Genomic DNA, 60,948 nt, shown 5'->3' with positions numbered 1-60,948 from the left:
GACTGCCTCCGGTCCATTGGAGCCATACTTCTTCAATTGTGTTGGTTCTGGTTTGCAGGTATCGTGCTAGCTGGTAGATGAATCTATTTTTTTGAGCCGGTATTTGAGTGATTGGACACAAAATCATGCACAACAAGCTGCATTTTTTCAGACAAAGACATAATGGTAAATACTTATCAACCGCAAGAAGCGACTTTCAACTTACCGAAAAACTAACCCCAAGAAACAGCTTAGGCTCAGCTTGAAAAGAGTATAAATGGAAATATGTACAAGCGTATAATATAAATGCATACAAAATAATACAAAATATAAAATTTTATATTTTACAAATTTGCATTTATACTCTTTCTAAACTGAGTCTTACTGTATTTCACTTATACTCTTTCTAAACTGAGCCTTGAGAAAAAATGCTTGTTAACCAGGTGGGGTAGATCATAGATGAAGTGAACCATATCCGGTTGAGTTAATGCAAGATTGTAAAAGGAAAATAAGAGAAAACCAGAGACACAGACCCAGGGCCTAGGTAGCCCTGCTACGCAATCAGAAAGAAGATTTGAGCCTTAAATATGCCTCAAATATACTGGCCACGACGCCCTAGTCCGGCTTGTATATAGGTAGCTCACTAGTCACTAGGTATGGGACCCGGAGATGGAGTGGTTTGATATATAATTTGCACAGCTATTGAGGCATGAGTATCAGTTGAACCAGAGTCAGGAATTTTTTCTTGGGGTAAAGAGATGAGGAAGAATGGAGAATGGAGGCAAAGTGAGATTTTCTAGGTTGCACTTCTGGGATATATTCTTCATCTAAAATCCAAATAAAAAGTTTGATTTGAATTTTTTTTTAGGCTTTGTTAGTTTTTTGGTAAGTTATTTATCTAAGTAAATGCATTTACTCGGGTAAGTATTTCCGGTAAACATTTACCTAGATATGTGCATTTACCCATATTCTTTTTTCAGATAAATAATATAATGACCATTTTAACCATAAAAATTTCATTATTAAAAATGCATTTTTGTCCGATTCAAGAATTAAGCAACTTTTCCAAGATGGGAAAGTAAATTTATCCACTTAAGAGATAGGTATCTCTTACCTGAAAAAATAAATTTTTCCTGATCTGCGCATTAATAAAAAAAAAAAAAGGGTTTCTTAATAAACTTCCCCCCCCCCCCCTAAAATCACAAAAGCAAATGCCCCGTTAAGATTAAGGTTAAAATATGAACCCTTTTTAACTTAGGGCTGGATTAAGTTTAAGATATTGCCCAATCTGACTCCACAACATAAAAACTTATAGGGTTTGCACTGGAATCTTGCTCTCCGCCGGTTGATGGTTGTTATGTCTAAATCGTTGCTCTCTACTGGTCGAAGATTGCCGGAGCTCAAAGGAAGGAATCTAACCCTTGACAAAAGGAAGAACAAGTAGAGAGAGGGCTCAAAAATTATTTACTTTTGGGAGTTGTGCCAATGCGAATGGCCATCAAGGAACAAAGTTCCATTAATTAATATTTGAAATGGGACATGTTGGAGCAAAGGGCTCATAGGATGTGAGTTCTAAATAAGTCATTCTAATTCAAGCACAACCTGAAAATACAATTCAAACAAATTGGTTTGACACATGAAAAATAAGGGATTATATTAAAGTTAGAATTGGAGTTTTAAGAAATCAAATTGGGCTAAAATTAAGATAAATAAGTATTATTGTGACCCCCACCCAATAATTTGACTCAGACCCTGAGTTGGACACATCTACTGTAATCAAATGGCATGTTGCAAAGCATGGTTTTTTAAAACGAACTAGTGACCGAACTGGTCAGGGGTCCGGTTATCGGTTCAAACGGTCTGATTGTTCGATCCGAATGGCTGGTCTATTCTGTCAAAAAATAAAAAATAAATAAATAAAATAAAAAATTGGAAAATGGTCAAAATTGTTTGAACAGTTCGAACGGTTAACCGGCCGATTCAGCGGTTTACTGATCAAAATCAACAGTTTTGGAGGAAAAAGCGGTTTTGGAGGAAAACGGAACCAGTCAGTCCTGGTTTTTCCAGTTCAACCGTCCAATCCGGTCCTGTTTTGAAAACAGTGTTGCAAAGTAACCAACCCCGGTCGTTGAATATTCCAATTGCAACCAGATTGATTAATTTGTTAATAGACATTTTATAGAGTCTCACAATAAGGGGACCTTAGGTTCAGTTTGGAAGGAATATAAATACAAATATGTAGTATAAAATCTTATATTTTGTATTGTATTTTAAGTATTTGCACAATACGTACATATTTGTATTTGTACTTTTTCCAAACTGAGCCTTAGATTGTGTTTGATTGCAATGCAAATAAATTTGCACCGATGCAAAATCATGATAGTGCAAATGATTTGAATATAAATCCTGACCTATTTTTATTTCAAATTTTAGCTTATTTTGTTTGATTACAATATAAATGAAATAAATTAAGACATGAACAGAATAAAGTAAAATTCAAAACAAAATCAAACAAGAATTTACATTTTTTTCCATTTGCACTTCCATGCATTTGTATTAATGCAAATAAAATTACACTGCAACCAACGGAAATTGATATGAAAATTTTGGTGATGTGGACTTGAAGCATCAAACACATTTCCCATGCATTCACAACCGGCCAACCACCACCACCCTTAACTTACCATCATCAATGAGCTTTCCTCCTTACATTATGAAGGACGCATCCAAAGCATGATCACATTCAAAATTTCTCTGTAGAGTCTGGACCCGGTCTGGGTTTCAATTTAAACCATCCTAATTTCTCATCATATATGAGTCTTCTCTCTACTATTCTCGAAAACATTTCCAGTTTCCACACAGAGCCACAACACAGGGAGAGAGAGAGAGAGGAGAGAGGAGAGAGGAGTTGGATTAATGGCTCTCAACAACTGTGATCTCTTCTCCCATAAATCTTCATAAAGGGAGGCGTGTAGGAGAGAAACTGTGAAGGAGGGCCGCAGTGAGGGACTCTGACACTGTCGTGTACGAAAGCAAATTAAGAATAAGAATACAAAACTGAAGAGTAGACAGAGTCATCTCGTAATCATTATAACAGAAGTCAGAAGGTGGTGGCCTTGGCCTTGGCCTTGCCTCATTCCCTTTCTCATGCCAATGAGCTAGCTAGTAATGGAGTTTCAACCACAGGAATCTAATTGGTCTATCTTCCCATTGGTGACTCCCCAACTTCTTGCGAAAAAGTTACACAACCAAGTTCCAACTCCTCCCACTGGCTAGCTCTTAATTAAAAATTTGCGTTTTAAAGTTACATCTTTACTACCATGCCATTGACCGTTATAGCAGTTAGAAAAGCCGTTAGGTTATGATATGATAATGTTTTTCCTCCCTTAATATCAGTAGAACCAGTAACATGGCAGACCATAATAATGGTCCTAAGGTGACAAGACTAGACATAGCAAGATTCCCCTGTCTCTCCAGCTTCGTTGATCAACGTCAGGCCACAAAGGGTAAACCACCTGGCCAGTTTTCTGAAGGTGATGAAACCAATGAGATCAGCAGCCTATTCCAATAACTTCATTTAAAACAGCCGATAAGCTGAACCATGTGAATGATCAGTAGCCAAGCCCTCCCAATTCCCAAACGAGGCATAGAGCAGCCCAAGAGTGATTTCTTTACTGTGGATCGGGATCCCATTATGGAGAGATTCCGGGCTCATCAGTGTGTGTGATTATATTGGATTTGGATCTCACGTTTCTCAAAACATGCCTCTAAAAGCTATTCCAGCCTTGGATTTCATAAACAGGAGAGTGTGTAGGGAATTGTGGGCATATTGGCCAAGAAAACGGTTAGTTGTTACACTCATACCTCTTTCGTGGTGGCATTGAATACTGTTGCAGATTGAGAAATGAATGAAGCTAACAGAGAGGGTCGGAGGAGTGGCAGAACCCCGGCCGGTGCATTAAATTTTCATATATGCCTTAAGATTTTGTCGCATATTTTGATTGAAGGAGGCTGAAGAAGATAGATCATAGATGGATCACAGTCTCACAGAGAGAGAGAGAAGAGAGGAGAAAAATATGATTGAATATTCACGAGTCAAAATCTGGAAGGACTCAACAATTAAAAGGTTGAGGATGGAGCTCGTGAGCCACACCCATCAGCTGGGAGGAGTTAGGGTTTGATCATTTTCTCTGTTTTATACATCGTTGACATGGATGGTTGGACCATTCGGCCTTAGAACCACTCAGACAACTGGTTTCATTTAGTTAGTCAGCGACCCACTGATCTAAGTTATCAAACCGTTCAACCCATTCAATGATTTTTAACCATTTTTTAATACTGGAACACTCAAACCATCACCTGAAAATCAGTGGCCAGAACAGTTTCGATTCTGGGTGGAATTTTAAAATCTGGATTTTCATTACAAAACACCTCTTCCCTACTAGAGAATATTTTATATATGTCAACCACGTGTTGCGTATGACAACATCTGCAGAGTTATCCAAACTGTTATTGCGATTTAATGCCTTTCTAATTCAAATCAGTTTTGTTTAAAAATCGGATTTAAGTTTCATTTCAACCATATTAACGTCAGTTATTTATTATTTGCTATTAAATTTAGATATTATTTGATTCGATCTATTATGTCCTGAATAGGGTATATATCCAGATTTATTATTTGATCTTAAATTTAGATATTTATTATTTGATTCGATCTATTAAATTTAGATGTACATAATAAATAAAAAACCCTCTTCAGAATTTTCATTTATAGTTTTTTGAAATTATGTTGCACTTGAATAGTGTATATATCCAGATTTATGATTTATGTGAGGGAATTGATACAAATCCATGTCTAACATATTTGTCTAATCAACAAAATTCATTACTCTAGTATTCTTGTCAGATGGGACGAATTGAAGTTACAGGGCCATTTTGGTTGAGAACTGTGTTTCGAATAAGTTCCCCAGAATAGCTTAGCTTCATGTTACAGTCACACACACATCTTAGCGTTCAGGATTTTCAGTAAACACAGTTTCAAAGATTTCCTCAGGCTTTATTTGGGAAGAGTGCAAATATAAATAGTGGAGTGTAAAAGTTGTATTACTGAGTATATATTTACAATTTAGTTTGGAATGTTAGTAATAGCATCTCAAAGCCCCCCAAACGGGCAGAAAAAGTTTAAAATTTTTGAAAATGGGAGAAGGGGCTTTGAAAATACAAGAGGGTGCTCATATCATTCGCACATACGGAGATATTCCCAATGCACGGTGTTAATGGCTCCTGTGTATAAATGCTGTGAACACAGTCTTGTGAGCATTGAAGCCAATCTCTTTTACATCTAAAACAACTAAAAAATTATGGTGGAGCAGTGGACCTAGAATCTCCTGCCAATAAAATACGTTCTAATCAAGGTTTAAAATATTGATACACCAGTAGGAGTGTATCGGGCAAATCAATACTACTTTTTGTTGCCTTTTTTTTTTGTAACTGATTTAGGGGGGCCGGTTTAAACCTTAGTTCTAATATATATTACTGATCCCATGTATTCCTATCTTATGGTGAAATGTGCAGTGTGATATAACATTGGAAGGGTCTCTGGAAAGTATTTTTGTTGACAGGAGATCCAGACTCTAAGCAAGGAGAATCCAAAAAAGTGACCATTGGGATTACCGAATTACGTGATGATTACTGTTTTGATTGTCGTACAACTTGTATAATGACACGGTGGGGGAAGAGCTTTGATGAATCAAAGCATGATGAATATCATTTGATCGTGAACTTATTTAATGATATTGGTTGATTGGATATAAGTTTTTCTGGTATCATAGTTGAATATTTTGACCTATTATTCCTAATTCTTTGATCATTTATAAGAGTTAATAACTTAATACTAGACTCATGATCCATTAATAAATTATTAATTACTTAATATCATATTAATAAAATAAAATATAAACTAATAAAAATTAAAATATTTATTAATGATAATAATTAATTAACTAATTATTAATTGTAAATAATTAATAATTAGTAACAAAAAGTGAATAGTGAAAAGATATTATCAATTAATTAATAATTAGCAACAAAATAGTTAATAATTAATTAATTCACAATATATATAAATAAAATAAAATGTAAATAAAAATTAGAATATTAATTTTTAACTAATTATTAATGATTAATGAAAATAAAAATAAAAATAATTAAATATTACTAATTACTTAATTAATTAATTCTTATTAGGATTGATCTTCCCACTATTTTCCCTTTTGTAACCAAACAACGGAATCTGAAAATTTCCCATCCATTTCCCATTCCACCAAAATCTTTCCTCCAACCAAAAGACAACGTTAAGGTGTTTTCGTGGTATAATGTTATGTCATCAGAAGTTTTATCATGGGTAAATAAAAAAAATTATCTTCAATACAATCATTTTAATTTTGAATATAGGTAAAAGTTAATTAATTGCTGTTTTTACGTAAAGAAGAAGTGCATAGTACATTCAGTGGTTATGGCTGAACGATGCACCAGATGGTTGCGAGTTGTGACCAAACGAAACAAAGTGGGCCAATTGCTAAAAGTCCAAACCTTGTGAACAACCAATTATAATTAACAAAGATCTGTACTCCACAGGACGAGCCCATCAAACAATAAATCCCAACCTGCAAGGATTTTGATTCCATGAGAGCAAGCCCATCAATTAATAAATGCCATCCACAGAACAACAAAAATACGTTGCCATTTTTTTGTGGTTCACCTGAATCAAATTAAGCCCCCAAGAGGCCCACTTCACTCTACTACCCTACACTCTTATCCTCTACCTCGTCTCCACATTGACATTGTTTGTGTCTTGAGTCAAACCTTGCTTCATATATTACTCTCTCTCTCTCTCTCTCTTCCTCTCCCTTTGTTGTGTGACTTTGTCGATTATCAGAGAGCCACCCAAACGGTTTCTTTCTTCGTCTTGTTCTTTGGTTTCTTTCTTTTTTGATCCTGTGGTTTGATGTCCACGGATGACCGTCAGATCAATTACATCTAACGGTAAGGATTGATCTATTTGTCCACTAAAATCCGTTTATGTCGTCGCTGTAGTTATTTTCACTGTACGCTCCCTCCTGCCATTATATTTCTCGACTGACCATTTAACGTCTTCATGGATTTCTGGGTTTTTTTTTTTTTTTTTTTTTATCTATTTCTCAGTTAAGACTTGAGAAGCTTTACGTCCAACGGAGTGGTTTCTACGTGGTTCATCGAATCCAATAAGCGGTTTTCCGTGACGACGAGGGCGGATTTGGTTTTTTCCGAGGGGTGCAACATGGATGATAGTTTATCGGATATCTTTTACGAAACGGAATTCACCGACACAAGCTTCACCGGAGGCGCTTCACCTGATGACCTCTTCAGCATATTGGAGTCCCTAGAGGTAGAGGGTGCCCCAGAGTTTGCTCCATTAACGCCACTTGGTGAAACTGTTCTTCGCCCGAAAGGCGGCAGTACTGGTGGAAGCACCTGCGAGGACTCAACTAGATTGGTTTCTCAAAAGCCTACTTCTTCGAGTAGTGCTCAACAACAGGACACTGACACAGGAGTTGAAGCCTCACCACCTTTCAAGAGACCTAAGCTCTCGTCTGCCACTGCCATTGCTTCTTCTGACGAGCCACCTCAAGACGGGCAGCAACGGATGTCGCACATAACGGTGGAGCGCAATCGGAGGAAGCAAATGAACGAGCACCTCTCGGTCCTGCGTTCGTTGATGCCTTGCTTCTACGTCAAAAGAGTAACTATTTCCTTCCTTCTAGCCTAGATAACTTCCTCTCAACCCTCAATTTCACTCAGTTTGTAACATATCTCTTCGATCTTTTCTTTTTTTTTTGTTATATAGGGAGATCAAGCATCCATAATAGGGGGTGTTGTTGATTATATCAAAGAGTTGCAGCAAGTACTACAGTCACTGGAGGCAAAGAAGCAAAGGAAAGCCTACAGTGAAGTTCTAAGCCCTAGGCTTGTTTCGAGCCCAAGACCGTCGCCATTAAGCCCACGGAAACCACCTCTAAGTCCAAGGTTAAGCTTACCACCCATAAGCCCAAGAACCCCCCAACCAGGCAGCCCCTACAAGCCTAGGACGTCGTCCCAACAAGGTTACCCATCACCCACCCAGCTTGCTGCTGCTACTTCACATGAATCCTCATTGTCGACTTGCTCCTCCTTTGACAGTAGTGCCAAGGAGCTCTGGGCCAACTCAAAGTCAGCAATTGCAGATGTAGAAGTGAAGCTTTCTGGGTCGAATGTTCTTTTAAAGACGATATCACCACGGATTCCTGGTCAAGCTCTAAAGATAGTTGCAACCCTTGAAAGCCTATCACTCGAAATTCTCCATGTGAGCATCAGCACCGTCGATGATACCATGCTCAATTCCTTCACCATCAAGGTAAATACCAACTACTAGCTCTGCAGCCTCTTCATCTTCTTTCTCTTTCCGAGCAAATTAAGCATGATGAGATTAATACGGGTTTAATTAAATTAATTATATTGAGCTTTTGTAGATATAAAATTAAGGAGTATGTATACAGGGGTATAGTAAGTTTTTGTCATTGATTTCACAGAAATATAATGGCATTAATTAATTCTTTAACAGTATTGGCACCCAAAAGGAACTTATATTTTTATCTTGGCTAGCTCCTGGAATGAAGTTCGACGGGATCGTACTCAGGTGTACCTCCATCATCAGTGAATCAGTGGAGATTCCTTAGCTTCATTGAAGGAGCTAATTAAAATATTTTCAGCAAAGGCTATTCTGTGTAAAAATGGCTTATTTAAGAGCACCAGAAGTTGGTGGTGATTGCTGCAATATAATCTTTATTTTCAAAAAGAAAAAGAAAAAGCTAGCATGCATGCACGCACCAACTGCTATTTATTTGAGGCCATGTTCATTTAATCAACCTTTACTGATTTTGGTGGGTACTTTTGCTCATTCTTCCTTGATAGATTGGAATTGAATGCGAACTCAGTGCGGAGGAACTAGCACATGAAATTCAGCAAACGTTCTGCTAATTTGGCTGGAGATAGATGCAGTACGACCCTAATTAACATCTCTCTCTCTCTCTCTCTCTCTCTCCATGTTCGAACTTCAAAACTGCAATAAGTCAAGAAAATGTTTGTGCATGGTATGAGTAAATATAATTTGTCTTGCTCTTGCAGTGTAAGTGTAACAACCTTTGTATTGGGTTGAGATTTCAGCAAGCTTGAGTCGTCTCCTTTGGTTTTCCTTTCTAAGCGCTTTGTTTCCCTTGGCCATTCAAGTCTAAGGACACGTATAATCATGTACCCCAGCAGTACTCTCTTTCTCGACAGCTGGCGTTCAAAATCTGACTACGTGTCTATCAATTAGCTCTATCTGCGTTTGATCCAACTATTATATATACGGATACAATTTTTAAAATTTAAAATTTGAAATAATCAGATTGGATATCTTCAGGTTGTGTTTGGCACCCTTGGTGTTTCAAACTGCAATGATTTGAATTGAAATACGGTTTGTACTTGAAACCTGTTTGTGAGAAATATGTGTTTCTCATGCATCCATGTCAGTCCCCCATCAGTTTCCGACCAAATAAAACTAACAACTGGCCATTGATGAACTCAAAATGCCTATCTGGCGTTAATGTGAGGGCATTTATGCTTGGAGCAGCAATGATGCCAAACAACCCTTCAGTTGATGGACTTGGGCCCTTGGCAAATACCCGTCATGACATTATATATGTAGTACCACATACACTTATTGTGTACACATGACACATCCATTGTCTTAGTTCCTTCTATTGCCTAGCTGCATGTCTCATTCATGGTGTACCCTAGCTATGGCCAACCTTTTGCCACAAATAGAACAAAATAGTTTTAGGGGAAAAAAAAGGAGACAACGCTTTGTCTTGAGCATTGAAGGAAAGAATGCGTGGCTACACTACAATCAATAATCAATGGCTGGCTATATTTTATATTTTAATTAGGTTTGGTTATGGCTGTCATTTATACTATATTAAGCATATATTTGTCTTGATTTTGGTGCATGCCATAAAAGTTAAATCTGATAAATTTTTTTCCTCACAAAACTGTACTCTCATCTACTTGTATGTTTTCATTCATCCAAAGATGTTCTTTAAAAGTATTGTCATGTTGTAAGGTGGGTGTGAAGAGGAAATCTGGATTCTTGTATAGCACGTGCTCTCTTATGCATGCAACTGTTACCCGAAAATGTATGCCCTTGTGACCGTCATACTATCTAACCAAAGATTACGAATCCAGATTTTCCCCTCACGCCTACCCTTGCAGCAAGCACCTATACACATGGTAATGTCTCAACATGAATGAATGTATACAAGTTTGCGAGATGTTTCCCATTTATTTCTTTGAGGTGGGTGTGAAGAGGAAATCTGAACTCCAAGATTTATACCTCTACCTCTACAGTTAGCGGCCGTCGTTTGGGAAGGCTTTGATGCTATGGGTTTGGGCTCTAGTAGGTTCTAAAAGCCCATAAGTGATGTTTGGTTAAAAAAGAAACGTCTGAATGGTCGGACATCTATCATACATGCATTAAACAAGCTGCTCTGTATTGGAACGATCAGCTTCTGGGCTCCAATGACAAGATGAAAAATGGAAAAAATGGAGAAACAAAAATTAATTTCCTGACTATTTTACTTGGAAATTTTTACAAATTCGATAGTAAAAAGCAAAAAAAGAGATATTTAATTGGAAATAAATCCCAGTAAATGGGCGTGTGTGCATTTATGATAAGTGACAAACTTTGATATGTGAAGATCAATAAAATGGTAGAACAAAATTCATGAAGAATCAATCTGGTACTTAACGGAAAACAAAGGAAATTTTAGTTGAAAAGCAGTGGCCATTGGCAGAGGATTTTCATGAAAAAAAATATATATTTTAAGTAGCGAAAAAGAAATCAGTCAAAGAAGTACACCCTGCAAATTTCTCATGGAAAAATATATATTGAAATCTGAACAGAGGCTAATGATTATTTTTTTTTATCTTAACCTGAAATGTGTCTTGACATGCCTCACAATCCCTATGACCTTGGGAAGAAGAATAGAGATTGGGGATTTAAGCGTAGAAGAAGGACACGCAAGGTTCTTCTCTGGTCAGCTTGACGGTCTGTTGATTCCCTACCCTCGTGCAAAATGAACTTCTTTAGATACCCGCGGTGGATGAGCTCTTCGATCTCATCATGAAGATTCCAACAGTTCTTAGTGATGTGTTCGATGTCGCGATGAAAGTGACAATAGACATTCAGGTTCTTGGTCGTCGGACCTCCTCATAGCCTGGGTGGCCACTTGACAAAAGAAGAATCCTTGATCACCATCAGGATCTCACCTTTTTTCACATTGAGGGGGTGTAGGGTGTTCTTTCAACAAGAGGGGTCTTGAATCGCCGACCTAACCTAGAACCTAAGACGATGACTTACTTCTCTAACGGGGAGACTGTCTTCTCCCCGATGACTTACTCTTCTTTTGACGGTACTTGCTGCTATTGGCTCCTTCATCTTCGTTCTTCCTCTTCTTGCCTTGTTGGATCTCTGCCTTTGAGCCAAGAGCTTCTTCTGTGCTCATGAATTTCTTGACATAGTCGAGGAACTCCGTGATCGTCCTTGGACGAGGTACCATGCGAACTCCTTGTGCTTAACTCCCTTTCACGCCACAATGAGGTGCACAGCCGGGTTGAGATCTGGTATTTGCAAACACTCCCCATTAAAACATTTAATGTATCTTCGGGTTGATTCATTCTCCCTCTGAACCACGTTCAGAAGGCTCTCTTGTGACTTCGAGCACTTCTTACTAGTGATGAAATGAGTAGAAAACATGTCAGTGAACTGAGCCCAACTTTTGATCGAGCCCGGTGCTATGTTTCTATACCACTGCCTGGCTAATCCTCTGAAGGTGATAGAAAAGGCCACACACATGCACGCCTTGTCTGCTCCATCAAGGTGCATCTGAGACTCAAATGCATTGACATGGTCTTTGAGGTCGAACTTCCCATCATACGTCTCTAGTGTAGGTGTCTTGAAGTCTTTTGGCCTTGAGGCTGCTGACTCAACAATGCAGGAGCTGGCTGTGCAGCTACTGAGCTCACTTCCTCCCTCACCCTACTTGGCTCTAGTGGCTGACTGCTCCTTGGTGGCAGGTTGTTCCTAGCTAATGATCGACGCATCTTGTGACGTCACCGTTTCTTAGCTGCCTCCACATTGGTGTCTATTGACCTCGGTGTTGTCTAGCACTTCGACCCTAGTCCATTCTCGTTCTCGAACATTGTCGCAAGGTGGGAGTAGGTTTCTACCTCTGGCGTCTTCTCAATCGCGAACTCGTTGTTGACTACTACGGGGAGCCGAGGGGTCTTGTCATGAGTCTGCGCCTTGTGCTCTGAGCTGACGGTCATTGACTTGTGACTCACGATTCTTAGGCTGTGGGTGTTGTTGTTGATTGGTCCTCATATGCTGACTGACTTCTAGCCTATCTTTAGGGTTTCCTCTCTAAGAAGATGGGGTTGTATGCTGACTGTTAACTCTACCCCGAGGTGGTGTCCGGTCTCAGGGAGGGGCTGGGACCTGTGGATTTCCCACATTTCGAGGAGGAGATCGACGCACACCTTGTGCTAGTTGTTCTAGTTCTAAGGCTGATGTTGGGGCTGCAATGGTGGAAACTGCTGTTGATACTGCTGATAGAAGTAGTATTGCTGGAATTGCTGGAACTGGTGCATCTGCTGCATTTGTAGGTGCATAGAGCGGACACTTTGGACCAGCTTGTCGAACTGCTGGTGCCCAACCCTAGGAGGGACCACAAAGGCTCTGACACGGAGAAAGTGAAGCTTACCTGGGGCAGCGGGGCATGCAACGACTGGGTCACAAAGGTCGGGTTCATCTGGGCCCCCAAGATGTTTAGGGGAATGGTGGATTGGCCGATTGTTATCGAGGGACCTTCAGAGTAGGCTGCAGTGTGGTCCTGCCCCCTAGTAACGCCCATGTTGACAGCCTTGCCGGTGTTGCTAGTGTTGCTCGAGGGTGCCATTAAATAGAATGGAGAAATGGAAAGTAGGTAGTAGTGACTTAGCTTTTATGTACGAGTTCCCACAAACGACGCCAATTGATGGTGTGTGATCTGGAAGCTCCTAGATGGAATGTCGCCTAGATGTTAGTTGTTAGCAAGCTGGTCTGGATTGCAAGAAAGTGGATCAAAGAACCTAGGGTGGCTAACCCGACAAGTAGACTTGTTCATGGGCTGGCTCGGGCTTGGATTTTGCCAAAATTTTAATAGGCCCTACCTGTGAATAGGTTTACCGACAAGGTACACGCGATTATTTGGTCACTAGCTTACTTATATTCAAGCTTTCAACTCGCAACCAAAGTACAATACTAACTTAAGCATCGAAAAGACCTCGTCTGGTTAGCCACCCGGGGTTCTCTAATCCACTTTCTTGCAGCCCGGACCAACTCGCTAAGCGACCAGCATCCAGATTGCGCACCATCACTAAACATTGAGGAACTAGAAGTGCAGGAACAATTGAACAAGGACTCAAATTTGGACTTGGGAGACTGGTATCAACCATTTTTAGAATTTTGGACAAAAATTGTAGGATTTATTTAACTTTTAATTATATTTTTATGTATGCATGTTTTTAGTAGTAGAACGTTCAATTATATGTTTTACATGAGAATGTGTTTATTCATGTTCTGGTTTTTTATTACATTTATTTAATTGATTATTTTACATTGTTCTTAAGGTTTTTGGTTTTGTTATACATTGTGCATATTTAAATTGTCACAATAAACTGATTTATCTTTTATTGCAATTTTATTAATAGATTTGTGTAAAATACATTCTATTGTTCTTTGTTCAAATGTTTCTAATTTCATACTTGTTTGGGTCCATACTTGTTAATATATTCCATTATTAACACCCCAAACTGGTGACACTCCGCACCAAATGTTCCTTTTCATAGAAGGGTTCAAATTTTCCAAACCATAATTTATTAGTTTGGTATGAGATATTCTCTAAATTGCACAAACCAGACCGTGAACACCCTTAGGAAGGTAGTATGAATTCTGCATTAGTTTTTCAAATACAAATTTTGCACTATCAAGATGAAGGGAAAATCTATGATGTGGGAAAGACATGGTATAGAAGAGTTTTGATCAATCAAAACCCACCCATCAATTATGATAAATAACGCCTGATTGACTATCACATTTATGATACCAATTGATTGGTAAATTTTTAATTATAAATGCAAAACTGAAACGAATATAAAATTTATGTAGTTCAAATTTACAATGTGATGTAGCGCAATCCGAATTTTCCCTGCAAAAGATGATCTGGCTACCGGCAACGACGGGCTCGATGAACCTGCAAGAGATAAACCAGAGAACCCGAGGTTATTTACCCGACGGGGTCGCTCCGATGCTTAGGTTAGTACTTGGTTGTGAGAGAGCTAGAGAGCAAAGATCACGCGTATCCTCACCCCCGGGGGGTGAAGCCTTTATATACTAGAGTTCTTGTGGGTTCAGTGGAGTAGTTCAAGAATTCTCGTTGTGACAGGATCCGTTTCCATGTTAGTTGGGGATAAAGCTACCAACCGGTAAGGCTGACCATTTCTGCCTGAATCGAGGAGTGGGGAGATAATATTAACCGTTACAAGGTATGATCCCGTAAGACGCGGAGTACGGTGACGAGATCCCTAGGGTTGTCATGCGGTGGTCAGCATTGCCTGAGCTCGTGCTCTTTAGATCCAACCTGATATGAATGCCGAAGTGCCTTGGGACCAAGGTGGTCCTGATGTGACCTTACACCGAGGTATACTCGTCTCAAGGTAGACTTGTCCTGAGGTGGACTTGTCCGAGGTGAACTTGTCCCAAGGTAGTCCTGTCCTGAGGTGGTCTGGTTATCCAATCTCGATCCGTTGCAGACTTGGCGTGTCAGGCTATGCTGTTGTCCTACTAGTTAGGTCGCTAGTTCAGCATAAAGGCTGGTCGCCAGGTCAGCATCAGTGCCAGGTTGCCAAGTCGGTGCCTGTGCCAAGCCGCCAATTCGGGACACCATCATCTTGGCTAAGTTGTTGCCTAAATGATTCCAAGTATCACCCAGTTGTTCCGAGGTACCATGTGTCAGAATATCATTGAAGGGCCAAATCCGCCCTCGCTTCAATGTAAACAAATAGGGTTTTCTATCCTAAATATAGAACAAACCAAGATTTGTACTGGTTCAATATTTTATCAGTCCAGAACAATAATTAAAAAAAGAATGATACTATTTCTTCCCTCCACATTCTTTATCTCTCTTATTATATTATTTGGTTATAGTCTCTTATTATAATCGATACTCATTTTTTAGAACCATGAAGTATCCAACACAAATAAATATATGATTGATTAAATAATACAAAGAATATGTAAAAAATTAAATAGTATAAAGATAGAAATAATATTATAGGTACAAAAATAAAACAAAAATTAAATAAATAATTTTAACATCAAGTGTTCAGTGTTCACAAAACCTAAGTGAGCAGTAGAGTTCCCATTGTTCAATTACTTTGCAAGAATTCTTACCCAAAAAAATTAAATAAAAAAGAAAAGAGAAGAAAACTTTTGCAAGAGTTATTCCACATTATAAACAAAAGTTGCCCTGTGGGCTATGGCTTTGGCTTTGTGTCACAGCGATTTGAGGAGGCAGGAGGTTGGCATTGGAGTGAAAGCAGACTGGTTGCAGAGGCAGTGTCATGGAGAAATCTCTGGTGACGCTGGACAAGGGTACATGCTGCTCTTCTTGGAACTACTGTGGCCAGAGATTGGCGACGGGATCGTCAGATGGAATACTGGCGATTTTTGATTCTTCCGACCCAGATTCTTCGACCTTCACCTGCACGTGTAGATGTAAGGTTCGTGAAGTTTTTCTCTCTCCTTTCTCCTTTTCTTTTTCTCTTTATGTCCAAGTGGTAATCGATCCAAAACTTGAATAAAAGGTTCCGATGCTCTTGATAGAATAAGCTACTCCAAATCGGCGTAATTTATCCCTGTTGGTTCATACCGTGGAATATTTGTGTTAGTTTGAGGATTTTGGTATGAATATTATGAGTGTTAAAGCACCTCATTTGTTGAAACATTGATTAATTTGTCAGGTTCGTTTTGGACTTTTATGTTCTCAATTTGATGGAGTTGCTTAGATTGTTAGACAAAAATGATAGATACCACAAAGGGATGGATTCTGGTATGATGAACTTCATTGTTATGGAATACTGTTTATTTTGTTAAGCGTTATATTAAGCTTGGTTTGTAGAGGGATGATAGCTTCCATATAGCTGACATCGCATTTGCTACGTCTTCAGTTACTGAATCCAGTTATTCGTTGTGTTTGATACAAGTCGTGTTTATAGACTGAGTGTGCATCCGGTATTCTATTAAAAACCGATGCGCACAAATATCTACTATTATTCGATAATGTTCTTATTCCACCTCTTCTTTTTATGAGAAGATCATTGATACGAAATGATTTCCAGTGAGAGTCATGGCCGGATGGCCCATAAAGCTATAAACAATAAACACTGCAGGGTACCGCAAAAGTTACTCTGCAAATTCATCCTCCAAATTTTGCTTCTCCAACAACCTTTTAATTTTTCCTGATATTTTGATTATGAACTGTCTTACAGGCACATGAAACAAGTATTACAAAAGTTACTTGGATCCCTCCAGAATATGGTGATGCAGTTGCATGCATTTGTTTAGATGGAAAATTATCACTATGGGAGGAAATTGAGGAAGGTACATAGTTGTTTTCTTCTGATATCAGAAGTTTCCAATTTGCAAGCTTTTAGCTCTTTCTTTTATCTGATAAGTTATAAACCATAACTTCGACATCCATAAATGTTGATATTTTCATTACAATAAAACATTATTGTTGAAAGTCTGTATGCCTGTCGTTCAAGTGGCTTCCAAGATCAGTAAATGATCTTTTTCTTTTCTTTTTTTTTTTGCGGTGGGGGGTGGGAGGAATGGATAGAGTAAGCATCTAGGCCATGAGGTTGAGTGGTAAGACTGCCTTGAATATTCTGAATTGTAGTTCTCTCAATATAGTGCTTTGTATTTGGAATTCCCATTTACCCATCTCAGGGAAAGGGGCCGCACTTGCTTCTTCTTGACTCTTTTGTTAGTTTTTGGTCCTTTATTCCTCAAATATAAATCTGTTGTATAGCTACATATTTGACAATAATATAAGAGGCATCTTTTTTTATCCCTCTATCTTTTAGGTCCAAATCCACTAAAATGGAAGGTATGTAAACACTTTGAAAGCAATGCAGCTCGAGTGCTGGACCTCCAATTTGGGATGTCCCAAACAAGTTTGAAAATGGTCAGTGCTAGTAGTATTTACTCTTTTCCTATTCTCTTTTTTTCTTAATTATTTTACTCCCTTGAAATTGAAAAGCTAATTTGCAGTTGACTTCTTGTGCTTGTTTTAGTGATCTTTTGATCTTCCATACACTTGTTTTCTAACTATAATATTCCAATTTTACTTGAAATTTATATGAATTTGTATTTGCTAATTTGCCTAGTCATTTTTCTTTAATTTCAGAGAAATGTAGTCCAATGAACCTCTTCCTGGATATATATGCCTTTGTGTTTATATGATATCTGAGATTTTTACATTGTACTTATGGACCGTGATACTTAATTGCTAGTAAAATTCTCCAAATTGCCCATATTATGGTAAGTGGGGCTGAATTAGAAAGGAAAATGTAGTTCTTGAAGAAAAATAAACATAGGCACTGAGGCTTCTCATTTGGCATGTTTTGACTACCTAATTTTGGTTAAATTCAAACTTACCTTTTTTAAGTTCTATCATCAAATAGGGAACATTTTTGTAAGTGATACCTTCTTTTTTCATCAGTAACTGATAATGATTTTGTTTCTATTGAGAGAATATACAGGGTATTTATGGTATGATACTTATTCTATCTCTCCTCACCTGTTAGAGCAAAAAGCAGAAGCTTCCTTTAGACTAATGGATACCCACACCCGGTCACTGGTTGTTCATTTACCTCATTTGGATCTAAGGAATCTTCAGAGGAGTTTGCAGACGAACGGATCCAAGAAAACTCTACTTGTATGGTAATAGCCAGGTGTCTTGGTGCCTTAAATGCCACGGTCCTTCCATTTCTCCCTTCAATCAGCCAATAATTGATTGTGAGTCTCCTTCCATAACCAAGTTCTGGATCCCTGTCCTTGCCAATCTATGTCCTTATTGTACAAATTGTGTTTCTGCCTTTGCTGAGTTTCCAGCACCCGTTAGACCTCAAAATTCCAATGTAATGCCTCCTTTGTCATCTCCAAAAACACCACCTATTTCTGACCTGGATTTGCAAATACTGCAGCCATCAAAATTCATTTTTATTCTATCTAATGGAGAGTGACCATGCAGGGGTACTCTTACCCCTTCTAGTAGATATTGATGCCACCACTTGTCATTCTCTGAGGATATCATCTATGGTGAAACAGGAGAAATCCTTTCTAGTCTTCACCTGATGAATTTTTATCAAATATCTTAATACCTCCTTGGATTGATTTTTATTTGAGAAAAATTTGGAGTTTCATTCTTCCCATATTATTCATATGGTGCCTTCTGTCATGCATCTCTACATAATCTTTCCTCTTTTCTTACTTGTTGAGAAAAAATTGGGCTGCAACAGAGTATCTACATTCTACATCCTATGGAGGTTTCCATCTAGCACCAAAGAAAACAACGAAATGTTCCCAAATGCTGTTAACAAAAAGACAAGTGATGCAGATACTGAAGCAAGGTGTGATCATCAAGGAGAAAAATATGGAGGCAAATGATTCTCCATTCATTAGATATTCATTTGAAAGGATGTAGAACTGGTAAATATTTTCAGTTTAAGTATAGATCCCATGTAACTGACTGGAGAATGAGTACTGATGCGTTGGAATCCCTTGGAGAATGACTAAATTGAAAAGAGTACCATGTCATTCCAATTTTCCAATAATCAACTGCCCTCTATCTCAAATTTCATTAGAAACACACACGCTTTAATTGCTAAAACAGTAATAGACAATATATCTTTTTTCTTCCTACTTATCTGGCATTGATTTAAAAAAGTCTCTTATTTCCATGGAGTATTAAGAAGGTTGGAAAAGGGGCTGGAGTGCCTTCTTTTGAGGTATATGTTTGCTATTAGAAGATCATATTGTGTTGCAAACTCAAAAATCATATTCCTCATTTAGTATCTTTCTCCAAATGCATTTCCTCCATGCGTTCACCATAATCCTCCATTATACTCTTATAGCCACTTAGGCCTTGTCCTATAAAAAGTGTCTTTCTGTCTGAATTTATTTGAATTATTCCTTTATATTTTCCTTGAATCATTTCTTAACGCATATGATGGGATAAAGCTTTGTTGAGTTGATTTGAGTTTCTTAGTTCTATCCTGGTATCCCATTGAATGCACAAGTGTAATCAATAGCATTGATTATCCTATTTAAGACAATCTTCTTCAATAAAATCCTATACTACCATGCACAGTTTTGCTTTTCACTAGAACTACCAATAATATAAACAGCAGCATCAATGAGTAGATGTGAATTCTAGCATGCGTGACATGCACATAAGGTACTCTTTTAACCGGACTTGCATGGATCAAGATAAGATGAACTTCAATTTCACAAGGTTTTGTCATGCAAATTCTAATGGCAAATGGTTAACAGAGAGTATGAGGGATTTTTCAAGGGTTATTGCCAGGCACAACATCTAGGATTTACCTCTCCACAATGGGAAGTTTACTTGGTCAAATTTGTGGGAAAATGTAATAAGTTGCAACTGTACAGATTTCTGATGACCTCAGATTAGGAGGAACATTTTCCCACCCTTGTTCAGGAAATTAGACATTGGTGTACCTCCGGTCATTGGCCAGATACTCTACAAACTCAATTAATGTCTACAGGAAAAGCCCCTTTCAGATTGGAAAAGGTGTGCCCTTTACATAAGGACTTCCAGCAAAATGTGTCTACCTGGTGGGGAGAATGTAGGGTGGAAGGATGGGTAGGCTTTTGCATTTTGTAAAAATTGAAATATTTGAAAAGGAAGCTAAAACATTGGGAAAGAGATGAATTCAAAGAAATTTTAAACGAAAAAAACCAAAGCTCTTTTGAAGAGGGAGGATCTTGACCAAAAGGAGAAAAGCGAGGTCTTCGATGAAGATGGTAGGATTAAAAGGGAGGCTTTAAGGAAAGAATAGGACAAGGTAGTGAGAAGGGAATAAGTGCTTTTGAGGTAGAGAATCTAGAGATCAAAAGTAGGATCACAAAAGGAAGGTCATAATAATTCTAGATTCTTCCATAGTTATGCCTCAGGGAGGTGTCAGAAAAATCTCATTACTAAATTGAAGGTGGAGCAAAGAGAGGTGGAAGACGTAGAGGAAATGGTTGAGGTCATTCTAAGATTCTTTAAGGAATTGTATTCCAAGGAAACAAAAACTTTATGTTAAGTAGCTGGGATGGTTCTGTTTTGTCAAAAGACAAGAATGCTTGGCTGGAAAGAGAATTTGTGGAGAAGGCAATCAGGGATGATTTTAGTTTGGATGGGGATAGAGGTCATGTGCCAGATTCAAGAGTGTGGAAATGGCAGAAATCAGGAGTATTCTCAGTTAAATCCTTCTACAGATATTTAGTGGGTGGAAATGGTACATGTTTTCCTAGCCGGGTCATTTTGGGGACAGTGGCACCCATGAAAGTTAAATTTTTTGCTTGGGTGGCAGTTTTAGAGAAATGCCTAACAAAAGAAATGCTGTTGAAGAAAGGTTTTTCATGCAATGACTTGAACTGCAGCCTGTGCAGCGGGGAGATGGAATCAGTTATTCATCTGTTTTTACATTGCAAGTTCGTAGGAGAGATATGGAACTATTTTCTAAAGTGCTTAGAGGTCAGCTGGAGTATGCCTGCCTCAGTTAAAGAATGCTTGGAGGCTTGGCACATACCGGGGATGACAAAGAAGGGGAAGTTGTGCTGGTCCTCTTTACCTCTGGCTATTTTGTGGGCGGTATGGACTGAAAGGAACAGCATGACTTTTGATCACAAAGCTTCTATTGAAGCTGAGGTCAGTAACAAGACTAATGAGCTGCTTAGGGGCTGGTTGTCTATACATACAGGTTTTAAAGAAGATACATCTGACTGTAGATTTTTTGAAGGTGGCCTTTTTTTGAGGTCCTTTTGCTTATGTTTTGTACAGTTCTCTTTGTACAAAGAACCATTGATTAATATAATTATACTTTACCTTTTCTAAAAAAGAATAGAGGTCCTGTGCTGGATGGATTTCCTATGTTCTTCTAACAGTTCTGTTCAGATATTATACAACATAATTTACTGTTGGAGTTCAAGGATTTCTGTCAATCAGCCATAGTGAACTATGGCAGCATCTCAACTTTTATTAGCCTAATCTCCAAGAAGGAAGGGACACTGAAGGTTCGAGACTTCCGATCCATCAGTTTGGTAGGGAGTGTTTACAAAATTTTCGCAATGGTTTTGGTAGGAAGAATGAAAGAAGTGGTGCGAAAGGTTATCTCCTCTAAGTAATATGCTTTTGTAAAAGGAAGGCAGCTTATTGACAGCATTTTTGTGGCTAATGAATGTGTTGAAGAAAGAAGGCTTCAAGACAAGGCAGGTGTGGTAATGATCTGGAAAAGGCGTGTGATAAAGTTGATTGGAATTTTTTATTGAGAATTGCGAAGTTGAAAGGGGTGTATTAGTGTTACATGATTTTCAATATTGATAAATGGAGAACCAAAAGGTTACTTCAATGCTAGTCAAGGTTTTAGGCAAGGTTGTTCTCTTTCTCCCTTGTTATTTACTTTGGTGGTGGATATCCTTAGTCATCATTGAGAAAGCAATGAGTTTGATCTTAGTGAAAGCTTAAAGTGGGGAGAGATGAAATCCACAATTCACATTTGCTTATTGTAGATGATATTAACTTTATTCATGGAGGCAGATTTAGAAAATGTGTTAAATCGGAAAAGGGTAATCAAATGCTTTGTAATGGTGTCTAGCCTCCAAGTGAACTTCTCAAAAGCAGCATTCTAGATATAAACATTTTTTATATGATTCTTATGGAAAGCTTCAAGGAGATTTTGAGTTGCAAGGAGGATACATTTCTCACTTCCTTTCTAGGGATGCTTCTTGGTTGGAACCCAAGTCTCAACTTTTTGGACCTTGTTGTCAAAAAATTGTAAAGAAAGGCTAGCTACATGAAAGAAAAACTATCTCTCTAAGGTGGGCAGGCTCACTTTAATCAAGGTTTCTCTTATCAACTTGCCCATTTACTTTTTATCAGTCTTCCTTATCTCAACTTAAGTAAAAAACCAAATTGAAAAATTACAAAGAGACTTCTCGTGACATGGAGGAGGGGAGAAAAGTACACATTTAGTAAGTTGGGGTTAGGTGTTTAAGCCAAAAGAAGTGGTCTTGGAATTGGGCATATAAAGAAAAGGAACATAGCTTTCCTTAGCAAGTGGATGTGGAGGTTGATTTGAAAATATGTGGCTCTCTCACCCGGATTTTAAAGAGAAAGTCAAGGTTTGGTGGAATAGCTTGGATTAATCTCCAATGTGGGAAAGCCAAAAGTTCCTAAAGAAACTCCAATTGTTAAAAAAGGAGATCAAGGAGTGGAATAGGGAGAAGTTTGGAAGACTAGAGGAGAAGAAAGCTGATTTGATTTTCTAGATTGAGGCAATTGATAGCAAAGAGGTAGAAGGATCCTTAGGTGAAGGTGAAAGGCAGTTGAGATGGTCTTTGAAGAAAGAGTTAGGGGAGACTATTGAGGGAGGAAATATGCTGGAAGCAAAAATCAAGAGAGGTGGATCAAAGAATGTGATGGAAATACATGATTTTTCCATGCCATTGCAAATGGAAGGAGAAGGAAGAGCAAAGAGCATGATTACTTCTTTATTGGTGGGGGAAAATGAGGTTATAGACCAAAATGAGATTGCTAAAGCATTCTCAGAGCATTTCAGGTCTATTTATAAAAGACCCCTACTCGAGGGGTGGAGGGCTGAAGGCATTGATTGGGAGACATGGGGGAGACTCAAGTCCAAGTTTTGGAAAAAAGGTTTGAAGAGAGAGAGAGAGAGATTAAGGAAGTGGTTTTTTCTATGAATAGATCAAAAGCACCAGGGCCTGATGGTTTCACAATGGCCTTCTATCAAGACTGTTGGGACATAATCAAAGGAGATCTACTTAGAGTGATCAATGAATTTAGGGGATTTTAGACCAATAAGTCTAGTCACCAGTATTTACAAGGTGATAGCAAAGATGTTGTCTCTGAGGATTAAGAAGGTGATCTCCCACTTGTTTCTCAGTCTCAAGGGGCCTTTGTACAGGATAGACAGATTATTGATCAAATCTTAATTGCCAATGAATGTCGGGAGGCTCAAAAGAGGCTAAAGAGGAAAGGAGTGGCTATCAAATTGGATTTGGAAAAAGCGTATGATTTGGTGGATTGGAACTTCTTGATTGATATTATGAGGTGTAGCTTTGGAAATTTGTGGTGTAAATGAATTAAGGGTTGTTTACAAACTAGTCACTACTCAGTCATAGTTAATGGGGTAGTGTATAATTTCTTTGAGGAATTCTGTGGACTTAGGCAGGGCGACCCCCTTTTTTCCTTTCCATTTACTTTGATTGCTGAAGCCCTAAGTAAATTGATTTCAAGAGCAAATTGCTTGCAACTATTCAGGGGTTGGTCAGTGGGGAGGGATAATGTTTTGGTCACTTGTAGTTTGCAGATTATATTCTAATTTTTTGTGATGGAGATTGTAGGGAGGGAGTGGAAAATTTGAGGCTGGTTGTGAAGCTCTTTGAGAGGATGTCTAACTTGAGGATCAATTGGTCAAGGAGCTTATTGGTTGGAACCAACATTGAAGAGGATGAATTAAAGTTTTTGGTAGATTCCCTAGGTTGTGAAAAAGGAGAGTGGCCGTTGAATTACTTAGGCTTACCCCTAGGAGATAACCCTAGATCTGCTTGTTTTTGGTCTCCAATGGTGGAAAGAAACGAGAAACGCTTGGTGGGGTGGACAAGGAACTATATCTCATTGGGGGGTGGGGGGAATAACTCTAATCAAATCTACCCTAGCAAATCTTCTAGTGTACTACATGTTGGTGTTCAAGATGCCACAAGGGATAGTGAGGAAAATTGAAAAAATCATGAGGGATTTTCTTTGGGAGCCCGGGAATAAAAAATGAAAAATTATTTGGTTAGATGGGAAAAGGTGGTGAAATTGAAGGAAGAAGGGGGTTTGGGAATTGGTAATGTTAGGTTGAAGAATCAAGCCTTGCTTAGCAAATGGCTTTGGAGGTTTCCAAACGAAAATGAGAAATTATGGCACAAAGTTGTTGCAAGCATTCATGGCATGTCGAGCAACAAATGGGATGCTAGATGTCTCCGTAGGGCTAGCTTGGCTTTTCTCTGGAAGGCCATCCATGATTTTCTCTTTACTTTCCTAAATCATATCAGGTATGACTTGTCTTTTGGTAGTAAAATCAGATTTTGGGAGGATGTGTGGATTAGAGATACTCCTCTAGGTGAGAAATTTCCTTCTCTTTTTGATCTTTCCAGGTTCAAGGGTAGGCCCATTTCAGATTTCCTAAGTCAACCTTCTCACCTTCTAGGGTTGAATTGGAACTTTGGTTTTAATAGGAACCTTAGAGAGTTTGAACTTCTTGCACTGTCCGAGCTGTTAGGCTTTCTGAATTCAGTGTTCTTGGGAGAAGGTGGGTCAGATTCTAGGATTTGGGGTCCTAATTCTGACGGGTCGTTTTCTTGTAAATCCTTTCTACACTCGTTGATTGCCATCTCCTCTTATCCTTTCCCAGTTAAAGAAATTTGGTGCCCTCCCATTCCCCCTAAAATCAGTGATTTTTGTTGGGAAGTATTTCATGGTTGTATAAATACCTTTGATGTACTTCAAAGAAAAAGACCAAATTGGTGTTTGTCCCCTAACTGGTGTGTCCTGTGTAAGTTTAATGGTGAGACTGCTTTCCATCTTCTAATATCTTGTCCTTTTGTCTGTTTTATTTGGAATTGGTTTACTTCCCTTTTTGGGTGCAGGTGATCTTCTCTTGACAGATTGGAGGGTTTATTCAGCCCTGTTAGTATTAGTGGCACGAAAAGGAGGGGTAGGATCCTATAGAGATGTACTAGAGCAGCACTACTTTGGACTGCTTGGGAGGAAAGAAATGCAAGAATATTTGAAGGAGAGGAAAGATGTAAGGATGCATTAGTCGAAACAATTACATTAGACAGCAGTTTTCTGAGGCATGGTCTCCTCCAACAGGTGGCTGGAAGAAGCTGAACTTTGATGGGAGTTGTGTGGGTAGTCCATGCTCCTCAGGCATTGGGGGGCCATTAGAGATGAAGATGGAAACATCATTGCTCTGTACTCCGGTCCTGTGGAGCAGGGTGATGTGGCAAGGGCAGAGTTTCTAGCTGCAGCTTATGGGGTTGAGAAGGCTAAAGAGTTGGGTATTAATAGACTGATCATTGAGGGAGACTCAAAAACTGTGATAAAATGGTTGTAGAAAGGGGAAGGGGTGACATGGCAGCTGAAGAATGAATTCCGAAGATTTAAATGGTTGTCAAGGGACATGTCAATCCAGGTGGGATGGGTGAGGAGATCTACCAACAGTTTGGTAGATAGCTTAGCAAAGCAAGGGGTTCAAAGAACACATGTTTTGGGCACATTTGTAATTCTGTTTTGGGTCATCTTACTAAAGCAGGTTTCTTTCACAATTTCTTGTTGTATCCATAATTTTTCTAATTAACGAAACCTTCTCAGAATTCTTGATAAAAAAAAAGTGGCTGTGGAGGTTCCCCATTGAAATCAGTGCTCTTTGGACTGGTCTCATCATCAGCAAATATAGGAAGGATGCAAAAGGTTGGGATAGTAAGATCCACTTGAACAGGGTGAAAGCAACCAACACTTGGAAAGGTATCACTTCTACCTATAATGTTTTCATTCCTTTTATAAGATACAAAGTGGACAATGGGGATAGAATCAAATTTTGGACAGATCTATAGTGGGGAGAACAGACTTTGACTGCCTCCTTTCCTAGAATCTTTAGCCTTTCTTAAATCCAAGAAGCCACAATTTCCCCATGCCTTCTCACTTACCCCTTGAATCAAATTGGAACCTTAACCTTAGAAGACCTTAAAGAGAAGTGTAAATTGGTGAAATTACTGATCTTTTGCATAACCTTATAGAGGTTTATATTTCCTCCTCATCCCATGACCATCCAATCTGGAAACTCAACCCTGCCAGTAAGTTCTTTGCTGAATACTTTTTCAGGGCTCTCATATTGGAGGATCTCACTCAAGCTTCCCTTATAAAAAGATTTGGTGCTCTCATATCCCACCTAGAGTCTCCTTGTTTGTGTGGGAAGCTTGTTTAAAGAGAATAAATACTTATGACCTCATTCATAAATAATAGAGGAAGATTATACATCTTCCCCCCATGCTAGTATGTTATGCCATTGTGATGATGAATTTGCTGACCATCTTCTCCTGCATTGCCTAGTAACAAGGAAAATTTGGTATCGTTTTCTAAACCTTGTTAGTTATATTCTGGAGTTTCTGTGGCAGTGACATGGTAAAAGCATTGGAAGGAGGGTAAAATTTATTGGATTGACGTAGCACAAGCTGTACTTCGGGGTGTTTGGGGAGAAAGAAATAAACACATCTTTGAAGATAAGTCCAGATCATTTGAAGACCTCATTTCCTACATTGCTCATCTTTGTAACATGTGGGCTGTCAATTCTGAGGAGTTTAGACACATTTCTGCAGTGATTTGTATAGGAATGTGAGATATTTTACATTCTTCCCCTAGGACTTTACCTCTTAGGGATCCTATTTCTAGAGAGGAGGGGGTGATGAGATGCATTAGGAAACCCAGGTGCAGCAGGAATTGGAGGTGCTCTAAGGGAGAGGAATGGGAGCATTTGTTGGACTTTTAGTGGCTTGATTGGGAATGCTGACTCCTCTAAGGCTGAAGTTCTGGCTGCCCTTATTGGATTCCTAATTGCTAGAGATTTGGGCATCTCCACTCTATCCATAGAAGGTGATTCAGCAAACACAATTACTTAGTTAGGAGAGGCTGAGGGTGGTCCTTGGTGGCTGGCTCACTACTTAGCCAAGGTAAGAGATATACTGACTACAATGAATGCAAACCTTAATTGGATCCCTAGAGATTTAAATTCTTTGGAAGATGAGTTAGGAAAATCTGGAGTGCTTAGGCAATCTCTATATAGTGACAGATCTTTGCCTATGTAATTTTTGAGATATCCCTTGTTTGCCTTGCTCTTGTTGTAAATCATCTCATGTACCAGTTTTCTCTTTAAAGAAATTCTGTTATCTCCTTTCAAAAAAAAAAAAAAAAACGCTTTATATTTCACATGTATCTTAGAATTGTTATCTTGTGTGTTGGTCTTCAAGCATCCAGTGTGGAAGCATCATCTATTATCCATCTAGAAAAATCAATGAATTTGAGAGGTAGGGTCATTATTGTTTTTGTTTAATTTGAATCCTGACAACTGTGAGTGTCATAGTTTGGTGCAGTAAAAGTTGGTTATTTAGTTCTCTGGAAAATTTATAATACATGAAATTGAAAGATTGTTATTATAAAAAATGAACTTGGAAAAGGAAACCTAAACTCAGTTTATCATTTACCTTTATATTTCTACTATTATAGGTTGTTGCATACTCAGATGGCCAAGTTAAAATTTATGAACTATTGGACCCGTTGGAACTTAAGAAATGGCAGCTTCAGGTAAACCACTGTAACTGATTCCATCTTTCAATTTTCTAGGTTCTATTTCAGTATCTTGTAAGTTGCTACTGCTGATATGTTTTATGTCAGATGCAAAAAAATCTTGTGTGTTTCTTTTAATATATACTAGTTTCATAAGATATGATTTTAACTTATATTGTTGCATGGACAATGGTCTATGCATTTCTTATCCAATCTTCCTTTCCTTCTAATGGTTGTTTTCTTCCAAAGAGCCATCATGGCATGATTTTTTGTTATTGCAATAATCACCTATTGGAAGGTTTAATCTGTTGTTGGCCTAGTCAGCCTTGTGAACACTTGTCATTCCTGGCAGCCATCATGCCATCATGGGCATTGACAAACCAGTGTGATGTATAGTCTGTATGATCTTCAACTAAGTAGTTAGTTGTTTAGGACCTGATCCAAAGGGGAGTAGGCCCCTCTGTCTACAAGCCATGCAAGCCAAATGAAACAAAAACAAAAATTTAAAACCCTTTCCAGCTGATGGCTAATAAAGGACCTCATACATTTTCTTTTTGGGTAGACTGCTTATTAGCAATGACTGTTGCCCATGTCATTGGCCATCCTTGGCATTCACTTGAAGAGGTGTGTCTACAAGCTGCAAAATGGCAGGCCTCTGATAGTCTGATGCAACTAGCCAAATGTGTATTTGTTTCCAACCAATAACAATCATAGAGTGTGCCAAGAGAATTTGATCCCATGTGAATACAAGGATCTTGGTTATTTTACCTAGATCGTGAACCTGGGTATGTAAGGCTGCTAAATTGCATCTGGATTATGAACCAAAGGGCTATTTTCTTTTAATTGATTTGTACAAGCCTTTTAGATTTAGGGGTAGTGAATCAAAACATCAAATTTCAGCCTTTCAGATGCTAGCCTTCTGCATGAATATTTGTAGAAGTGATCATTCTTTCTCTCTTGTCAGGCAGAATTCCAGAATGTAATTGATCCAGTTACTATATTTGGGAAGCCATCATGTTCATCTGCATCCATTTCTTGGAATCCTCAAAGAGGTGAAAGTCATCAATTAAGTTTTGTTCTGGGTTTTAATTCAGATCTACCGCAGTTCAACTCGTCCAAGGTATATAAAGCTCCATGCTATCTATTTTAAAGGAAATGGATTAGATTGGATGATTTCGATATGGCAATACCTAGTTCTGAAACTTACCATTTAGAACATTTAGAACATCTGGTAGATTGTTTCTAACAAATTGTATATGTTCCCTTTTCACTTTATCATGTTTGTGTGTGGAAATGCAAGTCAGCAACCTATGTATCTTTGTTTATTTGTGCCAGTGTCTATGTATGCCAAATCTGAAGTGGATGTGTTTAGGTTGCAAAAGTAATCTTAGGGTTTCTGGCTGCCTGTAACAGGATGTATCCACAATCCAATTATAGATGACGCTATCATTTAAGGTCCAAATGCCAGCTCAGTTGGATTTGGAACACGATTCAGTTAATCTGAAGTTTCATATTAGTGTTTGCCAAATAAGGTCAGAAAAAAGGGTGGTTTACTCCAGTCATCCCACTCTGGTGCAAGTAGATGTCTTTATATCCAGCACAGAATTTCTTTGACACTCACTTCTAAAAGTAGTCACTTTGGTATTAAGATTTTAGGTCCATGTCCAGAATTTGTTTTTTTTTTTTTTTTTGCATTTTATATTTCCAATCTTATCTTCCTAAGGTTGCAAACGGGAAAAAGGGCATTATGTTTTTTTTTTTTTTTTTTTTTTTTCTAAGGGGAAGGGTTTATCTGAAAAAACAAAAAACAAAAATAATGCATGTGTGCAGCTAGCAAGTTCAGAGAATTGTCAAAAGTGAAACAAGTGGTAGAATTATCTTGTTCTCACTAATGGATACTACACAGGTTTGGGAATTTGATGAGGCTCATCAACGGTGGCTGCCAGTTGCAGAGTTAGCTTTGCCTGAAAACAAGGGCGATCAGGTCTATGTGGTTGCATGGGCGCCCAATATTGGAAGGTTGGCATATATTCTACTGAATTTGCAAGCATATGCACATGCTCCATTGTCAGCTTCCTCTTCAAATTATGTCTGCCATGTAAAACATCTTGATAAGTGAAAGTTTTACATATGTTGGTGATATCTGATCTCAGACGTGTTAGATCTCAAGTGAATTTGACGTGAATCATTTGTCCTGATGTCACACCCATGGAGGCATTTTGCATTAGGTCTATGATAGAAAAATAATATTTGATGATAGTAAATTTTTGACCAACTTCCAGGCCATATGAAATGGTTGCTGTTGCAACAAGCAAGGGGATTGTGCTATGGCATCTAGGGCTGAACCCTGACGCAGATGGAAGGCTTCCTGTGGAGAAGGTTGCATTGCTCTCTGGTCATGAAGGCGAGGTATGCCATATGCATGCTTAAAATTGCTCCATAAAAGATAAACTTTGAAAGTTAAAGATGCCACATGGAAATTGGAATTTGTAGCCCCCTGTATCATCATTATTAGTTTATCTTTACAACAGCTTAGTTGGAAGATAATTGATTGCTTTGCTGGTAATGATGCATTGTTTTGGTTTTAGGTGTGGCAAATGGAATGGGACATGAGTGGAATGACACTGGCAACAACCGGAAGCGATGGGGTAGTGAGATTGTGGCAGTCCAACCTGAACGGTGTATGGCACGAAGAAGCTGCCTTTAGGGCCACCTCTTAGTACTTCTTCCCCATTCAAAGTCTGTTGCAGTGACCATCCCTATTCGACTAAAATGTAATGACTCAAGTTAATCCCAAAGGTATGTTAAATGAGAGTTTTCCCTAATCTTTCCTTCCTCACTTATTTGTAGGTAAGTCCCAAGGAATTCTTTTGAAGTTCCTGAAAATTACCCCACAGATTTGCCCTAGTTAGATGGTTAAGAGTTAAGACTCGTTGGTTAAGTTGATTTACGTTTTTGTTTTTAAATTTTTTCATTGTTTAAGACTTTTAGTGGGTGTCCATTTGGTGGTGGATCCCAATTTTGGAAACATGGGGATAAGTCGCAAGTCATGGGTTGGGGCCTTTGACCTACCTGTTCTGTGTCTCCAAGCCGTAGATTTGTCTTTCCTGATGAGATGATTTGTAAATGAAGAGTTGAGGAGTTCCACACAATTTGCGAGGCAGTGTTTGCCTGTTTGGTAATAATCCCAAAAGTGAATGCGAATCTGTTAAAATAGAAGGATGCAAATCGGTTCCGTTTTGCACTGAGAAGTGAGAAGTTACAGTGTCTTGGCTTCTTGCTTGGTTGTGATGGGTGAAAACATGAATCTCAAGCTTAACCTATTCTTTGAAAGCAAAGTTTGCTTTCATTTTGAATGCAAAAATGGAAAATCCCAAGTTACCAAACTCCTGCAAAAACTGAACCAGAGTGCAAAATTGCTTTGATTCTGCATATTCAGTCTTAATATCTCATCAAACACAGCCAAACGAACAGGACAGCCCCAAAGATGTTTGTTTTGGTAGAGATGCATAAGTTCGATTATGATGTCAGAAAGGCATGGTACCGGAAAAACTTGTGACCAATCCACTTGCATCGTAAAAGTGGCGACAACAAATCAGGTAGCTTTTAATCAAAATTCAGGGGGATGGGGTTATGATTGGTCAAAGTCTTATCATGTTTTTCGGCATCATAGATTTTTCACAAGTACCCCTCCCCCTTCTTCCTCCAGATTCATAGGGTTTTGGAGTATAAATAAACTACCATGGGAAGATGGAACAATTGTTTAGTAAGTAGATGTGCAGAATTTCAGCATCATCGGATGACTGTTACATCTAAATCTAATCTCCATGGCGAGAGATATGCCCGTTTGTTTAATGATGGTCGGTAGGGGCGTTTATGAAAAACCAAAAAATTGAACTGAATCAAGAAAACTAAACTGGAAAAACTGAAGGATCGGTTCGATTTTTGGTTAATCTAAAAAAATCGGCGGTTAACTGAATTGCAATAATTCTTCTCTTATGTGCAAACCCAATTTTCGTTGATGGGTGCATTGTGTTTGTAGTGACAATGGACGTGAATATTTTGCTCAACCCTTGCAGAACCTTTTTCAAGAAGATGGTGTTTTCCACTACCACTACCATAGTTGCATTGTCACCTTCTCAATGATGCCCGTGCACTGCGTTTTCAGGCCAACTTGCCCCTTGTCTTTTGTGGAGATTGTGTTCTCACCGCTGCCTACCTTATCAACCACAACCCCATGCCATTACTTAATGGCCTTACACCTCATGTTGACCAGTTGAAAGTGTTTGGATGCCTCTGTTTTGCTTTCAATGGGCACTAAACACATGATAAATTTTCCCCAAAGGCACGTCGTTGTCTTTTTATTGGCTACCCCTTTGGTCAAAAGGCCTACAAAATTTTATGATTTGGAGACACTGTCTTCGCAAGCAATGATGTCATTTTCCATGAAGACACCTCCCTTTTTGTCCTCCACACCCAACCCTTACAACACGTACGTTGTCATACCTCATCCCATCTTTGATCCCGACCCGTCAACACCCCTCTCTTTTCCCCAGGCTGAACCCATCGATACTCATCCACCAACCCAAACCCCCCACATCACCGGATAGGGCACCCGTAGCTTTGTCTTCCTTAGTCCACACTTCACCACCTCGGCAGTCCACATGCATAAGGCGTCCACCTTCATATCTTGAATTCTTGATGAATACCGTTGCAGCGTTCAACACCGAAGCCCTTCACTGTTGACATCACCAGGTACCCCTTACTCCATTACTGATTTCTTGTGTTATGATAAAGTTTCTACCCAACACAAGGCCCTTCTTAGTTTCCCTTTCCACCCATAATGAGCCCACTACCTTTTTTGCCGCTATTAAAGACCCCAAACTAGCCCTTTCTTCATGCTTATAGTGACAGTGATTGGGGTGGTTCCACCACTAGAAGATCCATCACCGGCCATTTTGTGTTCCTTGGACATAGTCCCATCCCTTGGAAGTCAAAGAAATAGCCCACTCTTTCACGTTCCTTTTCTGAGAGCGAGTACCACACCATGGCTAGTACAGTGTGTGAAGTTCAATGGTTATTTTATCTCCTTTTTGACCTTGGTGTTGCCCCCATTCCAGCCTCCTTATCTTACGACAACAAGGCTGCTCTTTCCATCGCCAACAACCCTGTACATCATGAATGAACAAAGCATATCAAAATTGATTGCCATCTTATTCATGAGAAGATTAGCTATGATATCATTTGGCCCATTTATGTCCCATCTGATGCACAAGTAGCAGATATTTTCGCTAAGGTTCTTGGATACAACCGTTGTCACCGCTTCAACTGCAAGTTTGTTCATACCATATACTCTCTAACTTGAGGGAGTGTATTAACGTATGGAACTATGTAACTTAGCGACAGAACTTAGAGGACGGTCTTTTTTCAGATTTTGAAAGGGGGGGAATTTGGTCAATGGGATTTTGGTTCCCATTGACCAAGAATCCCATGTTCTTTTTTTCAGATTTATGTGGGCACCAATGAAAGTTTGTTTTCCTGTGTATCACTTACCTCCTAGGTGGGTAAATAACTTTCCCACCTAGGGGGGAAGTTACCAACACTTGAATGTGACAAAAATGCTCTTTTTAAAAATGGATTTTTATGGATAAAATGGTCATTGCCTTATTTACATGAGAAATAAAAGAACATGGGTAAATGCACTTACTCAGGTAAGTGTTTCCTAGGAAAATGTTACCCAGGTAAGTAACTTACCGAAAAGCGGCTAGGGCCTTAGTGAATGTGTTCAACAACTCTAATTCTCTCTAATCTTATCCAATGTTATCGACACCTTTCCCTCTCCTAATTGTAATCTAAATCCTATATCTATTTATACCCTTTGTAGCTACACTAATAATATATACATATATGAGTTTCTCCTCCATCTCGTTGTAGTTATATATGTATATATATATATATATAAGTGTGAATGAAGAGATATTGGCTTTTGAAAATTTTCTTTACTGAAATACCCCTCCTCTTGAATTTAGTTCATCTCTATTGAAAGGGTAAAAAATGTAATTAAAAGAATACCATTAAGCACATTCAATTACTTCTCATTAAGTCTCACATTTAAGTCATTAAATAAATCACATTTTCTCTCATTGAATCCAACACTTATACTTTTGTTTATCATCATTAAATTCCACTAATAAATCCATACACAATAATTATTAATGGAATAAAATTTTACATTTTTAAAATAAACATAGAAATGAAATTATATTTTTCATCTAGGTGGTGGGTAAGTAGTTCAACATTTGGGTCAAATGGATAATTTAATGATGTCATAAATAAATAATACAAATTTAGAAATATAAAAATTACTTTTGTTTATCATCATTAAATTCCACTAATAAATCCATACACAATAATTATTAATAGAATGAAATTTTATACTTTTAAAATAAACCTAGAAATGAAATCATATTTTCCATCTAGGTCGTGGCTAAGTACTCCAACCATTTGGGTCAACTGGATAATTTCATGATGTTGTAAATAAATAATACAAATTTATAAATATAAGAAATACAAAAAATATAGAACAAAAAAGAAATTTTGAAAAAAAAATGAACACATTTTTATTATTATATATTTGTCATAGTAAAAAAATTAACTATGATAAAATAGACATATTTTTATTAATAATGGACATCAAATATATAATTTAAAATTGATGGGAAATTAAACCATCTTCCTATCTAGGGGGTGGGTTAGTGGTTCAACCTTTCAGGTCAAATAGGTTAACCCATGATGTATAATTAAAAATATATTTTTAAAATAGAATAGTATAAAAAATATGAAACAATTTTGGACACATTTATAATATTATATACTAATAATATAAACAAAAATAAGTATGATAAATAATAATTATTTTATCAATGATAAACGAAATGCAAAATTTCAAACCACTTTGAAAATGAAACCATTTCCATATCTAGATGGTAGGTAGGTCAATGATCTAGCATTCTAGGTTAAATAGGTCAATCTACGATGTCATAACTAAGTAACGAATATTAAATACATACATACATATATATAAACTCAAAAAAAAAACATAAGTTTCATATAAAGCATTTTGATACAATTCTATTGTTATATGTTTACCATATTAAACAAAAATAAATGTGAAAATAAGAATTACTTTTATCGATGATGAAAATAGAATACATGATTTAAAATAAACCAAAAAAGCAAAATGGTTTTTTCATCCAAGTGATGGGTTAGTGGTTAAACTACCCATGTCAAATGGATGTTATTATTAAATAATAAAATACATAAAATTCTATAAAATGTAAAAATTTATCGATAATTTTGGATACATTCTATAATATTATATATTCATCATATAAAAAGTGTGATTAATGAGAATTATTTTCATTAATGGTAGAAATGGAATAACATTAGGATAAAAAAATAAGGAGCATTAATGTCTAACACATGACCCGAGTAACTATGTCAAATGGATCAATAATTTAATTGGTTAGGTCATTGTAGGCAAGTGATTTGGTAGAGATGCAAACAGATTAGATAAGATTTGAATTAGGGTAATATTCAAATTTGATCTAATCCAGAGATTCGATCGGATCTCATAAATATTGATTCGAATCCGAATCCGATCAATATGTCAGATATTCGAATATGATACGATCCTGATTAATTTTTTAAAAAAGTAATAAATTATTAAAAGAAAAAGTATAATAGTTAAAATAAAAAACAAAAAAATATAAATATTTTTTCAACTATTTCCATCATATAAAAAATTTACAAAAATGCAATATAAGTAACATATTCATAAATACATAATAAATAACATATATGTTATATATAAATAGTATATATACTATGATATAAATAATTGATTTGACCACAACATTAAACTAATTTTCAAACAATATATTGGAATTGCATTTCCTCTTGGTAAATAAGTAATTTTTATTATCTTATAAATTAAATAATAAAAATAAAAATATAGAATTTTTTATAAATTTTATAAAAAATTGAACATACATTAATATTATATATTCTTATACTAAACAAAAATATGTGAAAAATAAGAATTATTGTTAGTAAAGTTAGAAATGGCTAAAATACAAAGAAAAAATTAATTAATGTCTTAATCGCAATCCATTTTCCCGGTTAAATAGGTTAATGGTTCAACCAGTAAGGTCATTTGGTTGCTGACTATATATATATAGATATATATAAAGAAGGAAGTTTAGGAATTTTCTCTTTTTTTTGAATTTTTTATTTTCTTATTCCATGTCATCTTTTAAATGACCAATGAGATGCTCTCCTTTCCCATAAAAATGACTTAATCTCTCTCTCTCTCTCTCTCTCTCTCTCTCTCTCTCTCTCTCTCTCTCAGGTTCCTAATAACTTAAATAATCTCCTCTCCTAAAATTTATCCTAAACTACCTCCTCCACTTTCCCCGAAATTATATCATTCCTATTTATCTCCTAAATTATCTCTAATTTAATAGAGAGTTTCTCTCCTAAATTATATCTAATTTCTATTTATCCTCTCCGCCACTTTTTAACTATATCTATTTAAAGAAAGTTTGAATTTAAAAAAATTAAGAATGCTTTAAATATTCTAACAAAATTATATAATAACTTTAAAATGTTTATTAAAAAAATAATTTTAATAGATTTAATAACATTCATATTATTAATAATTTTATATTTTCACAAAATTCATCACAAAATTATGTACTAACAATATAAATTAGGATTTTATGCATTATTCAACTTAAATGCTAATCAAATTTATAAAAATTTAACATTAAAAAATAAAATATTATTTAAATATTTCAATAACTAAATATCTTAAATAAAAAAATAGATAAATAATTATATAACAAAGTATTTAATATTACGTAATATCACTAAAATAAATAAAATTAAAAACAAAAATTTAAATATTTTACATATTATTTTAATATTTAAATCACTAAATATTTTAAATAACGAAGTATTTAAAATAACTAGTATTTAAATAGTTAAAATAAAAAATTTATGTAATAAATTTTAAAAAAAAATTCTTAACAATAGAAAACTAATTATAACATAATATTGAAATTAATAATAATTTTAAACTTTTGATCTATACTTATTATATGACTATATATTAAAATTAATATTTACTATATTTCAGTTATTATTTATTGTTTTTTGTGATAAATATATTTTGCAATAATTTTGTATAAATTTTCTTTTTGTTATTTAATAGAAAATTTTCAATAACTATTGGAGATTAAACTACTATTGTTGAACTTTTTTATTGTATTTTTGTTATAATTTATTGATTAATATTTATTATAGATTAAACTATTATTTGAGATTATATTGTTTATTGACTAATTTAATATATTTTTTAGTATTTATTGTATTTTTATTAGTTATTTATTGTATTTTAATTATCAATATATTTTCAATAATTGTGTGTTTTCGCTATAATTTTGAATAATTATTGGACAATAAACTATTGCTATTTATTATAGATGAGACTATTAATTTAGTTGAAATTGGGAGTGTTCATGGGTTGGTTCAGTTTGATTCTAGGCTGTTTGGCCAACCGAATCGACCTGGTCAAGTTGGGGAGTTAGTCACTCGAAACTGACTAACCATTTGTGAAAAACCGGCCCACTCAGATTATGTTGATTTGGGTCAATTTTTGGTTTGATCAATCAATTCAAAAGATTTAAACTTAAAAATGTAATTTAAAGTTAAAAATTACAGTGACATTATTAAAAATTAAGTTTATGATATAAAATATTTTAGACTATGAATATGGGAATTTTCCCACTTTTCTGTATTAAAAAATTACATTTAAAATATAAAATATTAATGTACATCTATGATCAGGTTGTTCGATTTTGGTCGGTTTACAAATAGCCAATGCGAAACTGATCCAACATATTCGGGTTGGGAAATTATTGAACCAAAGCTGACTGGAAATATTAGAAAACCAACTAACTTGGGTCAAATTGATCGAGTTGGTTGGTTTCATCAATTTGATGAACAACACTAGCTGAAATTAATTATTGTTATTTTTGTATTGCTAAAAATTTATTAAAAGTAGTATATAAAATATAAATAATTATTAATTGTATATTCTTATTAGTGGTGTAAAACAAGTTGTGCTGGGTTAGCATGGCACGACTCGCGTATCACCCCCGCAAAGTGCGGGCCGTGCCTTTCTCCCCTGGAATATTTTGGGGAGTCGGCCCAGCATGGCCCATGGCCTCAACCCATGCAGGCCCTTGCTGGGCCGGTTCGTGGGCCAAGCCTTAGGCTAGGCAGAGCCATGGACCGAGCCAAAGTTATTTAAAAAATAAATTGTAAAAAATCTTAAAATTTTAATTTTATATGAATTTAAGAATTTTGATGTACACAATTGCTTATTGTTAGCACCCGATTTTTGCTCGGTTTGCCACCTGAGCCTCCAATCCACATCAAACACCTGATCATACCATTCCGACCTCTTTGAAACACCCCAAAACCTATAAAACCCAAATTTCAATCGACCCTCACTTACACCTCAACCATTAGATCAGACATAACCATCAGGCCCAACACATTCCGAAACACCTACCCATGAAATTTGAACTCAAGATTCCTTCGTTAACTCATTCATCAAACAAAGATTCCATTTTGACCATTCTCGCACCCGTAACCCATATCCACTTGACCCGAATGCATCTAAACCAATCAAACTTTTCCAATCACCCCAAAATACCAAAAAACTCCTACATATGAAATTTCATCCCAAAACACCTTTATTTACCTTCGATCACATAAAGATTTCATTTTGAGCCTTTAGATTAACTAAGTCAAACCCTTTTCAGATCTACCCAATCCGAGCCCAATCGGGCCAATCTGACCCCGCCAATCAACCCAGAACCTCCTGAAACCCCACCCCATGAAATTTCATTCAAAACTACCCCTGTTTGCCTCTTCATCCATTTTCCCTATCCCTCCGTTTTCGTCACGACCGCTGCAAGTTGTAGTGGCAGTAGATCTGAAATCCGCTCAGACCTTATCTACCTCTCAATCTTCCTCTCTCTTTTTTTTCTCTTCCGTCTTTTTCTCACTTCCATCAGAGCATATCGCCCTGATTGACAAACCAGCACTATTCATCGCCTTCCCCTATTCGAACCCAGACAGAGCGGTGGCGACGGCACCCTTTCAGCCCCTCTATTGGAATTGCACAGTGGAAATAATGTAATCTGTACATGCACAAAAACAAAATAAAATCAGATAGCGATAAAGAAAAAAAGAAGAGAGAACACCAGGTTTACATGGTTCGGCCAAAATGCCTACGTCCACTGGTAGCAACTGAGCTTCCTTTTTATTATAAACAGGAGAAAAAACAAAGATGGCCTTACCGGAATCACACCTGTACCCGACACTCAATACACCCAAACACAATACTCCTCTCAACACACTGTATACACTATACACTGAAATGAAATGGAGTATGTGTTCTGAAATAACATAGGAGAGACCCCTATTTATACTTGAGCTGAGGGGTATAATGGGGTTTTTAAAAATTTTCTTCATAGTTAAGCAAACCACAATCAGTGGTTTGCAAATGATGTGCCACTGAATAGAATGGTGGGCTCAGTTCGTTGGGCCACCGATTGCAAATTCGGTGAGCCACCGACTGGCCCACCTTTTTTTGATTTTCAACATTCTCCCACTTGAAGATAATTTTCATAGTGAAAAACTCGCTCGAGAATAGCTGCCGATCATCTCTTGCTTTGTGGCTTCAAGTCCCAGAGAAGTTCTGCACCAGATGAACTTCTCTCTCATCACCAGCTTTGTCAATATATCAGCAATGCCACCATTCAATTTGGTGTGCCACTGAATAGAATGGTGGGCTCAGTTCGCTGGGCCACTGATTGCAAATTCGGTGAGCCACCGACTAGCCCACCTTTTTTTGTTTTTCAACATTCTCCTACTTGAAGACAATTTTCATAGTGAAAAACTCGCTCGAGAATAGCTGCCGATCATCTCTTGCTATGTGGCTTCAAGTCCCAGAGAAGTTCTGCACCAGATGAACTTCTCTCTCATCACCGGCTTTGTCAATATATTAGCAACGTTGTTGTTAGTGTGGATCTTCTGTAATGAGATCTACCCATCTTCAACTACCTCACGAACAAAGTGGTGTTGTACATCAACGTGTTTAGTTCGTGCACGAAAGATAGGATTTTTTGCTAAGTGTAATGCGCTTTGACTGTCACAATGAATAGTCACCACTTCTTTCTTGATGTGGAATTCTTCAAGCAACCTATTTAGCCAAATACTTTCTTTGCATGCTTGTGTAGCTGACATATATTCTGCTTCTCTTGTAGATAAGGCCACTACAAATTGCAATTTTGATGCCCAGCTCACTACATCATTAGCTAAAGAAAACACATAACCAGTAGTTGATTTTCTATTATCGTGATCTCCTGCATAGTCTGCATCCACATAACCAACTAGTTTTAAGCTTTGGCCACTATAACAAATGGAGATTTCAGAAGTGCCCTTCAAATACCGAAGGATTCTCTTTACCGCAGTCCAATGATCTCTTCCTGGATTTGCCATAAACTTACTGACTGCTCCCAATACTTGTGCAATGTCTGGTCTGGTGCACACCATGGCAAACATAAGGCTCCCTACTACTGATGAATATGGTATGTGGGACATCTCTGTCTTCTCAGCTTCAGTGCTAGGTGATTGTTCCGAAGACAACTTGCAACCAACAGAAAATGGGATACTGACTAGTTTGGAATCCTGCATGTTGAAGCGCCGCAAGACCCTTTGAACATAACTCTTTTGAGTTATCCAGAATTTCTTGTTCTTTTTGTCCCTATATACCGTCATCCCAAGAATCTGATTAACCGCCCCCAGATCCTTCATGTCAAACTCCCTAGATAAACGAGCTTTCAGTGTTGAGATACTTCCTTTATCAGTACTTGCAACTAGCATCTCATCAACATATAACAACAAAATGATGAAGTGATCATTACCAAAGTATGTGTAGGCACAATGATCTGCTTCGCATTTGTAAAAGACCAAGCTCACAATGAAGGAATCAAATTGCTTATACAAACACCTTGGTGCCTATAAAAAAAAGTTAAAATACAAAAGAAAGGAAAGAAAATCCAAAAAAGAAAAAAGAAAAAAAAAAAGAAAAGCCAAAAAAAGATGAAATTTACAAAAAAAAAACAGAAAATTATAAAAATGGAAAAAATCCAAAGAAAATGGGAAAGTTAAAGAAAGTCCAAAGGACAAAAAAATGGAAAATTCAAAAATAAGAAAAGGGAAGAAAAGAAAATCCAAAATAAGAAATAAAAGTAAAGAAAAATATAAAAAAGATAATCCAAAATCTGAAAAAGTGTAAAAGTCAAAATAAAAAAAAAGGTGAAAATCCAAAATACAAAAAGAAGAGAAAAGGAATGCAAAAAAAGGTAAATGCAAAAATGGAAATATATAAAATAACAAACGGGGATATATAAAATAAAAAGATGGGAAAATACAAAATCAAAAAGGAAGAAAAGGAAGAAAAATCCAAAATAAAAAAGAAACAACCAAAATTCAAAAAAAAAAAAAAGATAAAAACTCCATTGTGCAAAAAAAAAAAAGAAAAATCCAAAAAAGATAGAAAAACAAAAAATGGAAACGGATAATAAAAAATCCAAAGTACAAAAAAGGAAAATTCAAAATAAGAAAAAAATCCAAACTAAAATGGGAAAATTCAAAATCTCGATAAGACAACCAAAAAGAAGTATAAAATCCATAAAAAGGGAAACAAGTCAAGGCAAAAAAGAAGTGATAGAAGAATCTGAAATATAAAAAATAAAGAATGAAAAAAGAGGGAAAATCCAAAATTCAAAAATAAAGAAGGGGGGTTAAAAGGAAAGAAAAGAGAAGAATCATAAAAGGAAGGAGGGAAGCGAAATATCAAGTTAAAAAAATCAAAATAAAGGAGTTACTAAGTTATGTTGATAGGAGGACACCATTGAGAATGAAGATTCAATCAAGAATGATCCTACAACTGCCTCCTCATCCGTAGGTTTTTCTGTTTCGGCAGACCCAAACATACCAACTTCGGTTCCTTATACTGATTACCTTAAACTTCAAGAGCAGTTAGAGGATGTAAAAGCCCAATTCATAGCTTTCCGCAAAGAGCATAACCAATCAGCTTCACTTCCTCTTTCACAAATCCAAGTACCTAGCCACCAATTTCAAGAACCTCCCATGCCTTTACGCCTCCCAGCACATCAACTGCATTCCCACCCTTTACATCCACCTCATTCCATGCACCTCCTCCTTTCACGTTCACTGCATCATCACACAAACCCCCACCTGAACCGGCTTTCAGCTTTGCAGAGCACCCCTATTGCTAGCCTCCACCTCAACCAACCTTCACCTTTGGTGAACAATCCCACTGCCAACCTGATGAGACTGAAAAGAACCCTATTTTTGTCCTCTAATTTTCATTTTTTTTTCATTATTTTAACACTTAAATGCACTCATTACTCTTGTATTTCGATTCATGGCAATAAAGAAGGCAATTGGAAGGAAACATGCCAATTCGGGTGATTTTGCACAGTTTCGGCGATAGTCAGTGATCTGGGTCTAACTCACAATTTCGGACTCCGAATTGGGTAATTCAAGAAGCATTAGAAAGAAGAACGAAAGGCCCACAACTTTTATGTTTTGGGCATTGACTGGTTCAGTCTGCATCGAGTATGAAACCGGGCCCGAAGTCGGAGAAAATTCGTAGTCAGGCCCATTTAACAACTGAAGCCCAACTCGCAGAAAAACCTGGAAGCAGCCCAAGTAGCAAAGAAGCCCAACTCGGATACAAGAGTCTAGAGTCCTAATTCGAATGTAATCTCCCAAGAGGGAGAGAGTCTTATTAGATCTAAACTTTGAATGTAATCCTATAAGGATAAGAAGGTTGGGGATTAGATAAGAGATAGGATAGAATTAGTTCAAAGAAGATCAAGACTCCCTAAAGATAAGATGATCTCCTAGAAGGAGTTGGAAAACAGCCATCTCCTTTGGCTATATAAAGAGGGGGGCGAACCAGCTCTAGCATCACCCATTCCAAGATCCAAGAGATCATCAAGAGACCAAGAAGCTCAAGAAGGTAGTTCGGCTATGGAGAAGAAAAGCATGGAGATTGCGCAGATCATGAGTAGCTAAGCTTCTTTTTCTGGTTCAAGGGGGAGGTTCGATTGTGTCATTGTGAGGTTCTGTAGTTACTTTATTTTCTTGCTTTCTAATTCAAGTATTCATTGATTCTTGTGCATATTTTTATTGGACATTGATGTTAATTAGTTTGACAACTGAATTAATGTTGATTTTCCTATTGCTATCCATGATTTTGGCGATCCATAATTGTCACGAAGAATGGTACAAGTAGCAATTAGGTTGATATCTTTTTGGGTCAATTGTTCGTGATAGCCTTTGACCAACGTTTTATCATGGTTCAACCTAAAGGAATCGATGGAGCAAAATTCAATAATTGCAGCTATCTCAATTATTGTTATTTTGGTTTAACTGTTTTCACAAATCTTAATGCTATCATTGTTTAACATGGAACGCTATCGTACCCAGTTGAGTGGTGATAAGTGTTGATCGAATGCTGGGTTTGGTCAACTGAATTAGGAAAACACAAGGTTTATTATGACTATCCTAGTAAATCTAAGGTTAAATGCTTGAATTGCAAGAATGCTAAATTGTACCTAGGATCGATGGCCAATCGATTCAACCCAAACTCTTGAACCAAAATTCGATAAGACTGATTTTTCTCTTGTTTGTTTAAGTGCTTTCTTATTCTTTTAATTCTAGTTATTAAATTTCCCCACTCAATTATAGTATCCATTCGGCTAAGAGGTTACTGATTTGCTCCCTGTGGGATTCGACCTAGTACCACTTTTACTGCAAATATCTTATTGTGGGACTAGTACTAATTTTGAGGGCTTGGACAAACCCGTCACAACCCCCGCGTCAGCCAACTTTTAGCTTCCCAGGGCAATCCTATGCTCGACCCTCTCCAACCATCTTCAGAGAAGATGATCCCGAATTTGCTACACCACCTTCCCTGTTCCAGACCCCCCTCAAGGATGATGTGGAAAGACTAAAGAAAGAAATGAGGCAAGTAAAGGGGGTTCACAATTTGGGAATTACAGATTTTAAGGAGTTATGCTTGTACCCTGATGCCAAATTGCCTGAGAAGTTCAAGATGCCCAATTTTGAGAAATATGATGGAAAAGGTTGTCTGCAAACTAACTTAAAAATCTTTTGTGGGGATATGTTTTAGTATGATTCCGATGAGAAGCTTCTGATCTAGATGTTCCAGAAAAGCTTGATTGGGAGTGCTAGAATGTGGTTTGCTAATCTGGAGGAAGAGAAAAAGAAGTCATGGAAACGAGTATCTGAAGCATTCTTAGACCACTTCTCTTATAACATGGAATTAGTGCCAGATCGAGCAGATCTTAAGTCAATGACTCAAAATCCTAGAGAATCTTTCATAGATTATGCCTATCGGTGGCGTGAGATGGCATCCAAACTGTGGCACCCCATGCCCAAGGAAAAAATGGTTAGGCTTTTCGTCAAGACTCTAAAAGATCCCTAACATACTCTATTGGTTGTACAACCGCTTAAGGACTTCAGTAAAGTGGTGAAAGGAGCTGTCAGAATCGAAGAATCTCTTGGACATGGTCCGATTAATCTATTGAGGATAGGGGTAGGGGCAACCACCTAGCTAGCTTTGCAACTACAACTCCATCTAATCCTTCATTTAGGGTGCCTACTCCAATACGTCCACAATCATGACAACAGTAACGTACCCCAAGGGCACAACAAACTCTCCAAACAGAAAAGGAGTTGTCACCACTTCCTTATTCATACTCTCAGTTGTTACTTGCCTTGCCTAATGATGGATATCTGGAATTGCTTGAAGAGAGGCCTCCCTTGGTGCGTAAGCCAAAGCATTATGATGAGAATGCCTTTTGTGACTATTGTAGAAGCCTAGGGCATATCACTGACAATTGCCATCAACTCAAGATTTTAGTTCAAAAGCTAATCGATCAAGGTCTCATTGCATTTCCTGACCCTCATGAGTAATATTTGAGCTGAGTTTTTCTCCCTTTAGTCACCATGTTTTGATTGTCGTATATGGCCAATGTTGGGTATTGTCTGTGGTATCAAGCTAACTACGTGGATGTGAATGCAATCTCTGAGACAAGGGATCAATGCTCTCTACCCTACCTCTATCCATCGAGAGTCTCCTTTTATTATTGCATCTAGTTTGTTATTCTCTCTTCTTTCCCATTCTAAGGCAATTTGAACTACGTCCGGCTTGATCCCTTTCGAAGGGGTACATAGAGCAGCCCATCTCATGGGTCCAACCACTTTCATAAGTAAAATATTATTTTCCCTATTTCTCTCTTCCTTGCCTAAGATACTTATTTATAAGAGAGTGATTAGTCCATTTAGAGTTGTCTACCCATAGCAGTGTTAGTTGTTGAGCAAGAGCTCTATAATTAAACTTCCTATTGACCTCCCAATCCATAATAAAGCCATCCATAATAAATCAATAATAAAGCCCCTCCCTCTCTCTCTCCATGGTCTTCTTCTCCTTCTCATCTTCTCCCATTTTCCCTATCCCTCCATCTTCGTCACTGCCGCTATAGATCTGAAATCCACTCAAACCTCATCTACCTTTCAAACTCCCTCTCTTTTTTTCTCTTCCGTCTTTTTCTCACTTCCATCAGACCATATCTCCCTGATCAGCAAACCAGCACTATTCATCATCTTCCCCTATTCGAACCCAAACAGAGTGGCGGCGACGACACCCTTTCAGCCCCTCTCTTCTTCTCTCTATTCTCTTCTATCTCTTCTTCCTCCTACACCTTCTCCTTCTTAGATCGACCTTAGAAATACACTATTCATCTTCTTCAAATCAGAGCGGCGGCATTAGTTTTGACTTCTCCCCCAACTTCAGTTCGACAATTTCAGGGATCCGTCCATCCCCTCTTTCATTCAAACGAAGTAGGTAGCGGCAACAAGTTAGATCTCCAAATCCGATTGTGAGTGCAGCTTCCCAGCAACGAAGGTCATTCGGTTGTCTCTCATTTTTGGTGGTTCCCTACCTTTTCTTGGAACCCTGTTCTTTTCCACCATTCACAGAGATCGAACTCCACATTTGGCTTCCCCTGACGACGAAACAATCCCCTATTCATTCATCATCCATCATCTAAACAGACTAAAATTGCTTCATCTGTTGTTGATCTATTTGTTGCTTCATTGGTCGTCAGGCCACATTCTCCACAGGTAATTCCTCTCATTCTGTATGTTCCAATCGGGTGGTTTCTTTTGCTCGACAGTTTACTCGGCATCTTGAGCTGGGAGTAGAGGGAATGGGTTGTCTCAGCTCAGGTACTTCTCGATACCAGTCCAGATTTAGGATTAGGCTTTTGTTTTCTATTTTTGAGGATTTAAATTTGTTCACTGTGAATCTCATAATCAATCATGTAATTTTTCTTGCTTGATTGTTTTCTTTTTTTATTGTTATTTATTTTTTTACTTCTTATATCAATTCCACTAGGTAAATATTGTGATAGAATAGCTAGTTCAATTCAGTTAATCATCCTAAGTTATTTGTTCTAGAGATAAATCTAGTTTATACCATCTCATGTTCATGCTATATTTAGCCAAGTTTGTAGATGCATGGTATATTTGTTCTTCATACTATATTAGTTGAGGTATATGTATACAGCTCTTCCCCGAATTGTTTTTCTTTTCTCTTTTTTTTTTTTTTTTTTATCTTGCTCTCTTTCGTTTATTTATCCACACCGGTAAGCCAGTGCCTTGATTTTTGGAGTCACTACAAAAATAAAAATATTTTTGAAAATTATTCCTAGAGGTCCCATTACTTTCATTTCTTAAATTGATGGGTGTCGACTTCATTTCCAGCCCAAGTGGCAAGTGAGCCCAGTTTTCCCTGGCACTCACACTTATATATACAATAATTAAATAAAATAGTATAATAAAATTAAAAAAAATATTTATTTTATTAATATAATATATACTATATATTATTATGTAATTATAATTTATATAATATATATTATATATATAAATATATATGAAATATATATATACGGGCTGGGCCGCAGGCCGCACCGTGCCAATCCGCGGGCCATGAGTAGTATGTGACGACAGTGCGGACTGTGCCGGCTTGACCCACTGACCTGAAACCCCAAACCCGGCACAGCCCATCGGCCCATACAATCATGCTGGGCCGTGGCGCGCCAGATTTACACCTCTAACTCTTAGCTTTACGATTAATCCCACTGGATCCCCGCTTTATGTTTAAAACAACTCTTGACGATCCCCGCTTTACGTAAGATCGAGATTGCAATGAACATGGAGACGAAAAGCAACAACACCAAGGTCTGTGTTACAGGTGCTGCAGGTTATTAGGGCTCTTGGCTTACCAGAAAGCTCTTACAGAAAGGCTATATCGTTCATGCAACATTGAGGAACCCAGGTTCTCTCTCTCTCTCTCTCTCTCTCTCTCTGAGGCAGGTTATTGATTTTGGTGAACCCCATTACCCCAGATAACCCGGTTAAGGTGGGACTTCTCAAAAGCCTTCCTGATGCAAATAACAGATTACTATTGTTTAAGGCAGATATTTACAATCCAGATGAGTTCGAGCCGGCCATTGAAGGTTGCGAGTTTGTGTTCCATCTTGCCACCCCCTTGCAACACAACAGCCATAGTTGTCAGGTCTCTCTCTCTCTCAGCACTCTTTTTTGTGGTCCAATTTTGGGGTCCGTTCCTTTGACTGATACTGGTACCTTGGAAAATTAATTAAACAGTTCAAGGATACAAGTGAAGCAGCGGTAGCAGGGGTGAGGAGAATTGTGCAGTTTTGCATAAGATCGGGAACAGTGAAGCGACTGATCTATACTGCCTCTGTGGTTGCCGCATCACCGCTGAAAGACGATGGCATCAGTTTCAAAGATTTGATGGACGACTCCTGCTGGACTAGCTTACCTTTGAGTCCTTCATTTCCTTATGACAGCGATCCTTTGAAGGTGGCTGCAGGCTTTTAATTTCATTATTAATTTGACCCTTGACTAACTAGTATGATTCCTGTTTCATCCTTGTTCTTGTTAGAACAAATCAAACCTATTTTGAAGAGTAGATGTTACGTTCTAGATTGCTATCTGCAGATCTCTCTCTTCTAGTAACTATTTTTAGTTAGCTCAGAGGGTGCCATACTTGATCTGTAGTTCAACCCATTAATTAACTGTTGAAACTGCCCAAGATGGGGGAAGTCCATGGCCATGCATGGAGCTAAGTAAGCCAGCCCAGAACAATATAATGATCTTAATAACGTGTTTTACAAAAAAAGTCTGCATATATAGTTGTGAAATTGATGTCTATGGATGTGAAGAGCTATATATAGCATTACTAATTTGGATCTTGATAATTAAGACTGATGAACTGACAATATGTTTTTGTATACGTAGGAGTATACAAATTCAAAGACACTTGCCGAAAAGGAGTTACTAAGTTACAACAATGGAGGGATGGAAGTGGTGAGCCTCGCTTGTGGCCTTGTAGGGGGAGAAACCGTTCTCTCCTATTTACCTGAAAGCATGGCACTGCTCATATCACAAGCTCTGAACCACCCATTTGCATATCAAATGCTTGGATTTTTGGAGGCTTTGTTAGGTAAAGTTCCAGTTATACATATCGAAGATGTCTGTGAGGCCCATGTCTTCTGCATGGAGAAACCCTCAGTCACTGCAGGCAGATTTTTATGTGCAAGCGCATACCTATCAACAAAGGAGATAGCGCATTACATTCGACAATATTACCCAGAGCTCCACATTGGACATGAGTAAGTAATTAAACTCCATCTGCTGAAAACTGCAACTTTTCCATGCTTAATGATTATTTCTCCCGTTAATTCTTCATTAATCGGTTGCATTTGCGATATACCAGAGTGACAAAATATTACCCAGAGCTCCACATTAGGACTATGAAATTCTTTCAACTAGCCTCCTCAGTGAGTGTTCACAATAACCAAGAGTGAACCCTGCCTGAGATGTGTTAAAATGGAGCGCAGGCCGGGTGTGGGTGGAGGAGGTGAGGACTGAGGAGAAGAAATCAGACACTACAAATAGAATAAAAATACTTAGACAATTGATAATTATTTAAGCAAAGTTCCAATGTAGGTTGGGCATTGGGCGGGAAGCAGAGAGCACATGGCCTGTCTACAGAGCCCCTTTCCAATGGCGGATTGTTTGGAATAGTTAATGTAGATTGGCCAAATTAAATTATCCATCTCACTGTCAAATATAGAGTAATAAGTCTTGATGACCATTGATATTGAGATGTGAACTTTGATTGGCCCGAGTAATAAATCTTTTTCCATTCATGGAGCAGGACCAATTCAACCCAACTCATCCACTTTAATTTTTAAATGATATACATGCACATGTAGGTATTTTGACTATTCATGCATATAAATGGAAACGAGGCACCAACTCGTGCCATGTACAGGTGTTGTTAAAAGAAATTGTGGCAGGAACTTTATGAATATATCAATTGGGTCAAGTCTTCGCAAATCCAATCTAAACCATTTTTGGGTTTTATGATAGTGGATAAATTTGTGTTAATTTTTATTATAACTTTTAAATGCACTGGATAAATTTGTGTTAATTTTTATTATTACTTTTAAATGTAATTGAGCAAGGCTGAACCCAATCCATCTTAGCATTATTCTTCGGTTATGTCTAATAAATTAAAAAAAAAATCTAAAATGTATTAGGGAGAGGGAATTACTTGTTTATTAAGTTAAATTTAAAAATATTTGTTTACTTTAATTAAATTATGTTTTTATTAATTTGTATCAACTTTAACTAATAAAAAATGATTTTTTCTAAGTCTGTTAACATTTTTATTGTTTTTATTATGTTATTTTTCAATAATAATTTAAATATTAAAATTTATAAATTTTGTAAATTAATTTTACTAATTTTAGGGTAAGTTAATAAAACTAAGTTATTTAATATGTTTTAATTAATAAGTTAATTATGTAAATTGTGTTACTGGTTTTAATTTTCCCTTTTATTTTTTAGTTACTTTTTTATTTCTAACATTTTCTCAACAAATATTACATTGAATAAGTTATTTTTTTGTTATTTTTAGTGAAATTTTCTCGTAATTTATCAATTAATTAAAAAAATTAAATTTCTACTTTTTTTTCTATTTATATTTTTAGAAAAATTTTCCTCATTTTTTCATTTTAATTAACAAAATTATTATTTTAGTGAAAATTTCCCTCATTTGCCCTTTTGTTTTTAAATAGATTGATATAATTCAGTATGAACTGGTAATTGAAGTTAAGTGGATGGATGGTTTTCAAGTATTCAAATTACTTGACTCTAGTCTTTTTGTTTTGAAAATTGCATAATTGGGTCAAACTGGTCAAACTTAATTGGTCCAATTTGGTATGAATTCGTAATTGAAGATAGTGGGTTGGATGGTTTTCTGGAATTCAAATAACCTGACCCATGAAAAAATGAGGGAAATTTTACTTTCTTCTTCTCTTGGAAAATTGACAAATCTAGGGAAACGACTTGATCCATTTGATCTACCTCTTCAATGCTTAAAAAAATAAAGTTCATTGCAATAGAGCTATAAGACAAAGGAGGCAATTCATATTCACAAAAAAAAAAAAGAAAATTAGTAGTGAAGTTTTTACATAATATATAGAAAAAATTTTAGAGAATTTTTAACAAAAAAATTCCACAAACAATGTTTTCAACCCACCATTGACCTGGCTGGTCGAACCGTTCCAACCGTCACCCAACCAAGATTCCAGGTCCAGTTCAGTCAAGACTTGTACACTCAATGTATGCAAACTTTCAGAAGCCATAACTTTGCACTCTGATGTTAGATTGGGTTTTTTTCTTTTTTGGATAACTTTTCGAGATCTATGTGTCTCAAGGTGTCATAAGTGTCTTGCCCTGCTATTTTTGCAAAAAAAAACCCTTTTTTTACCTCAAATTACAAATTTTAATATTTTTATAAATAAAAAAATAAAAAATTGAGTAAAAAAATATTAATTAAATATAAAAATACATATAGCATATCTAAAACATATTTATATATTATTTGTTTAAAATATATATATATATATATATATATTTATACACATATATGAATATGTACATAAATATATACTTAATACATATATATATATATATATATATATATATATATATATATATATGATGATGTGGCATGATCTAAATCGTTCAACCCGATCGATCGAACCAGTGACCTGCGACCCAGAGGAAAAAATGGTTTGGCCTCCAGGTCTGTTTTTAAAACATTGTCTAAAAATATAACAAAAAATATTTTATTGAAAATTTAATTAATAGTTAAATTAATATTTTAACAAAAACATGTTATTAATAGTGTTTCTAATATTTATTTTTAAGATATGTTTTCTAAAAATTTATATGACAGATTTGGAAAACCAAATAGGATCAATCAAGATTTTTTTGAATCAATAACTAAATAAATTGGCCATGGGGGTGTAAATTGTCGAAACCTCCCATGAGGATTCTAGCCATTGCTGAAGCCTCCCCTAAGGTTTGGTAATTGCAATCATATCCCCTGAGCTTTCTGACATAATTGCAAGTAGACCCCCTCTATTAGAATCCTCTAACAAGAGGTACAAAATTATCCAAAATACCCGTGCAATTACTATTGAGGTTGGTTTTAGGAATAAAAAAAAAACAATATAAACTTTATGAACAACAAAAAAAGAAAGTTTAAAGTTGTGGCTTAACCTTTGAGAAATTGATATGAAGGGAGAATTTGGAAACTAAAACAATTTAAATTGGAAAAGAGGTTGGAAGGGTTTGGTGTAGCAATTGATATGAAGAGAAAATATGGAAACTAAAACAATTTAAATTGGAAAAGAGGTTGGAATGGTTTGGGGTAGTAATTAATATGAAGAGAAAATTTGGAAAATAAACATTTTGGCCAAAAGTAACTGCATGAGTATTTTGTACGTTTTCATGCCTCTTGTTAGAGGATTCTAATAGTGGGGGTCAACTTGCAACCATTGTGTTAGAAAGTTTAAGGGAGGTGATTGCAATTACCAATCTTTAGGAGAGGTTTCAGAAATGGCCAGAAACTGAAGGGAGGTCTTAGCAATTTACCCTAAGTTGGGATAATCACTTTTTGGGCTGTGAAATGATCCAATCCGTTAGAGTCATCTTCTTGACCCCTTTTTCTGTTATATATAATGTTCAACAAATCTAAACATTAATACAAATAGTGATGTGTGGGTTTTAAAATGTCCAACGGAGAGAGATAATTTTTTCATTAAAATATTAAAATATTAAAATATTATTTATAATTGAAATAATATTTTTAATTAATTATTAGATATTATTACTTTACTTTCATTATTTTTCTTATTGTCTTATTTTTTCTCTTATTTTATATATTTTTACTTATATTATTTAAATATTTAAGCTTTAATTAAACATTAATATCTTAATACATTGATGAAAAATTAAATGCATGTATATGGAAGATGGGGAAATAGTTTAGGAGAAATTTTAGGAGGGAGATGGTTTAAGTGATTGAGAGAGAGAGAGAGAGAGAGAGAGAGAGAGAGAGAATTGGAATGGGGGACTCTAGTGAATGGGAGAGGGGTGCCATGTGGTTACATGGGAGGGTTGGGAAGGGGGAATGGAGGAAAGAGAGAGTTAAGGAGGAAGCACTAAAGGGAAAAGGGAAAATAGAGAAGAAGGGTGATATGGACAACATTGTTTTATATATATAATATGGATTTATAGACTTTTTAATCAAGCAACATATCCATGTACCTAATGAATTCTCCATTAGGGCTTAGCTTGGACTGTCCAGTTTTCTATTCACTTCAGCTCCATAGCTTGGCCCTAAATCAGTCCTGGCCCACCCAAGTTGCATTACACTATTGCTTGCCATTTAAAGAGCACTCGGGGTTTTCTCCTCGTGCATTTTTCCTACCCACTCTTTACCCACCGTGAATTGGAGCCACACATCTCTATTATGAATTGAGTAATGTGTGACTGTAATTCACGGCGGATAAAGAGTGGATAGGAAAAGTGTGTAAAAAATCTGGGCTCGAGAGAGGTTCATAACTGGTTTGGATGGTGCCAACGACCCTTATATGATGCTTTTAGGTTCTCGTGTACCAGTTATGTGAAAGATAGTAGGGGCTTCTTCTTTACTTCTTGTTGCCTTTTGCTTTTATATGTTTTGTTTGGTTTGGTTTAATAATGTTTTCCTTTAACCCCCCGAAACAACTATGGGTTGTCGTTCGAATGATATATATATATGTGTGTGTGTGTGTGTGTATTTTGTGTAAATCATCATCATATTAGGTAAATCAACCATTAAAGGGGGGATCTGAGTTTTAGCAAGTTTTGTTCATGGCCGAGTTTGCTACCTTGTCCTCCGAATATATATATATATATATATCTCCCAAGTCAAGCATCCAATCTTGTTTTTCTTTAATTTATATAACATAATTATGACATACAATGAATTCATTGGCATCAGGTTCGTGGACGAGGAGCTGGAAGCTGTAGGAGTAAAATGGGGTTCCACAAAACTGAACGATCTAGGTTTTGAGTATAAGTGCGATATCAAGATGATAATAGACCACAGCATTCAATGTGCAAAGAAGATGGGCGCTCTAAGTTGATTAGATCGTTCTTCATCATCAGTTCCTTTCAATAATACTTTCCGAATCTTTCACTTCATTGGGAAACTATAATCTTATATATGCTTAATTCAGATGCAATATATATACATATATATTAATTATGAGTGGGACGACTATATTAATTATTAATATTAGATGGTTTACTATTTTGGAGCCAAATTTTGTATGTCTGTGTTCATGCATATTGTTGGTTGAGTTCTCCATCAACTTTTTTTCCCTTATAACACACCGTAGTCATACGGATTTGTGAAATCCATCAACCATGGAAATGGGAATGTAAGTTGATATTGGCGCACTTGGCCCGGACCAATAACATGCTTGCGCGTGTTTGGTGGTGGCGCCCAAAGCGGATTCAATAGGGGCGTGCGCGGAATAGGGATTGGCATATCCAGGACTAATGGTGCGGTCGCACTTGATGACCTTAAATAATCGAGCTCTATAGAGCCGGACAACATCCTGACCATTCGAGCCCACCTACCTCCATGTGGCCTCAAGTATAAATAAGGGACAATCCCCTTAAGGTAAATATTTGGAACTTGGACTTAAGAATTCACAACTTCCTTTATGGCCTCGTCTAAGTGTTTCCACCTTAGGCCTCATCCACCTTGCATTGCACCCGTACTAATGTGATTGTTGAAGTCTCCGCCTTGGGTACCAACCCGAGGCTTTTGACGTTCTCCCTCCTTTACTCCTCGTAGGACCGGCCTATTAGCCCTCGGCCACCCTAGGCCTCAGACTACTTAGCCACTCCTCGACTTGAAAGCAAAATGACATTGTTGCCCTCAACCTATTCTCACCAACAACAATTGGCGCCGTTTGTGGGAATGTTGCTAAGACTTCCCGCAATTAAAGTAATGCTCTAAGAAACTTAAAGAATTCACTCATAAGCTTCAACTGACATGGTGAGAAACACCAAGAGCACTCATAACCTAGTAACGATAGACCAGTTTCAAGTGGTCCTCGACCGGCTCGACAACCTTGCGTAGAGGTTGGATGAGGTGGGGCACCCTGCAGGAGGCCACCCTCAAGGCAGCCGCCCCATTGGAGGCTTGGGGCTCTATGGCGAGTGTGCATCTCCAGACTCATTCACCATCGGCCCAATCGGATCCAAAAGGGTTGACCCCTCAGAGTCCAACAGCAGTCGACGTGCCAACCAGTCGTCGAGGACCTCCTAACCCCCTAGCTGAATAAGGGAAAATCCATACAATCTCATGACTATCGTCGAGTCCAAGAACCACCACGGCCGACAAGAAAATTCCTTGGACGAAGGTGGGCGATTAGGCCACCATAGCCCCCCTTCGAGCACCGAGGGTGACGCTGTGCCTCTCCCTCTCGCATCTCGAACCTTCGAGACCTCCTGAATGATAAGCAGACTAGAAGAAGTGGACACGTTGGGGAACCAGGATGACCACTACTGAGTTCGAGAGAACCAGGACAGGGCCCAGGCTCCCATTGACCAAAGAATTATCGACTTGCAAGCACAACTCGACGCCGTCAAGGATGAGCTTCGCCAAGTTAGAGAAAGCCGAGTTGAAGCCTCAGCCAACCAAAACCATATGTCCAGAAGGATGGTCGCCTTCACCCCAATGTACGATGGAGCGACAAATCCGGATGACCACCTAGAAAGTTTCAAGGCGCTCATGCTCCTTTATGGGTACTTTGATGCCCTAATGTATCAGATTTTCCAGGCAACTTTCAAAGGGTCTGCCTGGCGATGGTTCTCCGGGCTCCACCCTTGCTTCATCGGTTCATGGGAATAGTTCACCAACCTCTTCCTCACCCACTTCATTAGTAGCAAGCAATGCTAGTACGTTTCCATCTCACTAATGGCCATCTAACAGAAGCGTGGTGAGAGCCTGCGATCCTACATCAACCACTTCAAGGAGGAGCTTGAAGTCTGGGACCTCGACTCCATGGTCTCTATGCATGCTGCCATAACTCAAGGGTGAAAGAAAAACATTACAAAGAAGGAGATCTCGTCCTCAGCAAAGTCATGGTGCCCGAACCTGGTGTATTCAAGCTCGACCAACTGGGAAGGTCTCGGAAAAATCAAGCAACTTGTCAGCCCTGACACGTTTTGGGTCGAGCATCTAAATGAAAGACCAATCCCTCAAACACAAAATTCAAAAATCCTTCAGATGTATTACTAGTGAATGTACCCCCTATTAAGTTGAACAGTGAATACAAGTGCAAATTTCCTCCTCCTCGGCTCAATATCTTAGTGTGCAAGGTCTTATTTTTGCCAAGTAGCCAGGACCCATTGGCCACATGACCAACCGATGCATATAACCTCCTCCAAGGTTACATGCTTGGACTGGAGGATGGTCAGACACACAGCTCCTTATGAATCATACGTCCACCTTGCCTTCGCACCAAGGCAAGGAACGATAGGGACCTAGTCTACAAGCATCGGCCAATAACCCTGGCCTATAACGAACAAACACTAAAAAAACCTAAGTACTTTGCCAAATAGGAAGAGCACGGTGACCTCAGCCAAGCACACCTCGGTAGTCTCGACTGCCTAAAGGATCACGCCTTGGGGCACTCCTAAGAAAGTCAAGCCAGGTCGACCAAGGTATACTCCTCGCCACAACCCCTCGGTGGCTGCAGGCTACCTTGGCTTCACTCACTTAGCACAGCAAAGGTTAGGAGAGGAACAACCCCAACACCTCGATGACTCGCCCAGACCTTGCCCAGTCAACACCCTATGGAGATGAAAAGCAAGCCCGATGAGCTAAGGACTTCACCTCCCTTTCCTCCCCGCTGAGGGAAGGGGCCCCGATCACATAACGACACGACTCGACCTCAGCTAAACTCCTTTAACTTGACTTCCTAAGCGAACGACTAAGTGGCAAGCCACCTTGAATGACAACTTCTTTGCTACTTGTGACCTCTCGGAAGGGGGCACAAACACCCAAGCAAAAAAAAAAAAAAAGAGAATGACAAGAAACAAGCAATAACAACACAAGTTATGCAAAAAAGCATGTTTCATTGAGTATTCATGTTCACTTACAAAAATCAGGCCTCAGATGGGGAGGCCAGGCCCTTAACATAAATCATATCAAACAAAAAGTACAAGCAAATAGAAAACAAGGATAAGACAGAAGAAAAGTCGCTTATGCATCACCCTTGGTAGTAGGAGTAGTAGAGCTCTTGGTAGCAGGAGCAATAGGGTCCTCAACAAGAAAGGCTTCAACATCCCCCGGGACCTTCGGTTGGTCCACTAGGAAGTCTGGTGCCAACCTCAGTACCTCAAGCTTCATGTCGATCCCTTCAAGATAGGAGTCTGCCCCATAGTCGGCGAGGCAATGTTGATAATCCACCGTCATCTTCTAGATGTTGACGACATCTTTCGCCCTCCCCTCAGCCTCCGTCACCTACGCCCAAGCCGCCACTAAGGCCTTGTTGAGACAAACATGCTCGAGCTTCGACTTCTTCAAGGCCTCCTGAAGCTCAGTTGTATAGGACTTCTTTGCCTTAAGGTCCTCCTCCAATGTCCTCCGAACCTCCTTCTCCTTATCCAAAGTTGAGGTGGCAGCATCTCGACTGCTCTCAACCTCTATGATCCGCACCTCAAGCCACTCCATACCCTCGACCTTCTTTAAGTGATCAAGGAAGAGCTTGACTTGGTCACCCAAGCCAATGAAGTATCGGTAGACCTGCAACGAAAATACCCTTGTTAGCATGTTAAAGCCAAAAAGAAAGGAAAAGACAACACCAACCAAAGAAGTGACAAAAAGAAAAGCTTACCTCGGCTAGGTGGTCCAGACCATGGTCCCAGTGGGCGAGGGGGTTCTCGTTCATCATAGCTAGACGATCCCCCTGCGGGATCATCCCCTTAATTAGAGCTCTCCTGACCCCCTCGGTGTCAATGGAATCCCCCTCTCGAACAGATCACTAGGGGGGGAACACTTGCCATGTGATGATCCCCCTTCTTCCCGTGGCTCTAATGAAGATAGAGGGGCAAAAGAAGGTCCCATCACATCATAGACCCCTTTGCTGAAGGCACCCTCAGTGCAACGGTAGCTTCTTTCCCTCGCTCACCGCCCTCGACTGGGCGGTCCTTGTGCACCAACCTCTTCCTAGGAGGGGGTTGAGGTGCATCAGCTAGCCTCTTTTGGCTAGTCTTCCACTACTGGCTTCCCTCAACCGACCTCTTGCCTCGATCAGCCCCTACACTAGTTGGAGCCTGAGGCCAAGGCATCCTCTCGGTAGGTGCAGGCCCTCTCGGCATCTTCCTTCCTGATGCACCCTCGCCTGGTGCCTTCTTCTTAGCTTGGGCCCTTTCCAACAATAGCCTCCTTGTGTCAACTGACACCTCTGCAAGAAAACAGAATGAGTGTCAATACCTCCAAGAAAAAATGAAAGACTGACGTGTTAAAAGCTTACAACAGGACTTCTCCTATTGAGGCGAGCAGGATTGAGCCCTGCAAAAACTAAAGGGAGCTCCTTCTTCACTAGGGGCTTGGCCCAGATTGTCCCCAACACGAGAATGTGGGATCACATCGGCTTCATCGTCCCGAAGTAAAGGCTTGGATTTCTCGGCAGCTAAGTGCATCTCCCCCCAGCACGACTTAAAGGACTAACCCTTGAGACAAGAAATAAAGAACTTGCTCTTTTAGTTATGCACGGATGAAGGGTGATCAACATGTCAACCTCTCTAGGACTGAAAGTAGTATACACCCTCCTTGTGAGAGTGTGGCCTTGGCACGAACATGATGCAAAAACTTTTTTGGGTAAGTTCCGCATCTCGGAGCCAAGCCACAACCAACACCGTGATGATGGCCTTAAGAGTATTAGGGGCCATCTGACTGATCATGATATCGTAGCACCTCAGCAACTCAGGGATCAGATGATGGAGTGGAAACCTAAGGCCGAACTCCAAGAAGTGTTGGTAGACACAGATTTCCCCCTCCTCCGGTATCCACAGCCAACCACCGGTGTCAGGAACCCTAAGCCTATAGGACCAAGGTATGTAGTACTTCCTATCCAAGGTCTTCGATTGCTCGAAGTCAAGGGTACTATTAACTCCAAGTGGGGGAGATGACCGATCATCACCCCTCGGGTAGCATATTTAGCCACCGTCCTAGGGCTGGCCTCAGAGACTTCCTCCCCCTTAACCACCTCAGGGGATCCCGTGGCCTCGTCGATCTGACGTTCTCATCAGGAGAGTCATCACCCCTTTGGCTGTACTCAGTGTCTACATAAGAAATCCTCTCCCTCAGCACCTTGACCTCGGCCCTCAAAGCGGGGACCTCGGCTCCTGAGGAGCCTCCACTGTGGCTGGTTGGTGATGGGGACTGGTAAGAGCTTGCCTCCAAGGGGTTTGGGAGCTTATAGCACTCTGGGCCGGAGTCTGAGTAAGACATTGTGACAAAAGAAGCTTTTAACTAGAGAAGACAAGGTTTATAAGGCTCTAATGAGAATAGAAAAGCCGAGGTCTCTTGGAAGCAAAGGCTCTGGGAAGCAAAGGTCACTCAAAAGCAAAGGCGATTGGAAGAAAATGGTGGGGGAAAGCGCGACTAAGGCCCTTATTTAAAGGAAAATGAACGGCCCGGATCGCCTCCAATCCAACGACTATGCAACAACTGCCTTTATGGTCCTATCCAGCAATTGACACGCGTCACTCACCTTGAGAAGACAAAACGACGCCAGACAAGCCGACCGATCTCCTCGCCACATTTATTGGTTTGACCAGCGACATTGAACCAGAAAATGTGTGACCCAACCTGCTTGACTCTTGTATCTCCTACAGATGTGATGCTATGACCTAGATGCTATGACCCATCCTACACATGGCTTCGACTTGGAGCCCGTCCCAGACACAGTTCTACCCCCCTAATGCTCATCACCGGAATTTGTCTCCTTCACGAATTGTAGCTTTTCAGCAATGAAAACCCATTCGACGCCAACTTAGTCACAACCTCCTATCAGCAAGTGGTCCCCTCGGCAACTCTAGCCGAGGCCGACGCCTCACACAGGCTCGCCTTGGTACCAGCAAGAAGTAGGATAGGGGCAAGGATCCCTCTCATCCGTATCCGGCACGGATGTTGAAGCCAAAAATGAGGCCTCCAAATAGTAGGAGAATCCATAGCATCCCTTAGAGAGAGGAGCGAACATCGAGTCAGCACCACCACACGCAATGCCAAGATCACCTCCAATAAGCTGAAGCCGAGGTTGAAGCCCTCATCAAGAAGGCCCAACGGTGCCTCCCAGGACAAACGACACACTCTCTTCGGTCGAAGCCGAGGTCCTTAGCTCAAACCTCTACTACGACCTTGAGAGTGGGGGGCAAATGATGTAGGCACACTTAGCCTGGACCAATAACATGCTTGCACGTGTTTGGTGGCAGCGCCCAGAGTGGATCCAATATGGACGCACACAGGATAGAGGTCGGCATGCAATCCAGGAACAATGGCGCGGTCGCACGCAGCGACCTCAGATGATTGCACTCCTTAGGGCCAGACCGCATCCTAACTGTCCGAGCCCACCTACCTCCAAGCAGCCTCAAGTATAAATAGGGGGCAACCCCCTCAAGGTAAACATCTGGAACTTGGACTTAAGAACTCAGAACTCGCTTTGTGGCCTTGTCTTAGTGTTTCCACCTCAGGCCTCGTCCACCTTGCATTGCATCCATACTAACTTGACCGTTGGAGTCTTCACCTCGAATACCAACCCGGGACCTTTGACGTTCTCCCTCCTTTATCCTCGTAGGACCGGCGTACCATCCCTCGGCCACACCAGACCTTGGACTACTCAGCCACGCCTCACTCGAAAGCAAATTGACAGTGTTGAACTCGAACTATTCTCACCGGCAAAATAAGTTATAAGTTTCTCTGTTAGAACCGTTTTTGTGCTTGCAGGATTGATAGACAATAGGATGAGTGTAGATCTCCTGCACTGGCGTTGATGCACTTCCACCTCATACGGTTACACGTTAGCCACACACAGGAATCAGGATTAACCTATGCAAGTTTAGTGGACGGAGAGAATAAGAGATTAACCCCTGTTATTATCTTGTCTCTTTATTTTTTATATTCTAGAACTGTGTAATTTAAAAGAGAAAAAAACAAAAACACTTTGGATTCATTGAATATAAGGTGGTGGTTCAGGTCGTAAGTCCGGTTGCGCACGGGACAATTAATGGGAAGGAAATTAAGGAGGTCCGGTTGGCGGTGGTGGTGGTGTTCCCATGGTGTCATGCATGTAGTGTAAGACTTTGCTGGTGGGATGTTTATTTAAAATATATATAT

At 38.3% G+C, this 60,948-nt stretch overlaps 2 protein-coding genes and 1 pseudogene across 4 annotated transcripts; all 3 read left to right on the top strand.

Moving 5' to 3' along the window:
- Positions 1-6,823: 6,823 nt before the first annotated feature.
- LOC148864512 (transcription factor SPEECHLESS-like) lies at positions 6,824-9,255 on the top strand. Its single transcript, XM_088979918.1, has 4 exons — positions 6,824-7,023; positions 7,183-7,759; positions 7,865-8,410; positions 8,968-9,255. The coding sequence occupies exons 2-4, from the start codon at positions 7,298-7,300 to the stop codon at positions 9,031-9,033; spliced, it is 1,074 nt and encodes a 357-aa protein (XP_088836044.1). The 5' UTR covers positions 6,824-7,023; positions 7,183-7,297; the 3' UTR covers positions 9,034-9,255.
- Positions 9,256-15,352: 6,097 nt separating this feature from the next.
- On the top strand, positions 15,353-30,985 carry SEH1H (Transducin/WD40 repeat-like superfamily protein). 2 transcript variants are annotated; one of them, XM_088981107.1, is made up of 8 exons: positions 15,353-15,912; positions 16,681-16,792; positions 17,278-17,378; positions 27,774-27,851; positions 28,798-28,953; positions 29,740-29,852; positions 30,116-30,242; positions 30,422-30,985. In XM_088981107.1, exons 1-8 carry the CDS (start codon positions 15,754-15,756, stop codon positions 30,551-30,553), a joined length of 978 nt encoding a protein of 325 aa, XP_088837233.1. In that variant the 5' UTR covers positions 15,353-15,753; the 3' UTR covers positions 30,554-30,985. The 2 variants fall into 2 exon arrangements, with proteins under 2 accessions (XP_088837233.1, XP_088837234.1); XM_088981108.1 differs by lacking the exon at positions 15,353-15,912 and adding an exon at positions 16,074-16,241.
- Positions 30,986-47,158: 16,173 nt separating this feature from the next.
- Positions 47,159-53,854, top strand: LOC148864510 (NADPH HC-toxin reductase 1-like; annotated as a pseudogene). The gene is made up of 5 exons (XR_016110782.1): positions 47,159-47,433; positions 47,504-47,673; positions 47,766-47,984; positions 48,423-48,796; positions 53,530-53,854. The product of XR_016110782.1 is annotated as an NADPH HC-toxin reductase 1-like (transcript).
- The last annotated feature ends 7,094 nt before the right edge of the window (positions 53,855-60,948 follow it).

This window comes from Nelumbo lutea, chromosome 3 (genome assembly GCF_056320005.1).
Source record: "Nelumbo lutea isolate HS-2025 chromosome 3, American lotus-T2T, whole genome shotgun sequence".
Lineage (NCBI taxonomy): Eukaryota > Viridiplantae > Streptophyta > Magnoliopsida > Proteales > Nelumbonaceae > Nelumbo > Nelumbo lutea.
This window is presented reverse-complemented; position numbering and strand designations above follow the sequence as displayed.

Excerpts from the sequence above, each read along its gene's own strand:
- LOC148864512 (XM_088979918.1), top strand. The coding sequence starts at position 7,298 with ATGGATGATAGTTTATCGGATATCTTTTACGAAACGGAATTCACCGAC. Across the intron at positions 7,760-7,864 it reads CTTGCTTCTACGTCAAAAGA|GGAGATCAAGCATCCATAAT; the intron begins GTAACTATTTCC and ends TTTGTTATATAG. Across the intron at positions 8,411-8,967 it reads TCAATTCCTTCACCATCAAG|ATTGGAATTGAATGCGAACT; the intron begins GTAAATACCAAC and ends CTTCCTTGATAG.
- SEH1H (XM_088981107.1), top strand. The coding sequence starts at position 15,754 with ATGGAGAAATCTCTGGTGACGCTGGACAAGGGTACATGCTGCTCTTCT. Across the intron at positions 16,793-17,277 it reads ATGGGAGGAAATTGAGGAAG|GTCCAAATCCACTAAAATGG; the intron begins GTACATAGTTGT and ends TCTATCTTTTAG. Across the intron at positions 28,954-29,739 it reads CGCAGTTCAACTCGTCCAAG|GTTTGGGAATTTGATGAGGC; the intron begins GTATATAAAGCT and ends GATACTACACAG.